The sequence below is a fragment of the Notechis scutatus genome, chromosome 8 (assembly GCF_049901735.1).
Source record: "Notechis scutatus isolate UNSWTSFEM ecotype Mainland chromosome 8, rNotScu1.2, whole genome shotgun sequence".
Classification (NCBI taxonomy): Eukaryota; Metazoa; Chordata; class Lepidosauria; order Squamata; family Elapidae; genus Notechis; species Notechis scutatus.
The window spans coordinates 3260145-3331373 of record NC_142016.1 but is presented as its reverse complement, the minus strand read 5'-3'; the positions used below and the strand labels follow the sequence as shown (position 1 = coordinate 3331373).

General features: G+C 45.3%; 2 protein-coding genes across 3 annotated transcripts; one reads left to right on the top strand and one right to left on the bottom strand.

Annotated features, from left to right (window-relative positions):
• The first annotated feature begins 30743 nt into the window (after positions 1–30743).
• MARCKSL1 (MARCKS like 1) lies at positions 30744–33956 on the top strand. Its single transcript, XM_026673693.2, has 2 exons — positions 30744–31060; positions 32499–33956. Exons 1-2 carry the CDS (start codon positions 30971–30973, stop codon positions 33147–33149), a joined length of 741 nt encoding a protein of 246 aa, XP_026529478.2. The 5' UTR covers positions 30744–30970; the 3' UTR covers positions 33150–33956.
• A 3503-nt stretch (positions 33957–37459) lies between these two features.
• Positions 37460–62895, bottom strand: HDAC1 (histone deacetylase 1). Of its 2 annotated transcripts, none has more exons than XM_087970487.1 (14): positions 62789–62895; positions 53964–54076; positions 53443–53560; positions 52219–52293; positions 47913–48051; positions 46774–46915; positions 44774–44866; positions 44242–44350; positions 43809–43949; positions 42847–42955; positions 42629–42759; positions 40303–40455; positions 39035–39086; positions 37460–38695 (listed from the first exon to the last, which is right to left on the bottom strand). In XM_087970487.1, the coding sequence occupies exons 1-14, from the start codon at positions 62835–62837 to the stop codon at positions 38668–38670; spliced, it is 1452 nt and encodes a 483-aa protein (XP_087826613.1). In that variant the 5' UTR covers positions 62838–62895; the 3' UTR covers positions 37460–38667. The 2 variants fall into 2 exon arrangements, with proteins under 2 accessions (XP_087826613.1, XP_087826614.1); XM_087970488.1 differs by having other exon boundaries at positions 39035–39083.
• Positions 62896–71229: the final 8334 nt, after the last annotated feature.

Genomic DNA, 71229 nt, shown 5'->3' with positions numbered 1-71229 from the left:
CACCTCCCCAAGAAACTTACTGGCTACCAGCATTTCTCTTTCCCATTTTCAGCGGTTTGCTGGTTCCCTTCCACCACCCCACTGCATCTTGCCCTGTTAAGCTGGGGTTGACTGAAGAGGCAGGACACAAGGCTAGTGACTACAGCTCTTTATTGAGTAGATCGGTACAACCAAGTGATCTGCCTGTCCGACAGCTCCCTCTTTTAAAAGGAGACGTCAGGTAGCTCAACCAATAAGATCCGAGGAATCTTCCCACCAGGAGGGCGGACCAATGATTTTAAAATATCATTTCCCCGCTTGAAAAAGCAGACTTGAGGGAAGCCTTCGTTCCTTGGCTTCACTCCTCATTGGCATATTCAACATGTCCCATTCTCCATCTACCACTTTGAAGGAAGGGTGCCCTTGGGGGAATAGGTACCAAGAGCCACAGCAGTTTCAAAGTGAAACTCTACAACAGAGGTACCAAACTTGGCAACTTGAAGACTTGTGGACTTCAACTCCCAGAATTCTCCCCGAATGCTCTACGAGGAGAAGATGCCTCTCTCTAGCCCAGTGTTTCTTAACCTCGGCAACTTTAAAGTGCGGATTTCAACTCTCAGCATGCTGGCTGGGGAATTCTGGAAGTTGAGGTCCACTTCTCTTAAAGTGGTCAAGGTTGGAAAACACCAGTCTAGAGTCATAGCTGTCTCTGTCGTCTTCTGCTCATGAATGTTGTACTATAGCAATAGCACTTAGACTTATATACTGCTTTCCAGCCCTCTCTAAGCAGTTTACATAGTCAGCCTCTTGCCCCCAACAATTTGGGTCTTCATTTTACCCACCTTGGAAGGATGGAAGGCTGAGTCAACCTTGAGCCTGGTGGGATTCGATCTGCCAAATTGCAGTAGGAGTAGCTTGCAGTACTACACTCTAACCACTGCGCCACCAAGGCTAGATGACTTTTGACAATATTGGTTGCTTTGGTCAGGTTTGGGGTTTTTAATTCTCAGGTTGCACCTAGAATTTATCCCAAGCCCAGGGGTCTTACTTTTTCCTGCACCAGAGGTCTCATCAGTTTTGCTGGGGAATAGATGCTGATGGTGAAATCATCCCCATTTTGGAGCGAGCTCTAGGCCGAGCAGACCGAAATCTGGAGCTAGCTGAGCTCTCAGCTCTAACAAGTAACTCACATTCTTCCAGCTACTACTGGATGTGGAGAAAGGATAAGGGGAAAAAAACTCACTATGCTTGGTTTCGGAAGCATCATTCTGAGAGCACCTGTCCTTGTAGGATGTATCTTCAAAAGGCTTCCTTGGAGGGCTGGCCTGATCCCCAAATACCTGACAGGTCAACAGCCGTATGTGTGTTTAGCAGGAGGCATCCTACAGAAGGTGTTTTCTGGTGACCTTTCCAGCATTACAGGATGCTCCCTCCATCCTTTCCAGATTATCTTTATTGATTTATTTGCAAAAGGCATGTTCGGACAAACTTCAGTTGCCTTGCATTCTGTTCTAAGCATACTCAGGAGCCCTTGGGCCCCCCAGAAATCTCCTGGGGAGGCAGTAGACCCTTCGCTTTTCAAAAACACCAGCATTTAATTGAGACTTAAATTCAAATTATCTTTGTGAACAAGTTTTCAAAAGATGCTGGCGCGTCACCGAGGGGATGATTCCCAGGGTCACTGGTGGCCAAAGGCATCATACTGCAGATGGGAGGTTATAAAAAGAAATAAAGGGAATGAACCATCTTAGCCCTCATAAAAAATCATTCATCAAGGCTTCCTGGAAAAACAGATCGCTTCTGAAACTCAGCTTTGATGCTGGTGGCTTTGATTATCTTTTCTGGGTCAAAGCCTTTCATTCTGTCTCCTAAATGATATCCATTTTGCTTGAAGTTATGGGATGGCAACATAACTTCCTTCATTCTTTCCTTCCTTAGCCAACTTTCCTCTTTTTCTTCTGTCTTTTACCATCCCAGGGTACGAGCAGCAGCTGTTGCCATGGCTACAGTCATGCATCTCTTCTTGGCCAAGATGGCCATGTCATTGATTTTGGCAGAACAGTCTGGGAATGGTGGTGTGTGTGTGTAAAGAGAGGGGTCTGGGTCTAGGATTAATATAGCCATGTTGTCTTTGGGTTTCATTAGCAGGGCTGCAGCAAGGTTTGCTGTGAAACTCAAGAAAGGCCAAGCCAGGAGCAGGGTTTGTGTGTGATAGGGGTGGGCTAAGACAGGGGTCCCCAACCACCGGGCCGCGGACCGGTACCAGTCCGTGGAACGTTTCCTACTGGGCCGCCAGTTTGCTGGGCGCCACTATCTTGTTTGATGAGAAAGTGCTTCCGGGTGAGCTTTTCCGGTTGGAAAGCGGCATTTGGGTCCTGAAGGAATCCTGCGCCTTAGTTTCATCGAAGGGGGCTTGAGCGAAACTAAGGCACGAGTTCTTTCAGCACCAAAACAAGGCGAGCCGAGCGACCGTCCCAAAGCCGTCCCGAAGCGAAGCCCATCAACAAAGGTACAAAGGAGGAGTTGAAGGTGGCGGGGAGAAGCGGGGGACGGCTGGCTGGCCGGTTGCTTGGCTCGCCTTGCCTTGTCATGCGTGCTGATGCTGGTACTGGGCCGCGGATCATTTTGTGATGCCGGTACCGGGCCGTGGCACAAAAAAGGTTGGGGGCCACTGGGCTAAGAGATTCCTTAAAGCACATGGGGAGCTAAGCTCTAAAAACAACCCACCTCTGCAACTCTTCACATGGCCAATATTAGATAGGGACCTCTGTGGAGGGATAGAATGTGGCAGATGTACAGCAGAAACCCCAAACATCCTTAAAATACCTTCTGGAGCAGTGTTTCTGAACTGGGGAATTCTGGGAGTTGAAGTCCACACCTCTTAGAGTGACCAATGCTGAGAAATACTATTTTGGAAGGACATACTGTGTCATGGCTTAATGACTTCTTCTCAAATGCAGAGAAATCAAGTGGGCCTGATAACTTTATGAGCTTCTTTGTTGAATCAATACAGGGGAATCCATGCAGATGAATCAATATCTGCAAGACTGTGGGTGGAACAACGTGATCACATATGTACAAAGGGGGCAGGCTTCTCCTCTTATGACGCCCCGCCTACCCCCTCACGGATTCTGAGCCCCCTTTCTGAGGGGATTTTGGCAGGGAAACTGAAGGTGTACTTTTTTTGCAAATCGTCATGCCAAGCCTTCTTTTCCAGCTCCTTTAAATCACGTCGCCCTTGAAACTTATCTTCCCTCAAATGAAACCTTGTTCAACGTTTCTATCTCTCAAACCACAGCAGAGTTAACATTATCTTCCAGGCTCAATGGGTGGGGGGGGGAAAAAAACTCACTGGTGAGAGAAGCATGTTGGGAAACAGCCACCTTTGTTGTCCTGGAAAGCAAATCTGGCCTCGTGCTTTGGGCTGTGACACAAACAATGAGATTAACTCCACAACTCAAAATATATTACCTGAAGGTGACAGCCTCTGAATGAAATCCAGGGCTGCTTCTCATGAGGCAGCAGGAAGCTTTCCAAGTGACTCAGACAACGCTCTACCCTTCTACCTGCCTCGTCATTGCCTTAAAACGGATCCCTCTAAACTAGGTTAATCCCTGGCTCATAATTGCATGGCACAATTGATAGGGGGAGTGAAGCAAAGTGCTTGCCAAAATAGGAACCTGCTTGAGACACTTTTTCATTCCTTGAATTGGCCAAGACAGGCAAACTGCCTTGGGAAGAAGTGGGGTTGTTTGTGCAGATATCTTCTGGCAGAGAAACTCAACGTGGTGCCCAGAATCTCTCGCACATCTTCAGAAACGTTTCTGGGGCCTCCCAGTCTCCACCTAATTTAAATGTCTAGATACGTGTTTTATTTTTTATTTTTTTTAAAAGTCAAGCATTAAACAAAAAGCTGCCTGGCTGAAACGGGAAGCATCGATTTTCAGCGTAATCTTTATTTCCAAGAACATTATTCTTAAAAACTAAAAAAAAAAAAAAAAAAAACACAGCACATGGGACTTTCTGGGGAAAACAGCCTCTCTGTTTAGAAAAACCCGGCAAGAAACATCCTGGAAGAGGCCAAAAAAAAAAAAAAAAATGCTTTGGAATGAATGCAGGGGTGTCCACAGGTTGTGGTTTAAAAAAAAAAAGGCAGGATAATTATGCCCCATCTGTCATTTAAGTGCACATTATATTTGTTTATTAAATTTCCACCCCATCCGTCTCACTTAAAGGACTCTGGTAGTTTACAAGAGAGTAATAAATCAATAGAAACACCTGACTAAAGGCACAGCTAAAAAAACATGTTCTTACAAGTTAGAAGTCAAAGTCAACATTAAAAGTTCAGAAAGCTAAACAGGGATAACTAGGCAGGAGGAATGCCCTCAAACTACCAGCCATCCCCAGGGTTGCATGATCATACTCTTCAATCCCTGTTCAAATTGGCAGAGCTAGATCTTAACTACCTTCTAGAAAGCCAGAAGAGTAGGATATCTCATCTCTAAAGATAAGGGGTTCCAAAGGACAGGGCAATTGCAGAGGAGGCCCCCCTCCTAGACCAGGGGTCCCCAAACTTGGCAACTTTAAGACTTGTGGACTTCAGCTATGGTGGCTGGAGAATGCTGGGAGTTGAAGGCCACAAGTCTTAAAGTTGCCAAGTTTGGAGACCTCTGTCCTAGACCAATAAACATTAATGTTGAGAGTTTTTTTATACCAAATCTTGCAGACACCTGGACGAAAGTATGTCTTGGAAGGAGCTTCACTCAGGGAGGCAGATCTTAAGGAGTGGACATTTCTCATCTCCATATTCTAACATCTTAAGAAGACCTTGGTCAACCAGATCTCCAATTTAAGACTAAAAGCCCAACAGTCTCATCCTTCATAAAATCAATTTCAAGAAGGATGGGAGTTGCAATCTAGAGGCCTAGGCTAGGGACAGGTTCTCTGAGATCAACCATGGGCTTGTAAGCCCATAAGTGATGCACCGTTCTTAAGTTCAGATCAAACTAAGGAAAATGGTCTGGGGTTTCTGGAAGCCAATTTAATTCAGCTAATGAAGACCCAGTCCAAAACGCAGATACTGGTAACGAGCATTTGGAGGCTGCATTTTCATGGAGACCCCCTCACAGTGGCAATATTTGGTTCTGACTTGTGTTAAAAACTGGAGGCTTTTGTCTCCCCAATTTTTCACTAATCTTAGCTAGTCTCACCCCATTTTTATAGTTGCCTAGGTTCACCTTGCAGCAGGACTGGGCTGGGCGTGTCCGTGGTGGGTCAAAATAAGCCAGGTGGTGGCCATGACCATGTAATGAAAGTCCACGCAGATCACCCAATGACATCTTGGGGTGGGCCCAAGTCAGAGAGGTGCAGTATCCAAGGCATCTCTTGGTTGAGAGTACGTAGACTGAAGGATAGCATCTTCTGTAGCAGGGATCTTCCAACTTGACAGCTTTAAGACTTGTGGACTTCAACTCCCAGAATTCCTCCTCCAGTCATGTTAGCTCAGGAATTCTGGGAGTTGAAGTCCACAAGGCTTAAACTTGCCAAGTTTGAAGACCTTTGTTCTGTAGAATCTCTTGCCTTTGCAACCATGAATATTGTGTGAACAGTCACTAAGCGACCAGTCATTAATCAAGGACTACCTGTCCTATTTCTTGTTCACTGACTCAGTGTCTTCCTCTCTCTATCTCTCTCAAAAAAAAAAAAATTTACAGGTAGTCCTTGATTTACAACCATTCATTTAGTGAAAAAACTAACCTATGACAATTTTTCACACTGATGACATTGCAGCATCCCTGTGGTCATGTGATCGAAATTCAGATGCTTGGGAATCGACATGTTGGTTGCAGTGTCCTGGGGTCTTGGGATCACCTTTTGTGACCTTCTGTCAAGCAAGTCAATGGGGAAGCCAGATTCACTTAACAACTGGTTCACTTAACAACAATGGCAAGAAATGTTGTAAAATGGGCCAAAACTCACTTAACAACTATCTTGTTATTGTAACAGAAATTCTTGGTTCAATGATGATTATAAGTTGAGGACTACCGTATTAACTTGGCCTGGGGATCTCTGGGACAGCTGCTCCCCAACAAAACTAACTAAAGTGGGAGATTAATATCCACAGAAGGCTTTGCTCTCCCGCCAAATTCCGCAAAAGTGTGTTTCCTTCCAGTGTGAGTTGTCTTCTTTCTAGAAAAACAGAAGACTTACCTTCCATCTCTCAAAAAGTCCCTCCTTTCTAACCTAGCAACTGAGCACTTTACAAAGGACTTTCAGTTTTGTTTTGTGAAGGGGGATTTTAATCTCTGGTCAGGAGAAATTTCAGTTGGAAAGTTATGAGCAGTACGGAGTCTTTCTCTGAAGTCTGTGCAATTCCTGGAATGGCATAAAAATGGGTTTCTAAATCTTGGCAACTTCAAAGATGTGTAGACTCCAACTCCCAGAATCCCCCAATGCTGGCTGCGGGAAACTCTGGGAGGTGAAGTTCATGCATCTTCAAATTGACAAATTTGGGGAAACCTGGCACGAAGGCTGTGAGTTAAAAGGTCAGTTTTTTCATCCCTTCCCCCCTCTTCTTCTTTTTTTTTAATCCCAGGAGGCCACCTATTTGAGTGAGGAAATTGCAATCTGCATATGCTCAGTGCAGTAATGGGAATAAAAAAAAAGGTATTACTGGTCCTGTGGGCGTGGCTTGGTGGGTGTGGCAGGGGAAGGATACTGTAAAATCCCCCCATTCCCTCTCCATTCCTGGGGGAAGGTTATCAGGGGTGGGATTCTACAGGTTTGGAGCGGTTGTATAGAACCGGTTGTTGTGATTCTGCGTAGTTCGAAGAACTGGTAAATTGTGCCCCTGGCTGGCCCTGCCCCTCTCCGCCTGCCCTTCCTCTCCTCTCCCAGTCAGTCCTTATCGCGCATGCACAACATTGCACACAGGCCTGACCTCACTGGCTGCGTTCTTCCCTGCCCAGTCACTCCTTCAGATATTTCTTTTTTTCCCCTCCCGACGATCAGCTGTTCCTATGATCAGCTGGGCTGGGATTCCCCTCGCTTACTTACTGCTTTGCCCAGGAGGCCTCCCTGAGGCCCAGAAGGCCCAAAAACAGGCTGCAAAAAAAAAAAAAAAGCCATGCCCACCCAGTCACATGGCCATGCCCACCTAGCCATGCCCATCTAGCCACACCCACAGAACTGGTGGTTAAAAAATTTGAATCCCACCCCTGAAGGTTACTGCAAAATCCCCACTTCCCTCCCCACTTCACTAACCTGCATTCCAGCTCCGTTCTCCAGTGCAGGGCAACCAAAGAAGACCCAGCCGATCAGCTGGGACTCAATGGGAGGCAGAGAATAGATGGGGTTGGCGGGGCCAGTCGGAGGTGGCATTTGTGCCAGTTCTCCGAACTACTCAAAATTTCTGCTACCGGTTCTCCAGAACTGGTCAGAACCTGCTGAATACCACCTCTGGCTCAGTGGCTCTCTTCTGTCTTTCTAAAAAAGATCAGGATTTCACACCACTTCAAAACTGATAACCCAGAATAAACCCAGGGTGTCCACGGGAGGGGTGTGTGTGTGTGTGAGGTTTAGCCCTTTCTATATGCATTGTACATATACATATTCAAACACATAGCTGCACCTGCCATTTTGACTTTTTTGAGCCCCCCTCCCTGTGGATCCCCCTGAAAAAGCAAAATAATAATAATAATAATAATAATAATAATAATAATAATAATAATAATAATAATAATAATAATAATAATAGTCCTGTGCCCTCATAGCTAAAGTGGAACCAAAATGACTTTTTTTTAGGAATATAGGATAAAAACTGGGAGGGTAAAAATAAAGAGAGAGAGAGAGAAAGGCACGATTTGCTTTGAGAAGCAGCAGTGCAAAGGTTAACGACTTTGACACCGGAGCCTAACTAATTAGGCTTTAAAATTAACAGTCCATTTCCATGAAATGCGCCTGGGGGGTGGGGGGAATGTGGGGCAGAGGCATTTCTGCTGGTTTCAGCTTTGCCTGAGCAAAGGCACAACCTGAATTCTGACTTTTCCTACAATCTGAGCCTTGAGGGTTTAAGCATAGGAAAGTACAGTCTCATGAACCCGCAGAATCTAGATCTTTTCCATGGCGCATGTCTTATTTGTTTAGAAAATTTCTATGCCCGCCCATTCACTGTCAGTGACTCCAGGCAGCTTATAAAAAATAATCTTCACGCGAGAGATCCACAACAGGATGGCGGAGGAGTCCTGAATACTCAGAGTCATACTAAGCAGGGTCTCTCTGCTGCATCACTACCACCAGTTGATGTGCAGGTAAAAACAGGTGTGACACTGACCAGATTACCATAATCTGATGCCAGGAGGAGGAAGAGAGGAACAGAACCAACTTCCACTGCGCACCATGGGCTCAATGTGGCCAAGACTTTGTGCACTGTACTGACATGATGCAATGCGAGAACATGAGTGCCACCCCTTTTCAGGAGTTCTAGAATTGCTCACAGCAGTCAAGGTGGCTTGCTTTGAATAAGGCAAGGGAGGCAGGTGATACACCAAAGCCAGGAATGTGGCTTCCCTGACCTGGCGGCACCCCTGCCAATTTCAATGCCAGCGAGGAGACCTGAGAATGCAAGTCCCAACTCTTGGGAAGGGAGTCAATTCAGAACAAAGATCTCAAGAACTTTGGCTAAATCGAAGTGCTTCTTGGCCTGTTTCTGGGGTTGATCCAGTGGTGGGATTCAGCCGGTTCATAACGGTCCATGAGAACCAGCTGTTAACTTTCTGAGCAGTTGGGTGAACTGGTTGTTGGAAGAAATCATGAGGGCAGAGAACCGGCTGTTAAATTATTTGAATCCCACCACTGGGCTGATCCAGTGCAAAGGGCTGGTTGGGACTTGGTCCATCAGCAGCCCTAGATGACAAACAGAAATCTTGCTGGTGCTCTGATCTTATGCTTGTCCAAGATGGAGTCTTATCATCATCTATGGTAAGCACTGAGAGACCATTTCAGTTCTAAACTCTCAGTACGTGCTTTCAGTGTGGATTCTTCTAGAGCAGAGGGTTGCCAACCTTTTGGACCTCAGGGACCACCAAACTCATAATTTTAAATCCCACAGACCAGGGACCCTGGGAAAATCCCAAAAAAAGTCTGCAGGAAAATTCCCCACCCTGTTTTCTTACTGATCGATCAGTCTTTATTTGGAATCACAGGATACCATCTCCAGCTCCATTCTCGGGGTGGGGGTAGGGGAGAGACTTTTGGCTTCATGCAAGGAAAGCAGCAGAAGCAGCAGAAGTCTTTCTCTCTCCCCTCCCCCAAAAAAACTCCACCAGAAATGAGTCTTTGTGAGACTTGTCATGCTGGTGCAACCTCTTGGAGCAGGAGGCCTTGCAGGATCCCAAAGACTCATTTCTGGCGGAGTTTGTGGGAGAGAAAGAAAGACTTTTGCTGCTTTCCTTGCATGCAGCCAAAAGCAGAAGAAGAAAGAAGTGGAAAGAAGCAGCCCGGTGGCCAGGCGAGGCACAGGAGGCGAGTGGGGCCAGTTTTCCCCCTCTCCGCCCTTTCTCCCCTCCCCTCACTACCCTGTGTTGTTCACAATGCAAGTGACACAAGCCTTATGTTCCCCCGGGCCATGTGGGCAATGCAGCCTTTTGTTTCCACGCAGCCTGGATGAATTGCTTTGGGGGTGACAAAATAAAATAAATAAATAAATAAATAAATTTCTCTGCAGGCCCACAAAATTTTCTCACGGACCACCAGTGACCCCTGGCCCACTGGTTGGCGACCGCTGTTCTAGAGGTCTCCCTAAGAAAGGACAATATACTTAACTTGTTGTTGTCCAAATCTTGTAGTTATTTCTTTTTGGGTTGCCTGATGGTTCCAGGGCGTATAATAGTGAGGTTCTTGTGGAAGACTGAGGACAGCCATCTTCATCCTCAGCCACAAAAGCTGCCAGAAGGACAGGAGTTTTGCAGCACCTTTCTCCTTAGCGCATTGAGTTAAAAGGCAGAAGATAGAGTGAGCAACAGTTTCTTCTGATTTTAGGATCCATCACAGGACAGTTGTGGCGAGAAATTGGAGGGTACATATCAATCTAGCAAATACATAAAATATGTGGATCTGCATTTCCAAATAGATGGGGGGGGGGAGGGAAGGGAAGGAGGGACAGAAGAAGGAATAAATGTGGAATAAAGAAAGGAAAAGAAATGGAAGGAAGGAAGGAAGGAAGGAAGGAAGGAAGGAAGGAAGGAAGGAAGGAAGGAAGGAAGGAAGGAAGGAAGGAAGGAAGGAAGGAAGGAAGGAAATAAATGCTGGAAGAAATGTCCATCTGGGTTCAGTTCCAAGTGGGAAGAAAGACACTGGCAACATGGAGGCTATTTTGAAGGATGGTTTAATGGTGGACAGGACCACGTGGGTTTGAAGTCCTGGATAGCTGACCACATGGAGTAGAGAGTGATATATATACCGTCTCTTGGGCTTTGAACTTCCTGTGGTAAGAAATGTATCCTGATTGGTTGTCAGACTCCCATGGAGCCATGCAGGGGTAACTTTGTAGGTTGTCTTGAGTCCCAGGCTTGCTTGAATCTTGCTGGGTGATGTAATCTTCCCAGGTGCCGTGTGGTGAGATGGGTAGAGGGCTAATCCTATCGTGTCCTGAGAGCCGTGTTTTAATCCCACCACCCTGGAACTGAAGGGGGGGAGGGGCAGGGAGCTGCTTTGTCTTTAAAAACATGCTTCTCCTTTTCTCATCCAGGGAAATATAATATTCTGCCTTTTTAATGTTTCCTAGAATATTTCATTCTTCTAGGAGAGGGGTGGGTGCTAACTTTCTATGGAAGGAAGGAAGGAAGGAAGGAAGGAAGGAAGGAAGGAAGGAAGGAAGGAAGGAAGGAAGGAAAAGGAAGGAAGGAAGGAAGGAAGGAAGGAAAATGTCTTGCTGGCCAACATGTACAGCTTGCCTTGAAGGCTGCTTCTGAGGTGGCTCACTCAGCTTCCTGCCTGGTTTCCCAAAAAAAGATCCAGACCTGGCTACCTGCTCCCATCCTTGCCTCTGTACTCCCAGCTTGTACCACCCTTAGTGGGAGGATTCTATCTCTGCCTTTCCTCTCCTCTCCCCCGCCCCCTCCTTTCTCAGCACAGGCCAGCTTTCTCTCTCTCTCCCCTCCCCTCCCCCCCCTGCCTTTCTGGGTCGGTCAGATGCTGCTGAAAAGAAACAATGCCGGGCATTGTCTCTCCTGGTGCACAGGCTTCAAACTCCAATAGGGCAACAAAAAGACACATTGACTCAGAGGGAGAAAGGGTCCCATAGTTTGCAGTGTCACATTTGGGACTGGGGGATGGGGGGGGGGAGAGGCCTGTCTTGGTGGACAAGAACATCACAGGATTATTTTCTCTGCCGCAGATGCTCGGAGTCAGATCGCTGGAAACATCCCCCTGTTTTCCTGGAGGAGTGATCCCCAATGGGATAAAAACAGAGGCATTTTAAGCAAGTTCACACAACTGGCCAGTTGGGACGAAAATGAGGTTGGGGGGTGGGGGCTTGGTATGTTGTGTGAACTAGGCTACCAGGTTAAACCATGATATGAGTGGCTTCTTTGGGTATGTGTCATGTGAACATAATAAGTGTTTGCTAATCTGGATTTAGAATGTGCACAGAACTGGTGCAGCTGGTATAGTTTAATCTGAGAACACGGTTGGAGTTGTCCCTCACTCCCTCTGGGCACAGCGTGAAGGCCATTTCTTTCTCTTCTGACCATGGGATATGGCCCTCTCAGCCTCCGGTCATAGCAAGATATCTTAGTCATCTTTTTAGAGGTTTAGTTTTCAAGTGGTGCTTTTTTATTTTCTCCCAACACACTTTTTGACAACGTTGTGGATAATGCGGGAAGGGACAAAAATTTGCTAGTCCCTACTGACAGCTGTGGGCATACTTGCCTCCTCTTTATGGCCTTTTTAGATCTAATGGCCAGAAGAGGGTTAAGACACCACAGCCTTTTCAGAGTTGAGATTCAAAACTGAAGCAAGTGGAGAACATATACTTGGTGTCTTTGCGAAACCATGGATGTTGTTTGTAGGCCAGAGTGACCACATCAGGGGAGGTCAATGTCTAGAACTAAGGGGCATCTAACTTCTTGATTTCGCTGGTAGACAAACCTTTTCTCTAAGTCGGAGCTGAAGATAAGAATCATGTCTGGTAATCAGGCACAAACCCTGCCTTTTCACCCAAACGTTGCTCTGCCTCTGTTTTCACAGATGACTTCCAATATATTTTCGGGCTGGGTGGGAGGAGGAAAGCTTCTTCAAGAAGTTCACAAGAAGGTTCTAATTTTGGAGTTTATTCATTGCTTTGGTTGTCTAGATATTTTGTTTCTGGACCTTAGCTGGCCCACTGCCTCTGATCTCCTACTGCAGTTTCCCAACTTTGAGAATTTTAAAAAGTTGCTCCCAGAAGTTGCCAAGGTTGATGCAATGTGTCCTACTGAGATGTATACCACTGGAAGCCATCAAGTCTGATCCAAGCACTTCTTGGTCACACAAGGTTGATACTGAAGCCCATCAAGCTGACAGCCCACAAGAGTTTCATGCCATGTGACACCATTTGATAGGCAATGGAGATGTCTCTCTCTGTGTGTGTGTGTGTGTGTGTTGTTATTAAATGTACTAAGTACCACACATCTCTCCCCAGAGGTCCTCAACAAAACACCATCTGCCTCTCCTTGGTGTTGCACTGTTCTTTTGAGGAATTTTCTAGGAGGAAGAGAAAACAGATGAGTGCACAAATTTAGGATTATTAAACAAAAGTTGTCCCATGTTTTGCCAACACCTAATGGCTTGGCAATCCAAAAAATGTTGTTGTCCAAAATGGCTAGAGTGCAAAGGTTTGGAGCCCCTTAAAATCCTTTCTTGTTTTCAGAAGTGGGAGGTGAGAAATTTTAGGGTCCTTGGCGCTCTCCCCAATTGGTTGTTTTTCTTGCAGACGTTTCATTACACAATCGGGTAATGTCATGAGTGTAGCACTGAAGATATGGTGGGGAATTGATGGAAACTGGCAGTTCATGTTGGAGTCAAGAATCTGTTGTTGTTTTTACTTGTTATTGATTTATAGTTTCCTTCATTTGTCAATCATTTGTACTGCTCCAAGAACTGTTGAACTCAACCCTGTTTTTTCTGGTTGGATAAGAAAATCCTGATATTCAAGAATATAAATAGAGGCCAAGAACAAGGGATGAAGGAGACTTATGGCTCCAATCAAGATTGGTCCCATTTCTAGAAGCAAAATTATCATCAAATCATAACTTTTCATGTGATACAAACTGGGGAAATTATTGAATAAATTGAGAATAATTTTAGCAATGGTGTTTAATTAACCAGATCAACTTTTAATTAAACTAGATCAACTTTATTTTTTCTCCTGGTCACACTCATTGTTTGGAGTGTGGCCACTGCATGCCATTAGAAAGTCAAGTGTGGTCAAGTCTGAAAGAGATGACCCAATCCTGCCCCACAGCAACTGGGAGACCCACCCACTTGCTACGCTCATGCTTGGCAGATCCCTATTCAAAGAAAATCTAAGGTATGCAGTTGCACAACATGGAAAGCTTGGCCAGCACTAATCTTGTTTAGCAGTGGTTGCTTTTTATGTGGTAGTAGGTGGTACCAATTCAGCTCATTTGGATCAGGGTTTCTTGCAAAGTCAGAAAGTGGATTCGTTCTGTCCCAGTAAGTAGGTGGTATGAATCTCATAGCAAAGCATCAAAATATGATTTGATGGTCGTTTGGAATGAAATCCAGCTCTGGCTTCAGGAAAGGGATCGTCAGCTTCAGGGCCTGAATCTCCCACTCCAAGGGTACCCAGCAAAGGGTTGGTGTGCCAAGAGAATTGTCCGGTTGAGTGACTTCCTTCTGTCTTCTTCCAAAGTGGGGGGGTGGGGGGTGGGACATTGCTGCCTGGTGAGGCCCAAGAGCCACCCATCCCATAGAATGGGTGGGATGCATTGCTGTGCTGCAGGAGATGCACCAAGGGCCCTGTGGGCAGCTGTGCCAAAGCCCTGGTGGGAAAAGTGCCATTTGGCCTGAAATGCCTTTTGTTTTCATTGTCCGCTTCTCTTTTAATGAGGCTCTGAAACCAACTCCATCTTCTGCTCTGTGCCTGCCAAAAGCTGATTGTGCAGCCTCAGCCACAGACTTCAGGGGGGGGAGGGGCGGGGAGAGGGCCAGTGGCCAAAGGCCAAGAGAGGCTAGTGCCCTCTTCACCTGACTTCCCTTCCCTTTGGCTGCCAGCTAGAAGTCAGTCTCTCTCTGTCTCTCTGTCTCTCTCTCTCACACACACACACTTTCTTTTGATCTCTTACCTTCCTTTCTTTCTTTCTTTCTTTCTTTCTTTCTTCTTTCTTTCTTTCTTCTTTCTTTCTTCTTCTTTCGTTCTTTCTTTTCTTTCTCTCTCTCTCTCTCTCTCTCTCTCCCTTTCTCTTTCTTTCTCGCTCCCTCTTCCTCTTTCTTTCTTTGTGTCTTGTTCTCTCTCTCTCTCTCTCCTTCTTTCTCTCTCTTTCTCTGTCTCTCAGGGCTGGCAGCCATCCGGTTATGGGGAGGCAAGTCCATTGGCAACCCAGTGAGCCCAGGTCCTGGGGAGAACTTGAGATAAAAGACAAAGCTCAGCCTCCTTCTGCCCCCTGTTTGCATTGAGGCCCATCTGCCCTGCTGACCCCCAACAAAAAAGAGAAGGCCCTGCCAGAATGTGCCTGCTGCACGGCAACTTAGCCGGCTCAACAGCAAAGCTGGCTGGGGCTTCTGGGAAGTCCTCGGCTATTCCGCTAGACCTTGTTTTCTTAACCTGAGCAATTTTAAGATGAGTGGACTTCAACTCCCAGAATTCTCCAGCCACCATTAAAAACTCTGAAGCCACAATAGGCTAACAATAATGGTTTCTTTCAGTGTAGGGCACAAAATGACCCCGTGTTCAGTTGATGTAAGGGCAATATTGATTTAAGGCAATATTTCTCTTTTTAAATTTTTTTTTATTAGATATAACCTTTAAAAACATTGAGCATGGTGGACATCTTTGACATACATTTTTGTTGTTACATATTATGTTAAGTACTTTAAAAACCTTTGTACATTTATATACATATATACATTTAATCTTTATACATTTTAATTCCTTTCCATTACCTTTCAGGCCAGTCATATAATCTCTCATATCCTTCCTTCTACTCCTTTAGTCCTTGTTCCATTTTGCGAACTCCCTTTCATTTCCCTCCTGTGATAAAATTTATTCCATATTATATAGTATTCTGACTCATTTTCATCCTTCAGTTCCAATGTCAACCTATCCATTTCAGCATATTGTAAGATTTTATCTATCACCTTGTCTCCCCTAGGGTTTTCTCTCGCCTTCCAGTTTGGGGCAAATATCATTCTTGCTGCCATAATTACATGGATTATTAGGTAGCTATCAGCTTTACTGTACTTCTCTGCCATGATTCCCAATAAGAACATCTCAGGTTTATAGTTTATTTTTAACCCCGTCATTTCCTCTAACCACAGCCAAATGTTATACCAGAACTCCTGAGCCTTTTTACGGGACCATCATACAGGGTAATATGTGCCCCGTTCCTTCAGACATTTCCAACAATTAGGTTATTGGTTTCCGTACACTTTGGCCAATCTTGCAGGTGGGAGATGCCACCTATAGAACATCTTGTACAAGTGTGATGACCCAGGGTGGGATACAAAATAAACACAGTCACAAAAAACAGGTGAAGCCCCTTTTATTCCTTCACTTTGCTTCCAAGCTCCAAATATCCTTCACTGGGAACAAAAAACTCCCACACAACCAGTTACAAGAAGGAGGAAATGCAGTTTAAATTATAAAGAGTAAAAAACCACACAAATCAGGCAAGATAAGGGCTTGAAGACATCCACAGATATCAGAATACACACTGGGAAGGATGCCAAACTCAGAGAGGAACAATAAACTAGAGATATTTCCACGCTTTGTTTCCAGCACTCGCCCATACGCATGTCTGTCCTCTTATTCAGTTGTCACAGCTGCAGCCCATGAAGAGAATCAAGGCCCTCTCCTCCCCAGTAGACCACGTCTCTCCCTTATCTGCTCCTCCCTGCGTGCCCTAGGATGGAGAGGGGATAGGCCTGAGTCCTCGTCTGACTGCCGAACCAGCCTCTGCCCTTCCCCAGCCTCCTCCACAACCTCCAGAGCCACACTTCCACTCCCTGTCAGTTGTTCCTCCTCTCCCTCAGAGTCAGTCTCCACCATGGGCATGACAAGAAGTTTTCATTTAAGGCAATATTTCTCAACCTCTCAGCTGCTTTGGGGAATTCTGGGAGTTGAGGTCCACAAGTCCTCAAATTGCTGAGGTTTTGAAAACCTTGTTCTAAACCAGGGAGGGAATTAATTCCTGGATTGTCTTCCTTTGTTTTCTTCTTCTATTCTTTCCCCCTTTTACCTTCTCTGTTACTTATTTCCACCCCCACTTCCTTAACTTTGCTTCCTTTAGAAAATACATGAAAAAGAATTGGCTTCATTGACACACCTTGCTAACCGTCTATTGTTCTTCCTTAAAGTCTCCTTCCCTGAAGTCTCCTGTCTGCCCAATCCAGCCCAATTCCAATGTTCATGTACCTGTTTCTTGTGTAATGTGTTTGTTGCAAGTTAAAGTGCCCTCTATTTTTATCACCACTTGTGTAATATTTTAATTCCAAGCAGGATACATCCATAAGGCCCTTGTCAAGAATGAGTGAGCCTCTCTTAGATTGCAAGGGTTGGTTGTTCTTAGCCATTTTTTGTGTCATACTCATCCTCTTTTATTCTTCCTTCACTATTACAGATTAATTTATTCTTGTTTTAAATGTTTTAAATCTGTGAACTGTCCAGACTTATTAGGAGTCAGACAGCATATAACTTTAAATAAAAATAAATCATGAAAAACAGTTACTTCAAATAGGGTTCTTTTCAGAAATATTTGGGATCCTTTAGAATCAGGGATGGGATTCTAAGGTTTGCACCTATTTGCTATAACTGGTTGTTAACATTCTAAGCAGTTCGGAGAACCGGTTGTTAGAAGAAATTACTGGCCTAATCCTGGAAGGAAGGCAGGAAGGAAACATTCTGGTGTTGCTTACAGAAACTGCCTCTCCGTTAACCCTTATTACATTCTTGGCAGGACTAGACTTCCTGTCTCAGGAACGTCTCTGGAGTTTTTTCCCCCTCCTTTGCTGGTACTTTGCTTGTGTGGAGTGACCATTCAAAGTTACAATGGCACTGAAAAAAGTGACTTATGACCATTTCTCACACTTACGACTGTTGCAGCATCCCCACAGTCATGAGAGGCCAGGCAAGGAGATGCGTGCCTCAATGTGAGTGATATTGAGTTGGCCACACCCAACCAATAACATGACCACCAGGCCATGTCCACCCAGTCACATGACCACCAAGCCACGCCCACCACCTAAGCCATGCTCACAGAACCAGTTGTTAAAAAATTTGAATCCCACCCCTGTTTGGAATGATTTATTCTGCCCTTCAGGCATTTCCCCTATTATGGCACTTCTGTTTCAAAGGGCTGCTTAATTAACCTGTGACATTTGTGTCATGTCGTCACCATATTATGTCATCATCATGTTGTAGTCCTTGACTGATAATAATTGGGATGATCACTGGAGCGCATGACAGATTTGCAAATATGCATTGCCACAGACTGATCAACCAGAGACCCCAATGGTTGTGTCGAGCAAGAAATGACTATGCACCTGTTGGAAGCTGCTTTGAAAAGCTGTGTCCTCCTTAGAGAAATGAAGCATCCTGTAGCAGCACTGCTCTCTCCCCTTCCCGCCTCCTTCAGGTGTCCTGGACAAGCTAGTCTTTGTAGTTATAACCTTTGGCAACAGAGAGGCAGAGCCTTTAATGGCCCACCTGCGTCCTCACTCCTTCCCTCACTTTCTTTTAACTGGCCATCAATTGTGCCTTTTGGACGTTGCATCCATTGGCATCAATGCTGGATGAAAAGGTTGCTTTCTTCTTCTGAATAATGAAAGACAGAGGGAAGGTAGCCAGCTGTTCTCAAATATCTCGGAAGTCATCACAGTCTTCTGCTTCTCCTCCTCCGTCTCCTCCTCCTTTATATCATCTCCACCAACTTCTCAAACCCCTTCATCTTGATATAATGGAACTGCAACTCTCCCAATAAGCAGCATCTATGGATTTGGGCTGGGAACTCTTGGAGTTGCAACCCTAAATGAACCAGAGGCACCAACCTGAAGAAAGAGTGATCTGCCTACATAGATAACAGCTCCCTGGGTTTTCAAGGCATAGGATTACTTCAAGGGGTGGGATTCGTTTTTTTTTAACAACTGGTTCTGTGGGTATGGCTTAATTGGTGGGCATGGCTTGGTGGTCATGTGACTGGGTGGACATGGCTTGGTGGTCATGTGACTGGCTGGGCGTGGCCAACTCAACATCACTCACATCGAGGCACGCATCTCCTCGCCTGGCCTCTCATGACTGTGGGGATGCTGCAACAGTCGTAAGTGTGAAAAAGGGTCATGAGTCACTTTTTTCAGTGCCACTATAACTTTGAATGGTCACTCCACACAAGCAAAGTACCAGCAAAGGAGGGGAAAAAAAAACTCCAGAGAAATTCCAGAGACAGGAAGTCTAGTCCTGCCAAGAATGTAATAAGGGTTAACGGAGAGGCAGTTTCTGTAAGCAACACCAGAATGTTTCCTTCCTGCCTTCCTTACAGGATTAGGCCAGTAATTTCTTCTAACAACCGATTCTCCGAACTGCTTAGAATGTTAACAACCGGTTCTAGCGAATAGGTGCAAACTGGTAGAATCCCACCCCTGATTATTTCCCACCCTTCTCGGGACTTACGCAACATTCAGTCTGGGACTTTGGACTTGAAAAATTGGTGCTCTATTGTACACACAAAAGCTGGTGCTCTATTACACACTTCCCCAAGGATCCCAGGATGACAAAGCAAAGTGGATTCCTTGGGCCCTGCAGGAAATTCACCTACACAATAACGTATGTACCCCTTTCAGGGTGAAGCCTTAAATTGCTTAGATTGGAAAGTAATTCTATTAGCTACAATAAATGCTAATGACATTTCAATGCAGATGAAATAAAAATCAAATTTAATTTCCCCCCTGGTCCAATGTGCTAAGTTTTGAATGTACCCAATCATGCAAAAAGGCCAACAGCCCGGAAGGCCCACTTTAGAGTCTCAGTGGGACAGAGCTGGGCTACCATATCTGCACTGCAACAATCCAGATGACCACAAGATGGCAGCAAAACTTAACAGGAAATGTTCTTTGCTGCCATCTAGCATCATTCAAGGCTTTGCAAGCTGGATATTGCTTCCTAAAAGGGAATGGTTCCAAAAATGACTTTTGGATCCCTTTCCTGATGATCCCGTAATAAACGTAATAAACGTTGAAACAGAAAACATGGTTTTCCAGCCCCCTAATGCCCAAAGTTGGGGGGGGGGAGGAAGGGAGAGAGAAAAGGATCTTGCTTTTGAGTGGAGCACCAGTTAAAAATGCCACCATAAAACACAGACAACCAAAACAAACAGATCCCTAATAAAACCTCACAATTAGTTTTATAGGACAGCTTTATGGGCTGCTTTAAGAACAAGCTCCATTGAGTGCCATCCTGCTGACTTGAATCTGCTTAAATTCAGTTGAGAAAATGACCAGCTTTCACAAAGATTCTCCGATCAGCTAAAATGTAAATAATGGGACAAGAAGGATTCCTGTTTCAGCTGCTATAGTGAGCTGAACTCCACAAGGACCTAACTTCTTCAAAGACCAAATTCTGTGTGGTTACCTGTTAGATACGAGTGGATTTGAATTTAATCTAGTTGGGATTAATCTCCATGGTGAATGGCATATTTTTTGCCTTGAGACTATATTTAAAGTACAGGTAGACCTTGATTTGAACCAAACCGGACAGACACAGACTTCAACGGATAATTAGAACTACAGAAAAAACAATGGCTACCAACCTGCCTTCCATTGAGGACCTGTATATTGCACGAGTCAAAAAGAGGGCTGGGAAAATATCTACAGATCCCTCACATCCCGGACATAAAACTGTTTCAACTACCCTCAAAACGACGCTATAGAGCACTGCACACCAGAACAACTAGACACAGGAACAGTTTTTTCCTGAATGCCATCCCCCTGCTAAACAACTAACTCCCACAACACTGTCAACTTATTTACTAAGACTGTATTACCATTATTCCTCTCATCCTTCCTATTACCCATCTCTTCCCACTTATGACTATAACCATGTTGCTTGTATCTTTACAATTTATATTGTTTTATTTGTTTCCTAGTATGATTTGATGCTTATTAGTAACTTATAACTATCACTAAGTGTTGTATCTTATGATTCTTGATGAATGTATTTATTTTTTCTTTATGTACACTGAGAGCATATGCACCAAAGACAAACTTCTTATGTGTCCAATCACACTTGGCCAAAAAAGAATTCTATTCTATTCTATTCTATTCTATTCTATTCTATTCTATTCTATTCTATTCTATTCTATTCTATTCTATTCTGCTGTATTCGTTTGCTGCCTTGAGTTATTTATAAAAATAAGTAAAATAAAAATAATAAATAAAAGTGGGATATAAATAATTTTCAAAAGTAAATTCAAGCTGGTTTCCATGCCCCTAAGTCACAATCACATGACTGCAGGGACCTCGCAGTAATTGTAACTGTAAGGACTGGTCATAAGTCACTTTTTTCAATGTCATAACTTCAAATGGTAACTAAACAAAACAAGGACTATGTGTGATACATTAAAGCATCTACCTTCACTTGATTATTTTCTTTACCCTCTGATTTCTTGTCTCTGCCGATACTCACAAATAATAAAAAAAACTGGGAAAAATTGGTGTATCTGCTAGATCGCTTCTGACAAACATGCAGGATGTCCCAGCCATGTTCTGAATTCTACCTTGTGTCCTAACTCAGAACAACGTTTTCAGGCATTGGGACTCTTTTGGCAGCCATATATGACAGAGCATTTGCTGGTGTGTCACTTGCACAAATGCATTAAAAATTGTGTGTGCCAGAGCAGTCCACCTTAGCTTTTGTTTGGAAGTGACTGCTACTGTGCTGGTTTTTAGTGGTTTCCCCACCTCTTCTCCGTGTTGAGTTATTTTCTATTGCAATGTTATAGTACAGGTAATTCTCAACTTACTAGGACTTGAGCCTAATTGAGCCTGGTAATTAGGCTCATAATTTGTGAGGGTCATAAAGAAGGTCACTGTGTGATGTACACCTTTTTCCAAGGTGGAACGTCGCAGTTAGGCAAAAGCTGTGGCTGTTAGGCAAACCCATGGTTTAATTATGTGCCGTTTTTTGCTAGAAACCAGAAGTAAATTCCAGTTTCTGGCAAAACTACCATAAATCACAGTCATGTGACCACAGACCACCACTGATTTGTGGGCCATTTGCTGAGTGACCAAAATGCAGATACATGACTGTGGGCGGTGGAGTGATGTCAGAATTTTGAAAGCAGGTCATAAGTAGCTTGTGGGTCACTAAGTAACTTCAAAAGTTCACTTAGCAACTGGTTGTAAGTTAAGGACTACATTAGTCTTTTGATGTAGACTGGAAAACAGCCTTGGAATTTCCTGGAGGTTCTACTGCACCTCTTTCCAAGTGCGATTATAATATAACATTTAAAAAGAAGCAGTAAGAAGGAGGGAAAATACAGTATGTTAAGCACTTTCCTCTCCAGGTGGGACACCTCCTTAAAAAGAGCATTAAGAGAGGTTAGTTAAAGGCAATTATCAAATCATTCACCATTCAGCCTCCTGCCCCAATGGAAGCAGTAAAAAGGGCCAAGTAGCAAGGAGGAAGCTACTAATTAATCTTGCAAGGGACCTTCACTAAACCACACTGACCTGGCTGACAAAGGACTTGGTGAGGATGCCAGGCACCGCTGGGGCTGGGGCTATTTTAGGGATTGTGTGAAATAGCTGCTTTAATTCCGCTTCCAGGAGATAGCAAGAAGCGATGCCTTAAAAATGCTCAAAGGCTGTGGAAAGAGAGCAAATTCTCTACAAAAAAAAAATATGGAAATCTCCACGGAGTTTCTCTTAGTATTTCACATCTAATTCTTAGCAGCCCAACATCGGCTTCTAGACAGTGTGTGGGTGGGGAGTCTGCCCTGCCCCAGGCACAGACAGAAGTTATGGCCTTGCCAAATGCTCTCGAAATACATCATCCCAAGGGCGAGAGGAAAGATCTGTTTGGAAATTTGCCAGAAAGGACTACTAATGGCTCTGAATAATAAAACGGTGCCTGCTTCGAAAAAGTTTCAGAAGACCTGCTTTGGGCCCCCTTCAAGCTTAAAATCACCCAACTTTTTTCAGGCTGGGGTTAAAAAAAAAAAAGATGCTGCTGCTTTAAACAGCTTACTCAGTAAGGGTAGTCCAACTCTTAAAAGCAACCACACTTTTTTTTCCAGGCTTGGGGAAACAATTGAAAAGGGCTGGGCTGCTTGAATTTATAGCACACAGGTGCAGGGGGATAGGTCGAAAAGATTCTTCTGGATCATTTTGAAGAGTGCACAGCTGCACTGAGAAATACAGAAACAAGTATGATTCACTGAGTAGTGGCATGAGGCATCTCTAAGCATAGCTTTCTAGCCATTTCAGCCCACCTTGGAAGACACCTGTTAAGGAAGGTTTGGGCTAGCTAGCTCAGGGGTCTCCAACTTTGGCAGCCTGGAGTTGCAGTCCTCCAGGCTTAAAGTTGCCAAGGTTGGAGACCCCCGAGCTAGATTGTCAAATGGTGCTCCATTCAAAATCCAAGAAAGAAATACTTAGACTCCATTAATCAGAGAAAAGATATCTTTTACTGGAAATCAAGTGGTAGCAACAAAAGAATTCTGAATCTGAGAAAACAGGCACGTAAATCACATATACAAAGTGATGGCAAAGTTCCCACCCCCAATAGTTCAATTGGCTCATCCAATTAAAAGTTGTGTATAGCATCATGTGGGCATCTCCAGGTGGTAATGAGGCCTCTGTCGTTGACCTTGACATATTTTGATAAAGAGTTGCGGCTGCGCATAGCATAGAAGCCTAAGCAAGAACCTTCCCCCCACAACTTATACAGTTCTGTTTTGTAACACCTCCAGCTCGCTTCCCATAACCATGTACCCCCCTCCTCTCCCCCCTTACTTATGACAGCCAAAAGATGCAAAGTAAAGAAAGAAAATCTTGAAGGCTGACATAGATGATCCCTGATTCTGGTCAGTTAAAGTGACCAAACCAACCTAGCACAGGGCGGCACTAAATGTCCTGTAGAATATCACCCCCCCCTCAAGTGAAGTTGGTCCCAACCCTACTAATGTTCCAGAAATTCCTTAGAATTTGTGCTTTGTCAATAACCTTGGGAATCCCAAAGGCACTTTTCCAAAAGGCAACTTTTTTTCCTTGGCAACGTTTCACTTCTCATCCAAGAAGCTTCATCAGACCTGACATAGCTGGCTGGAGAATTCTGGGAGTTGAAGTCTCTAGGTCGTAAAGTTGATAAGGTTGGACATCCCTGAACTAGATTGTTCAGTATATTATCTGAATACCAGCAATTAGCAAATTCCGTAGCTGAGTGAGAAGTCTCATGCAAAGATAGCCAAAACTAGGAAACGGGAAGAGAAAGGAATTTTAGGAACAAGAAACCATGATGGAAGGCTTCAAAAATATATTTCCATGCTAGCTCCAGTATAGTTCTAAAAAGGAGTAGCCACAGGATGGAAACAAAAAGTCAAGATGGCAGCCATGATGATGGAATTGAACCTCTACTTTTTTTTTTAAGTGCTTTGACCACCATTTAACCCCCTTTGGCCACCTCTTGCAAACCATCCCAGTTTTTGACCATGAGAATCTGACAGCTGGAGCTGGCAGTATCTCATTTCAAAAGGAATTCAGAATTAAACAATGTCTCTTTACTCCATAATGCCAGCCTAAAGATGGTAAGAATTGGAACCGTCTCATAACAGAATAGAATAGAATTCTTTATTGGCCAGGTGTGATTGGACACATAAGAAATTTGTCTTTGGTGCAAATGCTCTCAGTGTACATAAAGGAAAATAAAATACACTCATCAAGAATCATAAGATACAACACTTATTGATAGTCATAGGTTACCCATTAACAATCAAATCATACTAGGAAATAAATAAAACAATATAAATTGTAAAGATACAAGCAACATGGTTATAGTCATAAGTGGGAAGAGATTTATTTATTTATTTATTTATTTATTTGCCAATTGTTTACAAGATAATAAGTATAAGTGTATACATAGTTGTGAATACATGAAATGGGTACATATAAGAAAAATAAAAGAAGAATAAGAGAAACAATAGGACAGGGACGGTAGGCACGTTGGTGCGCTTATGCACGCCCCCTACAGACCTCTTAGGAAAGGGGTGAGGTCAATAGTAGACAGTCTAAGGTTAAAGTTTTTGGGGTTTGGGGAAGAAACTACAGAGTCGGGTAGAGTATTCCAGACATTGACCACTCTATTGCTGAAGTCGTATTTCCTGCAATCAAGTTTGGTGCGGTTATAGGCACTAGATAGGCACTAGGAAGGATGCAAGGAATAATAGTAACACAGTCTTAGTAAATAAGTTGACAGTGTTGTGGGAGTTAGTTGTTTAGCAGGGGGATGGCATTCAGGAAAAAACTGTTCCTGTGTCTAGTTGTTCTGGTGTGCAGTGCTCTATAGCATCGTTTTTAGGGTAGTTGAAAGAGTTTTATGTCCGGAATGTGAGGGGTCTGTAAATATTTTCACAGCCTTCTTTTTGACTTGTACAGGTCCTCCATGGAAGGCAGGTTGGTAACCATTGTTTTTTCTGCAGTCCTAATTATCAATTGAAGTCTGTGTCTGTCCTGTTGGGTTGCAGAACCAAACCAGACAGTTATAGAGGTGCAGATGATAAGATTCAATAATTCCTCCGTAGAATTGAATTAGCAGCTCCTTGGGCAGTTTGAGCTTTCTGAGTTAGTGCAGAAAGAACATTCTTTGTTGTACTTTTTTATGTCATTTTTGATGTTAGGTGTCCATTTTAAGCAGGGGTGGGATGCTACCAGTTCGCACCTATTCGCTAGAACCGGTTGTTAACATTCTAAGAAGTTCGGAGAACCGGTTGTTAGAAGAAATTACTGGCCTAATCCTGTAAGGAAGGCAGGAAGGAAACATTCTGGTGTTGCTTACAGAAACTGCCTCTCCGTTAACCCTTATTAAATTCTTGGCAGGACAAGACTTCCTGTCTCAGGAACGTCTCTGGAGTTTTTCCCCCTCCTTTGCTGGTACTTTGCTTGTGTGGAGTGACCATTCAAAGTTACAATGGCACTAAAAAAAGTGACTTATGATCCTTTTTCACACTTACGATTGTTGCAGCATCCCCACAGTCATGAGAGGCCAGGCAAGGAGATGCGTGCCTCGATGTGAGTGATATTGAGTTGGCCACGCCCAGCCAGTCACATGACCACCAAGCCATGCCCACCAACTAAGCCACACCCACAGAACCGGTTGTTAAAAAATTTGAATCCCACCCAATTTTAAGTCTTATGATAGAACCTAGAAACTTGGAGGTAGAATGGTTTTAGCATTTTTTTTTAAAAAATTTAAAAATCCAGGTGTAGTAGTTTTAGCAAGATAAATTGTATTTCTCATGCTCAGCAGGAAGGATTTTGTAAAAGATCATTACCTAAGGAGAGGCTTCTGCCCTTTAGGAGCTTTTAATCCAAAATCAAACCAGATTTGGGGGGTGGGCCAAGACGGAACAGTTGGGAGGAGACATTGTGTTTCTCCACCTCCAGCATTGCTGGAGTTTGTTTCCTTGCCCCCCCCCGCCCCCCCCCTCCTCTTGGGAAACCTTCAGCTTCAATGGGCTGGAATTTGCTCCCCGGCAAAGCCTAATTAGCTAATTCCGTTGCTATTTTTAAAATGACACAGAAAGTCCCTTTTATTTGTTTGCCAGCTCCCATTCTTCTCTGACAGCGTAGTCAAAATGCCAGGCACTGGGGGAGTTGCTTAGACTCGATCAATAAATCAGCAAGGCAGGGCACGGACTCTCTTGCAGCTTTGGCTTCTACTTCTATCAACTACTCAAGGTTGGCGCTCCCCCTCCTCTCCCCCTTTTCGGACTGAAAATACAAGTTATTTAGAGAGTGGCAGAAATCAGGCGGCCAGAGACCACCAGATGCTTGACTACCAGGGACAACCTACAGCTCTCCAAGGGGTCTACAACAGGCTTGAAGAAATGTTATGATTTAAATCTAGGGTGTATGTGTGCCTGTGGCCACAAAAAGTATTTAAAGGAGATCCATGGTGAAGAAATAGTTGAGACCGAAGTATTGCATACTTTGTTATTAAACATACCAATGGGGTCCTTCAAAAGCCGTCATGACACCACCTGCCTCTTACATCAATACACAAGTAATGGCAGTTTGGCCATTTGTGCAATGACATCATGATGCAGTGATATTTAAAAAATTGTCTCTGGGTGCTGACTGGAAACCCCCTATGAAATTTTAGCAATTTTTTTAAAATGAACATATGATTTATGGTTTTTATGAACAGATAGGACAGATTGTAGATAGAAGAGAGACATGTCAACATAGTGAAATAGGTACATTTATAATTGTAATGATAACTACTATAAATATCAGAAACCTCATTTGTAGTTTTTCTATTTTTCTTTTACTTTGCTTCTTTCTTGCATTTTTACCTTCCTTCCTTCCTGTTATCTTAAAAAAACTTTTAATACAATTATAAAAAAAGAAACATCCCCAGTGTGGGTCAGAAACAGTAAGATTGTGGCTACAATCACACACTCAAAGCCCTCCTTTTTTACATGGTTTGCACAGCAAAGGGGCTTTTTCTGAGCTCCACTGTATGGATGCCCCTGGAAACCAATTCTTTTTTAGAGCGGAAGAAAGCTCGTGAAAGATACTGAAGCTCAACACCAGCCTCTTTCATCTCTTGAAATAGATAAGATTAGATAATAGAATAGAATAGAATAGAATAGAATAGAATAGAATAGAATAGAATAGAATAGAAATTCTTTATTGGTCAAGTGTGATTGGACACACAAGGAATTTGTCTTTGGTGCAAATGTTCTCAGTGTACATAAAAGAAAAGATACATTTGTCAAGAGTCAAGAATCATCAGGTACAACACTTAATAATAGTCATAGGGTACAGTAAGCAATGAGATCATACTAGGAAAACAGGCCATATAAATTGTAAGGATACAAGCAACTGTCATACAGTCACAAGTGGGAGGGGATAGGTGATAAGGAGTGTTGAGAAGATTAACAGTAATAGTAGTGCACACTTTGTAAATAGTTGGACAGTGTTGAGGGAATTATTTGTTTAGCAGAGTGTTGGCTTTCAGGGGAAAACCGTCCTTGTGTCCAGTTGTTCTGGTGTGCAGTGCTCTATAGCGTCGTTTTGAGGGAAGGAGTTGAAACCGTTTATGTCCGGGATGTGAGGGATCTGTAGATATTTTCACAGCCCCCTTTTTGACTCGTGCAGTATACAGGCCCTTGATGGAAGGCAGGTTGGTAGTAATTGTTTTTTCTGCAGTCCTAATTACCGTCTGGAGTCTGTGTCTGCCCTGTTGGGTTGCAGAACCAAACCAGACAGTTATAGAGGTGCAGATGATAAGACTCAATAATTCCTCTGTTAGAACTGGATCAGCAGCTCCTTAGGCAGTTTGAGCTTTCTGAGTTGGCGCAGAAAGAACATTCTTTGTTGTGCTTTTTTAATGACATTTTTAATGTTAGTTGTCCATTTTAGGTCTTGAGATATGATAGAACCTAGAAATGTGAAGGTCTCTACTGTTGATAGTCTAATATTGTAGGAGGTGGTAGAATGGGAGGGTTTCTCCTAAAGTCCACCACCATTTCTACGGTTTTGAGTGTGTTCAGTTCCAGATTGTTCCAGTCACATCACGAGTCAAGTTGTACAACCTCCTGTCTGTATGTGGATTCGTCATTGTCTCAAATGAGACCAATCACTGTTGTATCATCTGCAAACTTCAATACTTTTAACAGATGGATCGTTTGAGATGCAGTCATTGGCATATAGGGAAAAGAGAAGTGGAGAAAGCACACAGCCTTGGGGGGGCCCTGTACAGGTATCAGATGTGATTCTGCCTAGCTTCACCTGCTGCTTCCTTCTGTTAGGAAAGCCAAAAGGTGCCTCTTCTGTTGGACATCCAAGGGCTCCAATGAAAAGGACCCAAGCAAGGGAAGCAATTCAATTCAATTCGACAGTTCTCTACCAGCCCAAGACACAACCTGAGTGAGAGCAATGAAAGGTGCTCTATTGTTTGGGGTTCTGAAAGCCCTGATCTGGTGAAGCTGCTTTCTGCCCTGGCAACCTCCAGCAGCAGGAGAGAGAAAGGGGTCAGGCCCACAAATGACCAGCTCTCCTGTGCCCTAATGTGCCCCTCTGCGAAGAAAAGGGTCTTGTGTTGCAAGCCTGTCCTTGGGGTGGAAGTTAATCAGTTTCCACTGGTAATCTAATCAACTAAATCACAATGAGGTCATGTTCTCTCACCTTCACCAAGTCTTAAACCCTTCCTTAAACCCCACCCCCACCCCATTTCATACCCCACCCCAAGGTCAAAAATAAAACAGGGCAGTCTTGCCAAGCGGCTTCGTGTATTGTGTGCAGACAAGTAAATTCTTAGAAACTGACAACTCAGAGTGAAAGCGGTACAGGATTTTACAATCTGAGAGTAAATCCTGTAACAAAGGCCCAGAAATAGCTGCACCAGAAAGCAAAATTTCTCCCTTCCAAGAACAACCAAGGAAACTCACAAATGAAGATTAGGGGTATACTACCTCTGCTATAGGAAGTTCCCTTAATTAACACTTGTAAGCTACACCCACCCAAATCTCTCTTCCTCTCTTGCAGCCAGAAACAATCAAATAGGATCAACAGCAGGTTTGAAGGCATCCTTTAAACCAGTGATCCCCAACCTTTTTTATGGCGCGGCCCGGTGCCGGCATCAGCTGGGCGCCGCCATCTTGTTTTGATGAAAAAGTGCTTCCGGTGAGCTCACCGAAGCACTTTTTCATCAAAACAAGATGGCGGCGTGCGCTCGATGAGCTTTTTCCGGGTAGAAATGGCTTTCTACCGGAAAAGCTCACGAGCGCAGACCGCCATCTTGTTTTGATGAAAAAGTGCTTCCGGTGAGCTTTGTACCCAGAAAAGCTCACCGGAAGCACTTTTTCATCAAAACAAGATGGCGGCGCCCAGCAAACCAGCGGCCCGGTAGGACTTGTTCCACGGACCGGTGGTTGGGGACCCCTGCTTTAAACGTTAATATGTTGTCATTTTTGCAATGGTTAAGGGGCATCCACAGGAGGGGAGTCAGGAAAAAATGTACAGTGGTACCTCGGTACTCGCTGTCAATTGGTTCTGGGAGGCACAATGAGTAACAAAAATTATGATACCAAACCATTTTTTCCCATTAAGGAATAATATAGTGACTCACAAGACAGCAGACTTCAACAAGTTATATAGCGTGTGTGTTGAATACGAAAAAAAGGTGAATACCAAGACAATTTTTTTTTTTTGTCAAAATGAGTTGAGTACCAATTTGATGAGTTTCAAAGCAATTGACTACCAAGGAACCACTGTGTGTGTGTGTATAGGGCCTGATTAGCCCAATAGGAGCACATAAAGAAAAACACAACATAAACATTATTCCTAACTACATCCACAACCCTAAACTTAACTTCTTCCAGCTTGTTCAGTCCATTATTATTGTGGTGGCAAATATCCATGAAAGATCTAATCTCGTCCTCTTATTTCGAAAGGGATGAACCTCAGCAGCTCTTCCAAGAGACGGATCTGATCCAAAAAGCTGTACATCGTGCACACTCAATGGAAGTATACTAATTACAATCAGCCAGTACAAATTTATATCCCACCTTCTGTGCTACCAAATTGGCATTTTGTGCAATTCTAAAAATAAAGTCCTAATAAGCAGCTCAACGCTTACTTCCTTAACCGAATGCAGAACTTTCCAATTTAAGCTAGGAAGCAAAAGAAGCAAAACCCACATTGAAGACGACAATTTTGGCCCTTAAGGAAGGAAGATGCAATCATCACGCTGAGCCACCCTGTAATTTGCACGTATGCAATTCGGGATGCTACTACATGCAAAGTCAAACACTGTGGGCTTGTCAATCATTTACACGTCAACCTGTTGTGTCAATCCAAGCGGATCGTGTTTCATTCGTTAAACCAGGTTAAGCCAACCTGATCAGCATCTTTACGGTAGCGTCCACAGGGAGGGGGCCCAGCAGGTGCCCAGAGGGGATGCGCCCACATCCCCAACGAAGGGGGAAGGGAATCCTAAGAGGGAGAGAGGGGCGCTCCCCCCAAATCAGCCGAGGGAAGCGCCCGCGCGGTCGGGGACTGCCTTTGTATCGGGGACACCGAAGTTGCTTTGCCAAGAGCTGCGCCACGACGGGAGGCAGAGCCGCGCACTCTGCACATGTTCAAGCGCACCGGCGCAAGCCCTCGCCTCCTTCCGGAGACGGCAGGCGAGGGTCTCCGTGGCTCGGGCCGGCCACGCCCTGCAGCGCCCCCCGCCCGGCCCTGGGCGCCTCCCCCGGGCGGGACTGTGCCGCCCGGCTCCGCCCCCGCGCGTGCGGCAGCCTTATTAGCCGCCGCTTTTGCGCACCGGGCTCAGTGCAAGGGAAGCGCGCGCGAGGTTTTGCGCGACGCCTGCAACGGCTGAGCCCGGGAGCCGAGCGAGCCAGCGACGACGCCCAGGGCGCGGAGCCTCCGGGGGCGGCTTCACCGCGTTAGGGTCCCTTGAGGCGGCCGGGGCTCCTTCCCGTCCTGCCCGGATCGCCGCCTGCGCCTCTCTGCCGCCTCCACCGCGGTGCCCGTCTCGCCAAGCAGCCGCGCCGCCATGGGCAGCCACAGCTCCAAGGCCGCCAAGGGGGACGTGATGGCCCAGGACGCCACCGGCGACGCCTCGCCCTCCAAGTCCAACGGCCAGGTGGGTCCGGGGCGCGCAGCCGGCCAACGGCCATTGTTCCTCGGGCTGCCTCCGGGGCCCCCCCCCGCCCGCCCGAAGCCGAGTTGGGCGCGGCAGCCTCTCGTGGACGGTCGCCTGAGCCCCGCCGGGCGCGCCTTGCCTCTGCGACCGCTCCCGCTGCCTCTGCCCGTTGCTCAAAGCGGGAGCGCGGCGTGGCGCGCCTTTGTTCGACGCGGAGCCCTGGAGACGGAGCGCATCTCCCTCCCCGACGGGGAACAAAGGAGGGCCCGGCCGGCGCGCTGGGTCCCGACGCTGCATTGCGCGCATTCCCGGGCGAGGGCGGGGGCGGCGGGGAGCCCCCTCCGCCTGATTGCCTCCCTTTTGCAAAGGAGCCCCGCGCTCTCGGGGAGCTTGCCGAGCCGGGGCTGGACTGGGCGCTTCGGCGTCGAAGGGGAGCCGCGGGCGGGAGGCGGTTTTGCTAACGTGGCCCTCCCGGTGGCTTCGTCTCGCCTTGCACCCTCCAACGCCAGCGCCGCCGGACCGAGCGGCCCAATGGCGCGGCTTTGCACCGGGGGAGAGAAAGGCGGGCCCCTCCAGCGTGGGGGATTCCCGCACGTTCGCCTCCTGCTCCCGGAGCGCGGCGTTGGCGCTGCAAGGCGGGCGGGAGTGGGGCGCCCCCTGGCGGCGGCACTCGACAGGCTCGCTTCCTTGGGGAGAAACGCTTCGGCCGCCTCCCAGGAAAGGCGAGCCCTAGCGGGATTCGGGGCGAAAAGTGTTGCGCTCCGCCCTTTTACCCAGCGCGGACATTGAAGCCCGTTGGATCCGCCGTGGCCAAGCGTGTGACCCCCCCGGTCTGATCAGTGCACATCAGCTCACTGGATGCTGGCAGCTCTAGGGTGGCACATGTGGATGGACAGGAAAACAACGTCCTTGTTTGTAGCCAGGTGGAAAAATAAATACATTAGACACTCAGCAGGTAGAATTTTTCTGGTGCTCTCTATACATTAGCAATAGCACAGAGACTTATCTACCCCTTTATAGCCCTCTAAGTGGTTAACAGAGGCTGCCTCTTTTCCCCCAACAATCTGGGTCCTCATTTTACCCACCTCGGAAGGCTGAGAAAACTGAGCGTGGTGGGATTCTATCTGCCAAATTGCAGTAGGAGTAGCCCGTAGGACTGCACTCTTAACCACTGCACCACCGAAGCTCATAATTGGTAAACCCCGGGTGATTTGAATGGTTGGATTGAATGCTAAGTGCAAGCCCAGAAAATGCATGAATTCACTACTGCAGTTGTGTGAGAGTGGTCAAGGTTGTGTGCTGTTGCCAGTGTGTATCCCTTGGGCTTTGGGGCTGTCACCTCGTGCAAAGGGTAGTGGGCAGCTGGATGGGATACATGGGTGCTGAACTCCTTTTTTCCGAGCTGTAACTCTGCTGTACCTTTTCTTTACTCCTCCAGGAAAACGGCCATGTGAAAGTCAATGGGGACATGTCCCCTAAAGCCGACGGGGAGGTGAGCTCCCTGAATGGCAGCAGCTCAGCAGAGGCCCCCAAGGAGCTTGCCAAGGCCGAGGCGGGCAGCGGAGATGCCATAGAGCCAGCCCCAGTGGCTGAGGGTGAAGCCAAACCGGATGGAGCTGCTTCCGCCAATGCTTCCAAACAGACCCCCAAGAAGAAGAAACGGTTCTCATTCAAAAAATCCTTCAAGCTGAGCGGCATTTCCTTTCGGAAAGCCAAAAAGGAAGCTGGCGACGCATCGGCTGCTTCCTCTCCCAGCGAGGAGCAGCAGGAGAAGGCCGGAGCAGCGGAGGCCGAGGACCAGTTGGCCACGGCTGCCACTGAGGAGGGGGAGCAGGCCAGTGCGCCCCAAGAGGCGGCAGCGGCCCCCGAGGAAACCCCTGCTACAGCCGCTGCTCCCGACAACGAACCGGTGGCCAAGCGGCAAGATGGCAGCGAGGGTCCAGCAAAGGAGGGGGAACAGCCACCGCCACCTTCCAGCGAGAGTCAGGGGGATGTAAAGCCAGATGAGACCTCAACATCTGCGGAGGTGGAGCCTAGTGCTGCGGCTGACGCTGCGGCTGCTGTCGCTGCTGAACAGAAAGAAGAATAGAGCCTGGCTGCCTATCACCTGCCCATCCAAAAGAGACTTGTCTGTGCCATCCTTCCAATCCCAACAACCCCACGGAACTGCTGCCTTGACCACATGCCACACATGCCCGGCACACACACAGGCCTTCTGCATTGAGCCGGAGCTTTGTCTCTCCACAGTGTCCTCCCCACACACACTGAAGGAAAAGAGAAAAAACTGACTTGGCCTAGGGGGCCCCTCCAACAGGAATTCTAAAGCCCCTCTTAAAACTATATGGAGAGATAACTGACCCTGGACAGAAACTGGAATTTGCTCCATTTGAGACTCCAGCTATTAACACCAAGTTCTTTTTCCTCAGATCTTCTGTTTCTACTTATCTTCAAAAGCAGCTCTTCTTTTTCTCCAAAAAGTCCAACAAACCAGCAACAAAACGGATATTCTTGGTTTACATTCCTGGTTCTGACTTCATTTACAAATATTTTGTGCTTTTTATAGAAACAACTGTTTAAAAAGCTAATCTGGTTAGTTTTTTATAATGTCTTGCTCTTGGCTTTAAACCATAAAGAGTATAAGTCTGTTGTGTTTAACTTGACATCAGAGGGAGAACTACTTTGGGTTTATTTAGGGGTGGGGGAAACCCCTGGGGAGGGGGTGGGAGGGGGTTGAGGGCGAGGGCTGGCTGTATGATGTGACTTTAAATTTTCGTTTCCTTGTCTTTGTAAATAATTTTTAATGACCCTACTTCTGATTTGCAGTTTTCTAACTCCTAAACAAAAGTAGTATGGGTCTTATTGTAACATTTGAAAAGAATAAATGGTGACCCCTTTATGGATCAGAGTTGGGTCCTTTTCTCTAGTAGTTGGCCAAGTGGCCAATAATTGAGTAGCTGCATGTTTCCCAGATATCCTTCCCCTTGGAATGCCGGTTTCTTTTTCTGTGTTCTCTAATTCTACAATGAAAGTTGAATCCACTGTATTTGGAAGGCACTTGTATTCCCCAGAATTGAGGCCAAGGGAGCTTGTGCCCATCACAGCCAGGCATAGATTTACTCCATTAATATATTCAAGCTACATATCAGACAAGCAGAACCTTCCCTGACAAATTTACTTAGAAGCCCTAAACTGCAGGACAGATCTGGGTGAAGTCTTAATCATGCATGCCGCTTTCTTTCATAGGCTATTAAGAGCCTTGTTGGGGAGCACTTGATGCTGTTGGTACGGGTATGAATTCCCACAAGACACAAATCTAACTTGAGTTGCGTTCATAGGGTATTCCTCATTGCCTTGACCTGTGTGCCCAATGGACGGCCAGGCAAGCAGCCGAGATTGCTTTTTTCCCCAGCCATCAGCCTTTTCGCGTAAGGGAGCCCACATTACTCGACCCTGAATGCTTCTCTTTTCAGGCAGAACTGTCCCCCTCCAACCCTAATTAGGTAGCTTAAATGTTGTCTATGAATGGATGTCAGTGAATCTTGTTAGAATCTACAGGAGGATTATATGATGGGCTTCATAGGGTGTTTGCAAATGTCTCAATGTTGAAAGTACTTGAATATGGATTCTTTTCAAAATCTGCAGCTGGGTTGGGGGAAAATAAGAGCATTTCTCTGACAGTGAAGCCAGGGCTGGAATGTGGTCTGGCAGCCATTTTAACTCATCTTGGGGAGAGGTGCCTGCTAATCACCATATGAGGCAGCAGTCCTAGTTTCTCCTAAGATGGAGGGGAGGCAGGGACTTGCAGCTGTATGAACCAACCACACACAAGACTGTCACTGGTGGTAGGTTCCCTGTGATGGTGGTGGGAGACATAATAGTGCCAAAGGAATGTGTTGGTATACGGTTTAAACTGCCCCACTGCACAGGTCATGGGGGCTGAGAAGAGGATGTTTTTGGTACAAAGGAGGGGGAGCCCCCCGAGCTGGAAGATTAGCTTTCTAGGCTAGGGGAGATTCTAGAAAGCAAGGTAGGTTATCAAGCAGCATCAAAGTAATATATTTTGACAAGGCGAGCTCAGCACCTATTCCAATTGGCTTGCCAGGTCTTGTTTGGTGACAGGAATGGCTAACCGTTCTTGTGTATTTCATCATAGATTTGCCTATTTATATATTGGCCACTTGCCTCAATTCTTGCAAATCTTCCAACTTCTGGGAAGAGAATATTTTGCTGATCAGCACTCCGTGTGTCCTTAGAAAGCATGATAGGACAAGCTATAACATGTGTTGATTCAGGGAGATGGGAGGTGTAGTGCAATGCTTCAGGAGTACATGGGATTATGGAGGACTAATCATGGTAATTCTTCCAGCCTAGCAGCCACCAACAAATCAGAGGAAGTTTGTTGTGGGGGCTTGGTTTTTTTAAATAAATAACTTGCCCCATCCAAGATCTGTTCTTTTTTGAATTGTTATAATTGAGCATTGCAGCTCACAGTTATCACATGCTGGTGCCAGCAATGGCACATTTGGGGTCCAAATAGGACACGGGTGAATTTGGTGAAGTCTTTTGGCCTTTAGTTACCTGGTGTGAGAAGCAGCTGCAGTGCAGTCCTTGAACAAAACAATTCCTGGTCTTTAGAGAATAGGCGACAATGGCTGGCAAACAGTTGTTTATTAGGCCACCAATCCTTCCGGGATTCAAGTAAAATGGTGATGTAAGTGCTAAAATGGTGATGAAAGACTGTGCCTTTCATCCTTCCCAGCTGCTTTGCTCTTTAGGCAAGTTGAGAAGAAGCACCAGCTTTGTGATAACAGTTGTTGGGTTGAAACTACAGACAAAAAAACCACTTTTTGTTCCTTCCAGTAGAGACGCTGGACAATCTGAATGGACTTTCAGTTGAAAATTGGCTTCAAATGTGATAAGTACCAGGGACTTTAGTGCCAAATTCCTATCCCACCTTTTCCTCAGAAGCTGAAGACACTGGAATCTTGAATTGGATTTCTACTCCCACCCACCACCACCACCCCATTTTATGTCTCCTATCAAACCAAGTCACCAGGGTGCACCTTGACTTGAACCTGAGTTCTCTGCTCCTAGTTCATCTTCTTGGCCACGCTTGACCACCTGAATGTTCTGAATACTCTGCACTTTAAAAAAAACATACATAAGGGGTGTGTTGAGCATAGCGGCAGGAGAGCATGTGAGATTACTAAGACGCAGCCTTTGTGGGAACACAACCTGGTCCCAGATCCATAATGCTTTCGCACCTTTTTAGTCCAGTTTCGGCTGCTCCGCTAGCACAGACAAGTGTGCTCCATTATCTTGTTTCTTCCAGGGAAGCAAAGAACAGGTGCCCATTCATCCTATGTTTTCCCCCAAGTGCTCAGCTCAGTGCAATCAATTCCCCTTCCCCAATTTGGTCAATTTTGCAACAGAAAATGCCTGGCTCTGAGCACCTTCCAAAGAACCATGTCCCAAAGGAAAACTGACGATATACAATGCTGAAGAGCTTCTGTGTGGCAGGCAGTGCATGGGAAAGTTGGAGGCTAAGTGAAATGCTAAGTGGCATTCTGCACATGAGGCTGTGGTCGGGCAGAACCCTCCAATTTAGGTGCAAAGAAACATATGCAAGCCGCTGTTCCAGAATGTGCCACACATGAGAAGGCCCTGTTGCAATTCCCTAAGTTTGATGCTAGAACTCAGAACCTCCCAGCTGTTTTAAGCATTTGTATCTAGAAGCATGTAGCATATATGCTGTCAGTAATCCTTTTCTCCCCTAAAGGGAGGGGAGCCCATGCCATGAGGCAGTATGCCAGTGATGGCTAACCTATGACACGCGTGTCACTCGTGACACGCCGAGGCACTTTGACTGACACGCCTGTTGGTGTGGGGAAAACCTGCACATTTAGAGGCTGCCTGTGCTCTGCTCCAATCCCTGCTCCCTGCTTGTTGCGTGGAGGCGTGGTGTCACCGCTGCCGCACGATCTTTGCAGCAGAGAACCAGTTTTAACCGCCATAAACTGAGGTTTGTCAGTTTCATTACCTCAGGAACGCTACAGGAGGAAAGGAGATCCATGAGGTTCACAGCCCTGTCAGGTGGCCTTCCGATCCCCACATCCTGCACCTGCAGCCCTGAGACCAGGGAGATGAGTTTCACAGCCCTGTGTGATCACCCCAGCCCAGTCCGTCATAAACCAAATTATTGATATTTCTTGAAGTGACACATGACCCGAGGAAGGCTACACTTTTTCCCGATTTTCGACACACCAAGCTGAAAAGGTTAACCATCACTGCAGTATGCCTTATGGCATGGAGCAAAAGAAATATGGGAGATATTCAAATGGGTTACTCCGGTGGTAGCATACTTTGGGACATCCCTGCCTGCAAGAATTCACTGTTAAAAACAGAAAAACAGATCCATTTTATTACAAAGATTTTTTTTTCCCTGCAAAAATGAAAATAAAAACTTTTCTTTTATAAAACTAATATATATATATATATAACCTTCCCACCCACCCCCAGAACACACAAATACAATGATCTTTTATTTCACAAATACAAGTATCAAAGAGTAAGAACAACTGGAGGGCGTTTGCATCCAAGCAACTAAAAAAAAAGGCTTAAAAAAATAAAAACCCATCTTTTTCCCCCTCCACCCCTGAAAAAGCGACATGGAAAAATTAGCAGCATTGCTGGGGTCAACCCCAAATAGTGACATTCTGTTCTATCTCCTCCTTCCTTGGTTTCCTGGAAACCTCACCTCACCTGCTTGGAGCCACTGCTGCCTCCTGGGAGCAGGCTTGGGCTGGTTTCTTTGTTTTAGGAAGATGCCTTTCTAAGGGCCCCTCGAGGCTCCTGTTCATAAGCAAAAGCCCCAAGACCATTTTAAAAAGGGGGATCATGCAAACATACACATCTATACCCGCTCCTGGCTCCAAAGGGAGGACCCCTGATTTTTTTTTTTTTTTTTTCCTATTACAAGCAGGATGAGATCAGAGCCTCCCCTGCAACTCCAGAGCTGATACCCGTAGGGGGGACTTGTCAAATGGGGTTGGGGAATAAACCATGGTTTACATTCATGGTTGCTCAGAAGGGATCAACCTTTCAGAGACACTTAATAGATGGGTAAGATAGTTTGGAATTCTGGATTCCACCTCCCCCACATCCCACCCCAATTAACTGGAGAGTTTTATGGCTGTATCCATACCTCATTAAACTAGTAAAAGAAAAGGAGAATGGATGACCAGCTTCCCCTGAAAAATTACCTTCTCCGAGAAGAGAGTCATCCTTTAAAAACATAAGCCAAGACAAAGCAAAGGGAAGTTTGGGGTTTGCTTTCCAAAAGGAAACACATTAATCTCCCCAATGCAAAAGCAAGGGGGGAAGTGAGAAGCAGGAATCTCGTAAACGGCACTTCCTGGGATAAGCCGGTTCAGGCCTTCCTGGCAGCTCACCCAGAGAAGGGCAGCCAGATCTCAAGTCCCCCATAGATTTACAGAAATCATGAACAGAAACATATAAAATACAAATCTTGTGGAAAAAGTGAGGGAACCAGGGTGCTGGATCAGAGAACCAGGGAGGCATGATGTTCCCCAGCTGTCCAACGTTTCTTAGGTGGATTTCACCTCTTCCTTTATGCTGTTGGAGAAACGAAGGGGTCTGTTAGGGGCCCATTAGCTTAGGAAACGTCAGGGGGAAAACCCAATTCTCATTTCTAAACTTAAATGAGCAGACTTTTCATCTTTGCTTATATCAGGAATGGATCGTCTTTTGCAGTGCCCAAACCAGCCCAGAGAAGTTATCCACCCAAATCTCCAGCTTCTTTTTTTTTTGCACGGCCACAGGGAAGCAAGCACTTTCATACGCGTGTGAAAAGGGCTTCATTTAGAGAAGGAAGAACCAGGCCCAGAAGCTACAGAATGACATTTCCAGAGGTGACCCCCCACCAACTGCTTCCCCACTTCCAGGATCTCTCACCTTTTGGCCTCTGCTGGTTCTTCTTTTTTCTTCTCTATCTCGTTTACTTCTGCTGGAAGGAACATAATAACCCTGTTTAGTTCGGTTATAGGATGGACATACACACGCAGGCATCCTTTAATATGCACACTCAAAATTGACCATCCTCCCTGATCATTTTCTAAAGCTATTATGGACACTGAGGCCAGAAGGAGAACAATTTGGCGAGTTGATGCTGTATTTTTTTTCCTTGTGAAAGTGAACACTTTAAGCTGTGGAATTCATGCAGGCATAGGAGGTATACAAAGACTAACTGGAAAGACAGTGATGATTGAAGAGATTTACATTAGTACTCTAACCTAACAAGTAAATAGTGCACATTGCCTCAAATCTTCTTCTTCTTCTTCTTTTTCTTCAGCGTTTGTCTCGCGCTCTGGCGAGGTCCGCTAATGTCCTTGAGTACTGCTTCCACGCCTCTCTGTCTGCCACGTATGTCGGGTCTGCCTTCGCGATCTCTAGATCGGCCTTGATCGTGTCCATCCAGCGTTGCTTAGGTCTACCACGCGGTCTCGCTCCTCCGACAATCACCTTCATCGCAGATTTGATGATGGATTCTTCCTTGGCGCGACCACATGGCCGAACCATCGTAGCCGGGACTGCCTTATGACCGTGGGGATGGGCACGACGTTGAACCGTCTGCGCACTTCTTCATTCCTGACGCGATCGAGTAGGGTGAGGCCTACCGACCATCGGAGCATTCGCATCTCCATTGTCTGGAGTCTGCTTTCGACTTCTTTGGTCGCCGGCCAGCACTCTGCGCCGTATATGGCCACAGGGCGCACCTTGCCTCAAATGGTAACATAAATTTGTGGAAAACTGCATAATGAGATTTGTACCTTCAAGCATTCTCATAAATGTATTATTTGGGGCAGATGTATGGGCAGCCTCCATTATGGTCATAAAATAAAAAAAAATTACTTGTACTCCTAATAGGATACAAACCCAAAGTCCAAATATAGAGGTGAGAACTTGTGACTGCTTAAAAACAAAACAATCTTCACCTACTCAGATAGTACAACCCCACAGTTTTAGTCCAGGAGGCCAAAACAGGTGCTGGTGCTCAGCATGGCATTCCTGCCAGGGCCAAACAGGGCTAATTCTCACTGGGTGGGAGATCAGAGGTCAGCTCTGCCACTAATTTCTGGGTGTTTTTTTTCTCCCATGCAATAAGCACATTCTACCAATTGGGCAGGATGAAAAGTTCTGCCCCACAAATAAATAGCTGCTACCTTTCTTCTCCTCATCCTCCTTCTCCTCCTCTTCTTCTGTTTTTGGCCGTTTAGCCTTTTTGAAATTGGCAACGTTTTTGCGACCTCCTTCCCCTTCGTCTTCCGAGTCCGAGAATTCCTCCTCACAGGCGATTCTCTTGTCTGAAGAGCGGACTGTGGGGGAAGAGAAGCAGAAAAGGACATCAGTGGCTCTATGGTTCATACAAGGGAGGAGGAAGGCTAGAATTATTCTACTTTTTTCTTCAGGAAGTAAGTCTTGTCATTAGACATCTATCCATTAGTGCATTGACAAAAATGGACTTTTCTACAAGGAAAGATGGGAGTCAACAAAGCACACAAGGACCCTGAGATTAAAAACCCTAATTTAAACCCTAAACTAAGAGTCGGTTTAGTATGGTAAGGAAGTCCTAAAAACCAGAAGATTCCTACACTTCCCAAAGGCATGAAAGCTGGCTGGGTGACTTTGGGCCAATCACCAGGACACTCTGAGTTCTAGCCCTGCCTTTGGCATGAAAGCCAACTGCGTGACTCTTGGCTAGTCCCTTTCTCTCAGCCCAACACACCTTACAGGGTGGTGGGTTGTGAGGCAAATAGAAGGAGGAAGAAGTATCAGATTTGTTCATTGCCATGAGATAGCTAGTTAAAAATAAAAAGGCAGGATAATAACACCAGTAATAATACTAACCATCCATAGAGACTGTGTGTTTTATAAGGCATAACATTTTAAAACATTAATTGCAAAAATAAATGACTATTGTTATTTTTATTGGTTACACACTTTTCCTAAGGTGCAGTGTAAGTCAAAATGACTCAGTAATCACAAAAATTATATCCAGGATAAATAATCCCCTAACAATAAATCAAATGAAGCGACTATTCACAGCTAAAATTAATGCAAACATAACCCCTATACACTGATTTAAAGCAAAATCTTACAGGATCTTGACTACATATGCCACTGTAATTAGACTAAAACAGGTACCAGCCTGGGAATTGCCACCATTAACAAGAAGAGGGTGGGATAAACAGAATCCAGAGTAGCTTCCCAGTCAAATAAAAAGGTCTTTTTGAAAAACAGTTAAGTTAACACAATGGCAGAGGGAAAGAGGAAGCTGGTTCTGGAGCCAGAACAGCAGAGAAAACTGCTAAGGGAACATAGGGAGCAAACAGGACAGTGGTGAGGAAAATGGGGCAGAATAGAAGACTGTAATCTGCGGGCTAAAACTCCACCCCTGCAATTAAATCTAGGCTCTGGATCAAGCCCGGTGGTGTCAGGGAAGTGCAAGGGAAGTGTGGCATTGGCACCACTTTGGGCAAAGGAGGAATCAGAACTGCAAGCCAGTAGATGATTTCCGTAATTGAAGCATGAAACAACAGAGACACAAATCAATAAAACTGCAGTTCACTCCCCCAGAAACAGCCAGTTCCTATTAGTATTCATCAAATAAAACTTAGCCACCCTTGTGGTAAGATTGAGAAATGGGGACATCAGTCATCAATCAAACCTAAAGGTGGACAAAACTGGGTCAATTAAGGAGCTTTGGAAGCAAATACTGGACAAGCACTGTAGACAACTAGAAAAAACAATTGGCCCAAACCCAAATCTTCATCTTATCCATGTTCGCTTAAAGCATGGAACATGGACCTTGAAGGGCATCTAGGATGAAGCACTAAAAGACGCTGTGTTGTGGTGGGCCCTCTCCAGTCACCAAAGACCATAAAAGACCAATCACCAGCAAAATGATGATACCGAATGTCCTGATCATGAAACACGGCATCAGGAATAATCAAGGACAAAGAAAACAAGATTGATTTTCTGTTGTAAATGCTTGCTACAAGAGGGAATCCCCAGAAATACCACAATGGACAGCAAACAGATGTGTAGCAAACTTGTGTAGCTGTGGGATGCTATTCAAGATTGAAACCAGTCCAATACAGAGTGAATGATCCCCACGGATTGCAAGCTAGACAACAGTATATGGTGGCCAAGCATATTAAATGTGGCCATCCAGTCCAAAAGGATCAGCCCTAAAGTCAGATTAAAGACTTGGCCACTGGGACATTGTTCAGAGCTCAAGAGCATGTTGTCCCAGTTGAACTGCTTAAGCTGGGATTGAAGAGGATCAAGCAGGCTGTGGAAGATAAATGAAGACTCAATGGTACAAGAGCAAGGAATCTGAGGAGCGTTCCTTCAACATAGAACAGCATGGGAGGAAGGGAGGGAGGAAGGGTTTAATTGCACTTATTCAAGAGGCATTTTCCTAAAAGCCCTCAGCTGAAAGAAAGGGATCCTCTTGTTGGCAATTCCTCTGGGCTTGGTACTCACTGGAAATCCGTTTGTCAGGATCCTCCTCCTCTTCATCGCCACTCTCCTCCGGCACAGCATCCTCTGGAATTGGCTGCATCTGCACACCAGGGGCGTGGGGGAGCATCCTCAGGTTCTCAAAGAGACGTTGCCTGCAACCAAGCAATCAAAGTCAAGCAGAAGCCCTTCAGCAGAAATCTAGCCATCCCCCACCCCCAAAAATAAATGCATGGACTTACTTTATCTTTTCCAGGTATTCGTTGGTGTTTTGGTTGGTCATGTTGGAAGGGCTGATGTGGAGTTTGAAATCCGGGCCAAAATATTCAAAGTAATCATTGTAAGGAAGCTCTGTGGAAAGGTTCAAAGGCATGGAGGAGGTTAGGGTGTTAAATCTGCATCGAGGCAATTCAAAGGGACACAGAGGAAAGTCAAGATGGGGACATCCACGGCCTCAAAATGACGCTGAAGGAAGTGCAGAATCAAATAACCACGTGATTGTGAAAGCTTCTGTGGGGACTGGCACGCCTTCCCAGAGTGATGACCCAAAGGGGCGTGGCACAAAAGCAACAAAGTCACAAAGTGGGTAAAGTCCCTTTAATGCTTCCAACTTGGCCCCCAATGTCCAGTTATCATTGGCTGGAGAAAAAACTCTCCCAAGAACAGTTTTTAAAGGGAAGAAATTCAGTCCAAACCCAAAGTACATTTAGATTATAAATAAAAACCAACACAAACCACGCTGTAGCAATTAATGAGACAGGGCAGGATAAGGAATTGCAGACTTAAAAGATATCTCACACAGTTGGGAAGAAAAAGATACTTTACCCTTTGCTCCACAGGTTGTGTCCCTTTAATCCTGTTTTCCCCTGCCTAGAATCGGGCCCTAGGATGAACAGGGGGTTGACCTGGGTCTTTTTCTGAATGCCCAGCCGGACTTTGCCCTTTCCCAGTTTCCCTCCACAGCCACCAGAGCCACACTTCTACTCCCTGTCAGCCGTTCCACCTCGGAATCAGATTCCAATAAGGCATGACACCCAGCTCAATCAAAGCAGAAGGCTGCCAGAAAACTGGGGATTACACAAGATGCACTTTGGCTCCTGTAAAATTAACAAATAAACCTAAAACAATGTCCACTGGCAATTACTATGCATTTCTTAAGTAGTACCAGAGTTCCCTTAGGGGACTAAACAAGGGTCTTCCATACCATTGGGGATCTCCGTGTTCAATGCCACAGCCGTCTCATACGTCCAACACCGGGCCACATTACGGATTGTGTAGCCACCACCTCCCAGCATTAGCATGGGTAAATTAAAGCTTTTGATGAACTCCACACACTTGGCATGACCTGGGGGAAGGAAGAATATCAATGTGATGGAAGTGAGCTCCCGTTTAGCAACAAATCAGCAAAATGATGGAGCGAAACAACCCAAGTGAGCCACGAAACAATGGGAAGGGATGCATTTCAGAGCCCTTTGTGTTAAAGAGAAACCTTGATTCTCATTGTGCCACAAGACACAAATGTCCAACCTTTAAAGATGCCCCTGGAATCCTGAAAAACACTGAGAGTCCCCCTCAGAGTACACGCGGCTGATTTTGATCAGCAAAGCATCCACCCCCTTCCAAGAAACGCCTCTTACCTTTAATGGTCAGATTAAAACAACCCAACCTGTCCCCTGATAAGGAATCCGAGCCACACTGCAGTGCAACGGCACTTGGCTGGAATGTCTCCATCACTTTAGACATCACCTGGCCAGTAGAAACAAACATCTGAGAATGGCAGCAATGTGGAAAAGTCATCACCAGGAACCCTTTCCTCTGGCAAAGATGGGAAAGCCAGCCCAATGCCCTCAACAAAGCCACCCAGAGCTCCAATCTCACGTTATGCTTCCATGCAGATCAGGGACAAGCCTCCCATCTCCTCCCACCAACAGGATCTGAAGCAGAGGGCTTGTCGGCGCTAAACAAGTAGTCTGAAACTTGCTCTTCATCCCTGAAAGCTCGTGTTCTCCCTCCCACCCCCCTCCCTGCTCCTCTAGGTTGGAAAGGACATCAAAGACCCTCCGATCACCATTGCTACTTTCTCCACAATCTGCAAGCCTGCAAAGCTTAGCGAGGCAACTGCGCCACCTGCAAAATGAATTGGAAGCATTCAAAGACGAAGATATTTACCGGCTTGAAAATGGCTTCATAAGATTCATCATCGATCCCATCCCGGAGAGGATAGTTGACAGCATAATATTTTCCTTTACCCGCACCAATATCCTTAGGAAGAAGAAAAGATGACATCTGAAATACCAGTTGAGGCCACCTTCAGAGGATGCCCAAGTCAGGGGCTGCTGGCATTCTGATGCTTGCAGAGGCCTGGAGCCCAACAATGGCGCACCGTTATCATGTCACACCAGAACACCCCCAAGGAGTGTCCACAAGCTTCCTTGACTCCCTTTGGGCCAAGCGTCTATGGGAGATTCTCAGTCATCCAGGTCATGGTTATCTCAAAAGTGCTTTTTCAAAAGACAACTGGACTTTCTGGTTTTTTTCTTTTTTTAAAGATGTCTTATTTCTCATCCAAGAAGTTAAACATCTTCAAAGAAAGATCAGAAAGTCCAGTTGCCTCTTGAAAAAGCACCTTTGTGATTTTAGAGCTTTCCCAATGTCACCACCCCAAAAACAGGAGAATCACCCATCTTGTCCTGCCCAGGAGGAGGTGTGGGGGGAGGGAGGATGTGAGCTGGTGCTGAATCAAAAATCTAAAATAAGCCAGATTCACAAATATGTCAACTAGCTCATCTGATCCCAGAAGATGAGTGAGGAAGGGCAAAGAGCAACATGTGGGTAACTATTTCTCTTCTTCCCCAACAAGATTTTGCCAAATGCTGCCCAAATGTTCCCTGATTGTTCTCCAATTCACATTATGCTTGTAGGGTGTGGCCTTGATTCCCTCGATTTCTTAAGCCAAAACAATGTGTTTCATAGGCAAGTTAGTTTTCCATGGAAAGGAGAGCTCGTTTGATGGGGCAGCAGTTAAGGCCATGTTTCTTCTACCTTTCCCAGCCAACTTTAAGATGTGTGAACTTTAACACCACATGCTGGCTGAGGAATTTTGGGAGTTGAAGTCCACACATCTTAAAATTACCAAGTTTGAGAAACACTGGGTTAAGGTGTCGGACTATCCCTAAGGGAGACCCAGATCAGAGTCCATCTTTAAAGAAGTGACCTTGAATCTAATAATCAATAATTAGACAGCAAGAGGAATGGAATAGTGTTAAGAAAGTTTCACATTTGAATTGTTTCAAGCTCAAAACAGCACCTCAATTCTCCCAGAAATGTCCAATTTGTTTCAAACTCAACAAGGCTATATTTCCGTTAAGTGTTTTATTGTTTTAGAATTGTAACCTGCCCAGAGTCACTTGGCTCAGAAGGGCAGTCATAGAATAATATGCATTTTAAACTGAAAACATTTTGCACACTCCTGGAGGCATACACTGTTTTTTCCAGGCCAAAGGCCATGCCCTACCTTTCCCTAGCATACAAAAGAGAAGGAAATTAAAAGATAAGTTCTTTAATCAAGGTGTTGTCCTTTTCAAGTCAGTCGACTCCTAAGAATTAACGGAGAACATGTAATTTTGGGACATTTTCTGGGATGTCCTTCAATCTAGACCACAGATCTGGGCTTTGAGGGTCTAATTGACCTAGCTTTTGAGTTGAAACAACATCAGCCAGATATTATCATCGGAGTTTATTTCAGTTATAGGAACAGTCAATAACACTAATGAGATTTCTCTCTCTCCCCCATTCACTAACATTGTGACACAATTTATATTGCATTAAACTTTTCAATCTGGGACTAGATATGTTAGGACCTCTGACCCAGGAAACGTGAATCATCTTGTTTTAGAACAGGGGTCTTCAAACTTGACAGCTGTAAGACTTGTGGACTTCAACTCCGAGAATTCGTCCTCTAGTCATGATAGCTCAGGAATTCTGGGAGTTGAAGTCCACAAGTCTTAAACTTGCCATGTTTGAAGACCCTTGTTTTACAAGGAGAGGGGATCAGGCAAAACTGTGTAGTAACTGTACTAGCAGAGTCTGGAAAAAATGTGAAAGCCAACCAAAGAGAAGGAAGAGGGACTGGATGCCCAGGAAGATGCATCTCAAGTTCTCATTCTCACCCGCAGATCCCCAGTTCCTGGGAAATATTCCCCATACTTATGGAAGGACGCTGTCATGACACGGTCTGTGGTGTAGAAGGCTTCCTCCACACCATCGCCATGGTGGATGTCGATGTCAACATACAGCACTCTCTGGTGGTACCTGAGGTTGCAAAGGGGTATCAGGTTGGCACCTGAAAGACAAAGTTCAGCCATCCCCCCCCCCCCCAAACAAGTATACTGACAATTAGCAAGTTTTAAAATTCAGGCCCCAAAGCCACAATAGGCTTTGTTGAGAAGCAAGCAAGCTTGTGTGATTGACAGCCTAGTGAGGCTTCAAACGGGTCATCCTCAGAGAATACTGAGGGGCCAGGAAAGGTGGAAACAGCTGCCAGAGGCCTCAGGGCACCCTTAAGTGCTGAAAATAACACAGCCAGGGTGCTGAATCCGTTGTGTGTTTGAATCCTACATTGGGGGGGGGGGGGAAGAGGTTTCCTCTTCCTTCATTTCCAGAAATAATTATGGTCATCAATCCGCCTCTTAGGGAAGCTGAGTAAGCTGCCAAGGATCTCGGTTCCAAATCCACACCCAGGCTGTTGGGTGTTTTTAAGAAGATGCCTTCTTGAAACACAATTGGGAGCCGCCCCTTTTGGCCATCAGAAGCAGCGGAAAGCAAAACTGCATCCCTAACCATCAAGACTCGGTTTCATGTTGGGCTCAGATTCTGCAGAACTCCAGGGATTCCTCTAAATGCCCACTGAAAGCCATTATCAGACCAAGTAAGGCTTCTTGGACTGCCGTATTCAAATCTGTGCCTCCCCGTCTGTCTCACACATAAATAAATTCCTTTCATGAGGGTGAAAACAAGGGCAAAGCTGTCACACCTCTCAGAGATCTCCCTATCCGAGCAGCTTATCCTGCAACAGGATGAATATCATATTTTTTGACAAGGTGAGGATTTCATTTAGATCCACAGTATAAAGCACTGACTCTCAACCTTGGCCACTGTGTGGACTTCAACTGCCAAAATTTCCCAGCCTGCATGCTTGGCTGGGGAATTGTGGGAGTCAAAGTTCACACATACTAAAGTGGCCACAATTGAGAAATCTTGGGGAGGCTCTCATTTAGGTCCAGCATATAAAGTGGCAGTTCCCACATACTTCAGCAATTCCAAGATAGCCAGGACGATATCATTGACGTAGCAGAAGCCAGAAGCCTCTGACTTCTTGGCATGATGTAAGCCTCCAGCCCAGTTCACCGCGATGTCAGTCTGCTGCTTGTTTAGTTTCACTGCGCTTGCTGGGGAGAGAATTTCAAACCAGTGAGAGAGCACAGATGACAAAGCAGCCATCACAACCAGACTCATTCAGGGTGTACTGTTGATGTTTTCTAGTCTGGTCTGTAAGAAAACCATCAAAAGAGCACCCTCCACGCTACAAATATTCTCCTCTATCGGTACCATTTAGAGATACTATCAGATCCGTGTATCTGTCATTTCTTCGGTGGAAGAAGAAAAGGGGGCGGGGGAGGCTGATAAAGGAATCCTTTCTTGATGTAACCTGAATATATTTAATCTTATATCAAATTTGTATAACCCACACATGATACGATGGAGGGAGAAAAGCCAGGTGGCCAGAACTATCACCTCTGAGAGGCACAACCAAGAGATGAGAAGGTCATAAAAACTCCACAGTGAGATTGTACTTTGGGAATCTCTTGAATAGTTTGTTCTAACAAGAGGGGTGGGGAGGAATTAACATACTGGCTTTTGTTTCACTAAATACACATCGAGATAAGGGGAGGGGTTCTAAACTCCCTTATCTATCCCTGTATGCCTGAGAGACCTCAGGCGCTGCTTTGAACTCCTACATGAATTGTCTCATCTCAATAAAGGATTCCTCTGTGATACGTTTGGATACGTTTCCAGAAGTTCATTCTAGTTGAGTGAATGGGAAAAGTTCTGTAGCCTGACAGATACCAGGAGGGCAATCTGCAGACAAGATACCCAGAATTGACAACCAACAGAAACCATACTCCTTGAGTTAGAATCGTAACTGAGCCCAGAATACAATTGTAAGACATGCTGGTCATTAAGTGAGTCATCATGTGACTATGCCTGATTTTATGATATTTTTTGCAGCAGCCATTAAGTAAGCAGCTGACTCGTTACAATATTTTTTTTCTGGAAACTAGAAGTAAACCCCAGTTTCAGGGGGGGAAATGTTGTATCATGATCAGTTGTAAATGCAAGCTGGTTGCTGAGCACCCACAAAATCATGTGACCATGGCAGGAAGGTTAGCCATCAGAACTCCAAGCTCCCGTCATCCCTTTTTGCGGGTTTATTGTAACTTCAAACCGTCATTAAGCATCTAGTCATAAAGGACTGACTGTATCCACTTACAAGGACCCAGAATGTGGGTCGCACAGAGTGACTCCCTCTGCTTCTGCAGTCAGATGGATAATGTTAGGTTTCAGTGAATAAGAACGGACATTCTCTCAATACCTGCGGTCCTGTGTTCCTTGGCTCCAAGATTTCAACCACTTATTTTCAAGTGTTGTGCAGGGGTGGCAACTGTCATAACTACCTAATTGATGACAAAATGCTACTCTCCAAAACAGATGTGCAAATTATAAAGCCTGGAACTATAACCCCTTTACACCCGTTTATTTGAGAATCATGCACCCATCTAAATGGCACATGCACTCTACCCTCCTGAGTCAGCCTCCTCAGCTCACATGTTCTCAAAGTGTGCTACCGAGCCAAGACCACCCTTGTTGGTCACAATCCCCTCTAAACCCTGATTTTTTTGCAGTAACAAGTTCTAACAGAGAAATACAGACTTGATTAAACAAGATTCCCAATGCCAAAGCTTTTCCTTCCTTCTAAGCAGACATAAGGAGCACTCCTGGTCAAGCCTTGTTATGCATCAAGGCAAGGTCAAGGGATAATCTTACACTTAACACCAAAAAAACTAAAGAACTTAAAATTGAGTTCAGGAGGAAGAGAGATGTACATTTACCATTGTACATCAATGGCGAGAAGGTGGAGCAGGTTGGTAGTTTTAAATTTCTGGGCACTTCTATCTCGGAGGACCTCTCATGGACTATGAATGCTAACATGCTTGTGAAGAAGGCACAAAAGAAGAGGCTGTACTTCGTGAGAATGCTTAGGAAGATAAATCTATCTCAGCATCCACTTATGTCCTACTACCACAGCAACATTGAGAGTGTCCTGACATACGGCATTCTTGCATGGTATGGGAGCAGCTCTGGAGCGGACAAAAAAGCTCTACAGAGAATCATTAAAACTTCCCAGAATATCATTGGGCTCCAGCTACTAGCCCTGGACGACATCTTCGCATCTCGTTGCTTGAGGAAGTCGCACAACATTCTCGAGACTCTTCCCATCCTGCCTACAATCTTTGTAAACTGTTACCTTCTGGCAGAAGATACAGAACAATTAAAACTCGGACCACACATTTTCTGAACTGTTTGCATCCCAGAGCTATAACTGCACTTAAAATGAACTTAAGGACCACCATCAGTGAGCTGTTGGACTGTATTACTTGGTCTGTTGTGTGGATGCTTGTGTGTTTTTAGGGGGCGGGGAATTTTGGCGGGTGGGGTGTGTTTGGGGATTGTCATGTGTGTGTGCATGTTGAGTCTGGTCTCTGGGTGTCATGTGAATTTCGTTGTATGTGTACTGTGAATATACGTACAATGACAATAAAGAATTCAATTTAATTCAATATGGGGGGGGGCACATCCCACACGACCTTCCCCACTTCAGGCCATCACATATAATTCACGTTCATGAAACATAAGACATTATACAAGGAATGGGTAGTGCAGAGGATGGGATGGCTAGACGGGGTCATCGACCACCGTAGTCATGAGTTTGGGCAGATTCCAGGAGACGAGGTGGGGGTGGGGCGCTGGCTGGCTGTAGTCCATGGGGTCACAAAGAGTCAGACAGAGCAACAGCGACCGAGCAACAACAAAATGTAAAAAGAGACCCATCTTTCCTGTTCTGAGAACCAGTTAGCATCTGGTTCAAAACCAAAAGTGGGCAACTCTTTTGGACAGATGGGCAAGTATGCAACTTGAGAACAGCTGTGGGTGCTCTCACAAAATGGATACCAAGGAGACCTATGGGCAAAACACACTTTGCTCCTCCCTTCTTTAACCAGCCAGTAAGGTCTTTATTGCCCTTAAGTGATGCAAGTTTATTTTGTTTCTTAGCAGGTGGACATACTTTCAGAGACTAGCAGCTACCACCAGCCATTTTTAATTTTGAAGTCTGCTCAGAGAAAAAGTATGTGGATCACAGGTGTTTTTTGCAAATTACAATGATACCAGAGGACGTCATTATACTTCATGCTCTCACTTGCTATTATTTTCCAGACTATTGTTAAATTAAAATAATCTAAAAAGATCAAAATCAGGAAAGGCAGAGAAGCTGGCAGACACCAAGGGAATTTGCTCTGGATTCAGGGATCCATAAATCTCTAAATATTTATCCAGATCTGTACAAATACTATTCTGAGATGACTATTCATGGAAGCATGAAAGAAAACACTCTCTAGAAACATTCATCCGTGAACTTATCATGTGGAATGTTCAAAACATTTTGATGTGAGTTATTTTGAATCCAACACTCTTCATTTCTGTGTGGAAACAGCTGTTTTGAGCATTTTGAAAGTGATCTGAGTATGGAACAGAACGTCTCAAGTTCAAAACAGCTGCTTTAGCAAAATGCTTAATGGGAGAGTAAAAAATAAAATGAGGATTCTGGTAGCCTCCTTTCCAACCAACAAAATTTCTTAAAAGGCATAAGCTTTTGTGAGCCGAGAGGACAACAGACAATCCTTTGACTTATCAGTCAACTGTTTAAGTTACAAGGACACTGAAAAAAGTAATTTATGACAGGTCCTCGCACCATCCTCACGATCACATGATCAAAGTTTGGGGGCTTGGCAACAGGCATGTATTGATGATGGTTTAGCATCTCAAGATCATCTGATCACCACTTACAACCTTTCCAGCCAGCTTCCCACAAGCAAAGCCAATAGGGAAGAACAGATTTGCTTAATAACCACGTGATTCATTTAGCAGCAGAGATTTGCTTAACTATGGCAAAAAAGGCAATAAAATTGGGCATGACTCACTTAATGACCAACGTGCTCAGCAACAGAAATTCTAGTCCCAATTGTGGTTCTAAGTTGAGGGGAACTTGTATCAGTCTCCTCCTGGTGTTTTTCAAAAGTGTCTGAAATAGTTTGCATTCAAAGGGACATTTTAAATTCAGAGCAAATTTGCACATCATTCCTGACCTGAAAGGAGCAAGGAATCAGATGTCAGAACACACAGCCTACAATTCCATAATGAAAGTGAAGTCCTCAGCAGAAGCGCAGTTAGTACATCTTTTTAAGGTTTTTATTTTTAAAACTGTGATTGCTACTTACCAACAGAGCCCCCAGCCGAAAGTTGGCAGAACTCAAACAGTCCATCAAACACAGGGCAATCTTCTCCAACATTGACTTGAAAAAGAAAGGAACAGAAGCCCTTGCTTAATCACAACACACCAATGATTTCAGCCAAAAAGAGAAATCAGAATTTGAAACAACTCAGAGTAACAGAGATTTATCTGGGAATGCGTTAGGAAAACTGTTTTAAGGAGGACAAGGAAGGAGAGATTTAACTATACATCATCCAGAGTCGCTACAGTCTCTAAATTTGATAAATAAATATATAATTTGTGAACCATGTGCGATAAAGCTGTATCTGTATACTGGAGTTCAAGTGATCTAGGAACAGGAGGCAAAAACTGAGCAACTGCATTGAAATATCTTTCTTGGGGGCGGGGGGAGACGACACACAAGCTGCTCATTAATGAAAGTGTGATGTCAGATTTGTTCAAGCTGTCCATTGGCATTTAACAATGTGAGGGGTTGGCGCTACCTGCTGGAGCTCTAGTGAACTGAGAGCTTTAAGGGCTTTGCAGAACGCCACACTGGGGCTTCAAAGCTCTGGGTTCAAGATGGTTAGTACTTGGACAGGAGGCCACTAGGAAATCCCAGGGTAGCAGGGTAGTCCAACGTGCTGGCTGGGGAAATTCTGGGAGCTGAAGTCCACGCAGGTTAAAGTTGCTGTGGTTGAGAAATACATTTCTCAAGCTTTAACTCAATTCAAGCAACAAAAGGTTACAAGAAAGAGCTATTCCTTGTTAAGCCTAAACCTGTTTTTTTGCACGACTGACCAAACTTTTCCTGGCACACAAACAGTGGATATTAAACAAGTTACCTTCTGAAGGAATGGCAAAAGTATTGAAAACAAGGGGATTGCTAATTTTCTCTTCTCATCCACAAAGTGGTGACAAGTCCCAGCCACACCAAGGGTTTGCTGGGCTAGTCAGAGTGAAAAGCCATAGTTTGCCATCCCACCTGAAAGCAACCACACATTCTATGCCAAGCCAGGCTTTTCCCAACTGGGATCAAAAGCCTCATTTAAGGGCTGATGGATAAGGTATTGCAAGTGGATTTTACAGGGGTGATCTCATGCATCCTTGCTGCTATAAGCCTGGTCCACGCATTAATCCTCCCCCCTCCCACTTAAAAACCCACCAAGGGGGCCATTTTTAGCCAAGCATGTCTGAGGATTTCCAAGCAAATGTTAACCCTTTCACTCACATCGCTGCATCTGCTTGCTGTATTCAGACATGTTATCTGGGCGAATGGACCGCAGAAATTTGATGTAATCATCACTGTGGTATTTGGTCATCTCCTCGGCACTTGCTTTGTAAGGTCGCTGAAATGACAGAGAAGAGAGGAGGACAACTTGGCAAGGCCATCACCTCTGAACACTGTTCAAGCACAGCTCTGACTTTATTGGGGTTCTTGAAAAGGGGCACACGAACAGCCACAAAAAGCCTCAAATAAAGAGACAACTGGGACCACTTCCAGTCAGAGCTTAGCCCTAGGATCCACTGGTCCTTCTTGATCACTGCCTCCAGGAGGAGGGTGCTGCAACTTTCCTCTCATACTAAATGTGTCAAGGCCCCTGGATGCTCTTGAACGAAGTATCCTCTGGACCAGGTGGGGTGACTGGTTGGGGGCGTGGGGGGGCTCCCTTGTAGTAGCTCTCCTTCTTCCTGAGCCACAAGACCCAGTCAAGGTGAAGAGTTCAATGTTCAGTTTTAAAAAAAACTTACATAGATTTCCATTTTTCTGTAAAGACCATAGTTGAGAAGAAGGTTGTGAGTCATCCTGATCCTGTGAGGCTTCATGGGGTGACCTTGACCATAGTAATAGTTTCCGATGTCCCCTAAGAGGCAAATAAAAGAGGGGTGAAGGGGAGGACATCATCATCATCACTGCATGTGAACCTAACGAAATGTTAGAAAGGTATTTGAGAGTGGACATCAGCATCACAAAGGGAGGGGCCAGACAGAGGAACACAGGAGTTTTGAGTTAAAACATCTGTTCCAGTAGAAGAGAATAGTTCAGGGTTGAACTGTGGAACCCTTGGTGCTCTCTAAACTTAGCTCTTTTCTTGCAGACATTTCATAACCTAACTAGGTAACACCATCAAAGCAAGAACTGCTCTGTGTACAAGTACAGCTTCAGTCCTCAGTTAAATAGATTTCTGATGACCAGACTGAGAAAGTGCTATTTCCTTGAGCAGTGTTTTTCAACCTTGTCAGCTTTATGAAGTGTGGACTTCAGCTCCCAGAATAACCCAGCCAAGGCAGGAGAATTCTAGGAGCCGAGGTCCACACATCTTAAAGCTGACAAGATTGAAAAACGCTGTCCTTGAGGGTAAGTAGTCAGCAGGGCAGCTTCTCAACTCTTCTGAATTCCACAGCAAGTGGGATGAAAAGGGGGGGTAGGCTAGTTCCCCCAAAGGATCTTTCAAAAGGAAAACCGCAGAGCAGAGGAATTCTGATGGCCCGCATACACACGCCCTTGGTTCACGGCAGAGGTGCCATCACATTTTGCAGAGACATTGATTGCATAGTAGCAGCAGGTGTTCTGAATCAACTCAACGTTTTGTTGTGTAGAATCCGGTACAAGTAAAAATCTTTTTAACCATGCCCCAAACTTGCACAATTCAATAAAAATAAAATTTCCACCAGGGCAGCAGGTAATTCCAAAACATCTCCCAGCAACAAAAAGCAGAAGCAGCCTGCTGAATCCCCAAGCAGAGTTCCTCAAAATGTTTGTGTTATTCAAATCAATAAACATAAATTGTAATGCAATTAGCTGTTTCGTTTTCCATGTTGTTGTGAATCTTGCTATATTTATTCAATGAATCGGACAGAACTGATGTTGTCGCCCGAAGTGTCAATCAGGCCCCCTTAAAGCATGTTGAGACCCTGCTGGCTCAGCCTTTTTCAGCTAAGGGTCAGAATTCAACTACCAAATACTGCTCCAAGTTGTCCCAGCCATCTTTTACAGAAAGCAAGGGGAACAAAGGCTTCCTCAGCAGCCTCAGGGAACACACAGTTGTTTCAGAAAAGTACAGTACTACACCTGGAATATCGGAATTTGGCAAGAGGATTGGGGTGGACCCCAAAACACAACACTTCCATATAATATGACTTTGTCAATAATAAGCAGTGACCTTATGCGTCAACCTCCCCTTGCAGCTGTAAACACATAAAGAATCCCTTAAGCTGGATTCAGCTCCTACTGAATTTCATGGAAACCTCCATGTTGTTTTCTTTGCAACCACAGAAGTCATTTGCCAACGTTTCTCTCAAGGAATCTCTTTTGACCTCCCCACTAGAACCTATAAACTTTGGATCTTTTTGGTCATCTCCGTCAAAATACTAAGCAGGTCGAATCCTGCCTCACTTTATGAGGAAACCTCACTCCACACCAAAAAAGAAAGTCCAAAGCAGGGGTGTCAAACTCTAAGGCCTGTGGGCCGGATCCAGCCCGTGGGGTGCTTAAAACTGGCCCATGGAGCCAGCCTGGAAATAGCCATACCTGTGGTGCCTCCAACAGCCAAAACGGGGTGCGGGGAGAGGCATGTGCGGCCCACACAGCGCCCATTTTCGGCCTGGATGGTCTCCTGCAGCACTCTGCCGACCAAAATGGGGCGTGGGGGGCAGGGTGCTGCAGGAGGCGTCCGTTCTGTCTCCCACGCCCTCTTCCCCGACCAGCCCGCAAAGGAGAACTCCAATGTTGATCCAATTCTCGAAGAAAACCAGTTTGACACTCCTGGTCTAAATGAAACACAGAGTATTTTTAAAGCTTCTAGACCAATGGTGGCTAACCTTTTCATCGTTGCGTGCCGAAAGTGTGTGCGTACCTGCACCCATAATGCAATGTGCATGCCCCCCCACGCACATGCCTCTGCGCACATGCACACAACCCCCGCGCATGCATCTCCCACGCATGCCTTGCCCCCCGCGCATGTGCCTCCTGTGCGCTGCAGATACCCGACAATCAGCTGGCTGGCAGGAGGCAAAAGCACAGTGGATCTGTTCCGGACGACAGCTTGTGTGCCAGCAAAAATGGCTCTGTGTGCCACTTCCGGCACACATGCCATAGATTCGCCATCACAGTTCTAGACCATGGAGCCCAACATCCAAATTCCCCAGCCAATACGGCCGTTGCTGAAAATCCTGGAAGAAGTCCACAGCTCTCAAGAGTCTTTCAGTTGGAGAACTGGGTTAGCGATGTACTTCTGAGTGGGTGAGGGGACAGGTTGTCCTCAATTTACAGCTACAATTGGGACTGGAATTTTTGTCGCTGGGTGATGTACTCATTAAATGAGCCGCATTGGATTTTACAATCTTTTTTGCAGTGATCATCATGCAAATGATCTACGCTGCCTTCGGTCCGATCTAAGTATAGTATATAAAATCATACATTGCAATGTCCTACCTGTCAATGAATACTTCAGCTTCAACCATAACAACACAAGAGCAAACAATAAACTCAAGGTTAATCGTACCAAACTTGATTGCAGGAAATACGACTTCAGCAACAGAGTGGTCAATGTCTGGAACACTCTACCTGACTCTGTGGTTTCTTCCCCAAACCCCAAAAACTTTAACCTCAGACTGTCTACTATTGACCTCACCCCTTACCTAAGAGGTCTGTAAGGGGCATATATAAGCGCACCAACGTGCCTTCCGTCCCTGTCCTATTGTTTCTTTTATTTTTCTTATATGTATTCATGACTATGTTTTTACTTATACCTATTATCTTGTAAGCAATTGACAAACCAAATAAATAAACAAATTGTGTGGTCATTAAGCAAATTTGTCTTTCCCCCATTGACTTGCTTGTCAGAAAGCCCCTGGGAAGCTTCAAAGTGGCATTCATATGACAGTAGGGACGCTGCAAGGACCAATCATAAGTGCAAGGACTGTTTATAAGCAATTTTTCTCATTTGTTGTTGTGACTTTGAATGGCTGTTAAACGAATGGCCATAAGTTGATGATTACCTATAAAGGAGTGCTAAGTAAGTTAAACAAAGCCCTCTTTGCCAGGGATACGTGGGTGGCCTAACTGTGGGGGGCCACTGTCATATCCTATTTTTCATACTTGATAACATTTTTCAAACTTGATAGCTTCCAAGTTGTGTGCACTTCAGCTCCCAGAACTCCCCAGCCAGCCATCAATTGTGGGAGTTGAAGTCCACATATCTTAAAGGTGCCAAATTTGAGAAACATTGCCCTAATCTTTCAAGAGGCAATCAAAAGCCACTTGTGACCCTCCTCACTGCTATTCGCTTCACAACATTCAGAACAAGGAGAAGAAAAATCAACATACTGCTCTTGCAGCAACAAAATCTCCGAGGCCACAAAAGGGAAAATAAAATAAAATAAAATTAGTACACACACAGGCATACCTTTGGGTCAAGGGCCAAAAATCCAAAGGGATCCTAGGGCGGGGGACCTGTGAAACCAAACCAACTCTGTCCTGCCAGTACCAGGAGCAGAGAAAGGGTGAGGCAAGAGCTCCTCCTAATGGGGAAATCCACCACCGAGTTCACTAAACGTGATGACCCGTAGTCTCTCAAAATAACCCAAAACGTACATTAAAGTCCGGCAATGCCTTCAACTTAACTTCACTGTTTTATTAGGCATAGTTTAAAGTCACAAAAGTAAATAATGAGGCAAAAGGAAACCAAAACAAACTGCATTGATGTGAGTTCCGAAGCAAACCAAGATAATTAATCATACATTCCAGGAAAAATAACAGGGAGACTCCTTGGGAAGAACACCAACAAAGATACACCTCTTTCAAAGAAAACACTGAACTTTGACAACGCCAACAAAGATACACCTCTTTCAAAGAAAACACCGAACTTTGACTCCAGCAATCCTGACTGCGCAGTTACAAACTTATATACATAGCTCCCAGCTGCAAGCCACGAGGAGGATCATGGTAATATCCTCCTGAGTAGACCTCGCTTTTCCCTGATCCTCTCCTCCCTGCGTGCCCTAGGATGGAGAGGGGATGGGCCTGGGTCCTCCTCTGACTGCCCAGCTGGCCTCTGCCCTTCCCCAGCCTCCTCCACAACCTCTGGAGCCCACACTCCCACTCCCTGTTGGCTGTTCCTCCTCTCCCGCAGAGTCCTTCTCCACCAGGGGCATGACACTAAGTCACAGTACTTCCATAAACAATAGCATTTCTGTGGTTTCAAGTAGAACAGCAATAGCACTTAGACTGATATACATACCGCTTTATAGTGCTTTACAGCCCTCTCTAAGCAGTTTACAGAGTCAGCACATGGCCCCAAACAATCTGGGTCCTCATTTTACCCACCTCGGAAGGAGGGAAGGCTGAGTCAACCTTGAGCCTGGTGTGATTTGAACTGCCAAATTGCAGGCAGCTGTCTGTAGAAGTAGCTTGCAGCACTGCACACTCTAACCACTGCGCCACAGAGGCTCATTATGAATGAGAATGTTGCCAAGTCAAAAATAAATCAGTTCTGCTGCTGATCAGGTGATGTGGGACCATACTGGTCTGGAGCTGTTTTCAAACTGGCAGAGTTCTTCCACGACAAAGTCTTTAAATCTGGAATGGGCCATCATATTACCTGGATTTACAGATAGCGCTCAAATTATGGCCAGTCGCTTAGTTTCATACCTGGGGGGTAATTAGGACCTGCTTCCAAAGGTATGGTGATCAAACCACCAGTCTTGTGACCACATTTGGGGCCCTTGGCAAGTGGCCCACATTTAGCGTCCTGCAGTCCTGCACCATGTTTTAATGACACTTTGCCAAAAATAGGCATTTTCCTCTCATTTTCTGCAAAACCAGGTGATAAAAAATAGGTTCACTTAAACAAGCGCTGCAAAAAAGGTCATAAAAAATGGCTCTGGTCATGTGATGGGCATTACCACCACAATGGGCATAAGATGAGGACTACCTGTACTACTGTTATAGAAGTACAGGGCTAGATCACAATCATAGATGGAACCACAGTGTAGTGTTTTTGAAAGGAGCTTAGGGAATGCATTCCTTGCTGTTACAGATATTTATTTATACATACACACAGAAAAACACAGAGCCTATTTTAGAGTTTGCATTATCATTTTCAAACATTTCCTGCCAAAAGCGAGAAAACCACTCATTACTTTTAAACCTCTACAGCAGGGGTGTCAAACTCGCAGCCCACGGGCTGGATGCGTCATGTGCTGCCCCCCCCATGGTTTAGCGAAGGGGGAAAAAGTCCCGATACGTCACATGACGATGACGTGATGGCGTGAGTTTGACACCCCTGTTCTACAGGATGACTATCCCTACTCTAGAGCAGGGGTCTCCAACCTTGGCAACATTAAGACTTGTGGACTTCAACTACCAGAGTTCCTCAGCCAGCTTTGTGGAATTGAAGTCCACAAGTCTTAAAGTTGTCAAGGTTGGAGACCCCTGCTCTAGATGGACCTTTGGTCCAATTGAGAACAAAGGAAAGTGGCAAGCTGCTTTGGGTTCCAAGAAGCACATAGCCAATGGTGGCTAACCTTTTTGGGCTCCTGTGCCAAAAATTGCGTGTGCACCAGCGCACACACACTCGCTTGCCAGCACCCAGAATGCAATGCGCGCCCCCTCCTCCCCACACCCCCTGCGCATGCGTGTGCAATCCCCACACCCCACCCCCTTACCTGCACTGCGCCTCACAGCTGGTTTTTCAGCTGGTTTGAGGCCTTTTTCGGCCTCCCAGAGGTTTGGGAAAAGCCTCTGAAAGGCTTTTCAGGACGAATAATAGGCCCATTTCGTCACTTCCGGTATTACAGGAAGTGACAAACGGGCCTATAATTCGTCCCGAAAAGCCTTGCAGAGGCTTTTCCTAAGCCTTTGGGAGGCCAAAAAAGGCCTCAAACCAACTGAAAAAAATCAGCTGTGTGGCACGCACACATGCGCAGTGAGGTAAGTTTGCCTGCGGCTCGCATGCCAGCACAAATGGCTCTGCGTGCCACTTGTGGCACGCATGCCATAGATTCGCCATGCTGGACATAGCCTGAAGCAAACATCACTTGTGTGAGATTACATATTTGCCCTGGAAAATGGCCGCCCTTCCTGGCAAACAAGACCCTAGCACTTCTTTCAAGCCAGTTCCCCTTCTAGAAACAGGCCAACTTTCCCAGGCTGACATGGGAAATAGGGATTGATTTTGTGACAACAGGAAATATGTAGCCTGAGAAAGAACCAGGAGTCTCTTCCAAGGATAAACATCTTCAAGTCTGAGGCCAAAGAAATGGAGATCACTTGAGTCAGAATTTAGCTTGAGGAGCTGGGGAAGCCCTAGAATCCAATTGAGACCTATCCTCATCCAGAACAGGACACAAAGCGGCTCTCCCTTCCCCTCTGCAATCATCCAAAGCTCAAGAGTTGCTTTGGAGTAGGACAAGAGTGCATGGAGCTTCCAAGGTATTGCCACTATTGTAAAACAAACAACCTTTCCTTCATTTTCCACTAACTTCCTCCTCTGTCCACACCCAGGTCCCTTCTCACTTTTTCAGCCCTGCTAAATCTCCAGATTGTTTTCCAATACACTTGGACAGCACTACTCCACCTCATTCCCTACCGACTGCCCCTTGGCTCCCTGAAACACCCCACCCAGTGCTCCTTCTCTCTATGGCTGCCCTGGCTCTTTCTCCCTCTTTACATCCTGGTGTTTGATCCTACATGCAAGACTCCTCTGGCTAGCTTGGTGGAGCCTTTCCAGTGTTGCAGTCGGTGTTGGATGGGTTGGGCCTGGGAGTCTCCCTTCAAATCAGTCATGAAAGTTACTTGGGGCCACTAGGCTCTCTTATTTCGGGCCCAGCCTACCCTCCAAGGCTACTGTGAGCTGCCTAGTCATTTCTTCTCATATAAGGGTTTATGGATATATTTCATCAGGTGCCCAGAGAGTAATCCTGAGAAAATATTCAACATCCATGTCCAAGAGGTCTCCAAACTTGGCCCCTTTAAAACTGGTGGACTTCTACTCCCAGAATTCTCCAGCCAGCATAGCTGACAAAGAGTATATGATTATAGGGTTGGAAGGGACCTTGGAGGTCCTCTAGTCCAACCCCTGTTCAAGCCAGGGACCCTATACCAGGCGTCCCCAAACTTGGCAAATTTAAGACTGGTGGACTTCAACTCAACCCTGACTGGAGAATTCTGGGAGTTGAAGTCCACCAGCCTTAAAGTTGCCAAGTTTGGGGACCCCTGTCCTACAAGGTTGCTGGTGGTGGTGGTGAAGGACAGGAATCCCCTACACTTAAAATCAATTGTCTTCCTTTGGGGGAGGGAGGAAACCCCAAGACATGCATGCCACTGGGGCACGCATGACTGTGGAGGACGTTTTCCTTCTGACCAGAGTCACCCTCTCTGCACCCGGGCAGCCCCCCCTCTTCCCTTTTGGAGGGGCCACCGCCTTGATGGCTTCTTCTTCCACGCTGCCTCTTCCACTTTCCTGACATCCCTGCCTTGCTACGTGCAAAGGAAGGGCAGAGGGGGCTCTCGCAGAACTTTCCTCGCAGCCCAGGGCCAGCCTCAAAACCTCAAAGCCCCGCACCTTGCACACACCCTCCCCACCACTCCCCGCGGGCCTGCCTTTCACCTCCTTCCACCTGCCACGCGAGGGTGCAAAGCCGGGCCGGCTTGGCGAGGCTTTTGCCAACCAGGTCTCTCCCCACCTCCCACTATTAATTGGAGGCGGGGGGGGTGGGGGAATCCTCTGGAGCAGGGTCTCCCACCTTGGCCCCTTTAAGGCTGGTGGACTTCAACTCCCAGAATCCCTCAGCCAGCAGGCCAGGGGTCTCCCACCTTGGCCCCTTTAAGGCTGGTGGACTTCAACTCCCAGAATCCCTCAGCCAGCAGGCCAGGGGTCTCCCACCTTGGCCCTTTAAGGCTGGTGGACTTCAACTCCCAGAATCCTCAGCCAGCAGGCCAGGGGTCTCCACCTTGGCCCCTTTAAGGCTGGTGGACTTCAACTCCCAGAATCCCTCAGCCAGCAGGCCAGGTCTCCCACCTTGGCCCTTTAGGGTGGACTTCAACTCCCAGAATCCTCAGCCAGCTGGCTGTGGAATTCTGGGAGTTGAAGTCCACCAGTCTTAAAGGGGCCAAGGTGGGAGACCCCTGCTCTGGTCAACGCCCTCCCCTGGAGGGCGGCAGGGAGTCCCTCCCTCCTTCGCTCCGACCTACAAGGACTGTTGTGCCGAAAGCGGAACCCCCTTTTCTCCCTCCATCAGACTCCTTCCTCATCACGTTCACCCGCCTGCCCCTCCCCCACCCCCACCCCCATCGGGCTTTCCTCGCCCCTCCCCCCACGCATCCCGATCCGCCTCCGACCGGGAAGCCTGGGAGATGAGAGTCTAGGCTCGGGACAAGATTACAACTCCCGAAGCAGCCGACCGCTCCGATGGTTGGGAGGAGGAGACCCAGCAGCGGTCCAGAGGGCGCTGCGGATGATGGGAGGTGTAGTCCCACTTCTTCGACCGCCCCCCTCCCTTTAGTCTCCCTCTCCTCCTGATCCCGCCTCTTCCTCTCTAAGCCCCGCCCTCGAAACGCGGAGCCCCTCACTCACCGTCGTAATAGTAACAGACTTTCCGCTTGGTCCCCTGAGTCAGCGCCATTTTCCTCCGTCGCCGCCGCGCCGCGTCCTGACGGCGCCTCAGTCCGGACCCGAGTCCCGCCACGCAACCGAGCCCGCCTGGGCTGGGGGAAGAGGACGTCGCTCAGCGAACCTTTCCCCGCCCGCTAGCCTATCACAAATGGAGGCATCTCGCTAAAAACCAATGGGGAGCCCGGAAGGGCGGGGCATTTCACGAGAACAGTTAGATCGAGCAGCTAGGAGTTGCTCCGACTGTACCACTGTTGCAGGAGGAAAAATACAGGGGTGTGTTTTGGGATGGGCTGGTACCATTTTTCACAATGAGGGAGAAACATTCCTCTGATTAAATCCCCTCCCTCCGCAACAAATAATGTGAGATTTTCGGGCCCGTAGCGGGGAAACATTAATATATCTCATGCTTTTTAAAACCGCGCTGCGCCTTTTTAAAAATTCACACACATTCCGCACCAAAGTTTTTAAAAGATTCAGTCTTAAAAAGAATTTTAAAGATTTTTAAGATGAATTAAAGCCTCATTCGCTGCTCTTATTTTAACTGAATTTTTCGAAACGAGCCCTTTTTATCTTAAATGATTTTACCTTCGTTTTTTAAGCTTCCCCTACTCAATGAGATGGGGTGTTGTTGTTTTTTTTGACATTTTGATTAAATTTACTGCACGTTCTATTCTTTTGAAAAACCTCATTAGGAATTTTCAACTAAATCAAAACAAATATACAACTGAAAGCACAGAATGTTGCATGTATAACTTATATGTATTAAGCATGTGTGCATATAGAAAAGATCAATTAATTTGCTATAATGTGCTAATTCTAATTCTAATAATTCTAATTCTGCTGTGTGTCAGCCCCAGATCCATCTTGATTCAGATTTGGGGCTGCCACAAGGGAGGCTGGGTAGCTGTAGGAACGAGAGAGTAGTGAGAAGAGAGGCTAGCCACAACAACATTCTTTCCCCAGAGCTCAAGGTCAAGTCGCTGGAGTTTGGAGGGGACCAACTGGACTTGGCGGGAGTTCAGAATGGAGGTGGATTGGAGAGGGTGACTTGAGGGTCATCGTAAGGAGGCTGGGTGTGACCTTTAGTGTAGCAGGGGAAAACGCGGGAATTCAGATTCAGGTTTTCCCCCAGATGTGCCAATATAATATTAGACAATATAATATTAGACTTCTCTAATAAATTCTTACTTGGATGGACTTTGTTTCTGAGTGGAGAGTTTGGTTTGAACACTGAATCCCCTAAAAAGAAAATCACAGCAGCTTTCGCAAAAGCAGTGCTGCTCCCAAAAAGTATAGGGAGTATAAAGACTCAGGGAAGATGGAGCAACAGCCGGAGACCAGTGAAGGGGCCACTGGACCCATGCAAGGGGAAGTCTGTGAAACACACTGTTACCCTTTGGAGGCAGAAGTGGCCGCAGCCAAGGCCGCGCAGGCTGAAATCCAGAACGGAGCGAGACCCAAGGAACTGACCCTTTGGCCAGACCCCGCCAACAGATCCAGTGACCAGTGATTCCCCCACCTCTGGGAGCACAATGGCAACCGAGGAGCTGGAGCTGCCTACAAGTTGACACCTCCGCGATCCCTAGAGGCTGGCGAGTTTCAAGAGTGGAGGCTTCAACCAGCATTGCAGAGTCAGTCGCTAGCCGGGTTATCTGAAAAATGTGAACTGCTGAGTGTGGATTGCACGGTCCAGACCTCCCCACACAAGGTCCAGCCAGGATGGGGCCTGCCACCACCTGTCTTCCACTATCCGGGACCTGGAGCAGCGGAAGGCCAGAGCGGAGCATCTGCTTTGTTTCATTTAGTGGTTGCCGGCCCAAGGCCCGGGTCCCAGCAATGAAGTCCCTCTGCTGCGGCTGCTGCCCTGTCACCCGCCATGGCAGGACAACTTCCAGGGCCACCAGACCAATCAAGCTCTGGGAACAGAGGCAGGCATGGAGACGCACCCAAATCAATCCAACAAGCCCCACCAGCACCTCTGGGGATGCCGCCCGCAGACCAAATTCCACCCGGGTGGACTTTCTATCCAGGACATGGGTGGATGCCAGTGGATGCCGACTCCCATTCCACCACCAATTCTTCCAGCTGCAGCTGCACCCTCTCCAGCCACTGCCCCGCCACAATTCCTAGTCACCTTTGATAGCACCCCAGGCAAACTATCCTACTTCCTCAACCGGATTTAGGCTCACATTTTTCGTTATGGTGCGAAATACCAATCAGACCAAGACATGATTACTGCCATTGCAGATAATGTGAGAGAGCCCATTGGATCGCCTAACTCCATGATGAAGGAGCCCCTGAGTTAGAAGATGTGGATGAATTTGTGCGGTCCTTGAGGGCACGTTTTTTTTTTTTTTAAAACAAGTTTTATTAATTTTTAAAACACACAAATTATCATTATTCATTACATGTTTAAACCTTTTTTCATTGTAAATTTAACAAGTCAGATAAATTATGATTCTGTTTTAAACCATTTCAATATAACATACAAAAACCTCTTATTCAATTTCTCTTTACTTCTCTTTACTCTTATTCAATATCATTATTATTATTTCATCTATTTCTTTCTGACTTAGTTACCATTATTCTCATTCTATATTTCTGCAAGCTTTTACTAATTCTCCCCCCCAAAAAAACATATACACACAACACACAAAACATAAAAAAAAATCTTTTTGGAAAGTAACTTGGACCCAGGTATCTCTCTCTTCATGGACTTCAATTATCTTCATGCTCATCTTACATATCATTACTTATTTTATTTACCATTCTAAGTCTTCTATATTAACTTCTCCACATATTTCACTCTTCTTAATTCTATCTTAATTAATCATCTTAGTTTGAATCATTATATTTGTATCTTTTGTCCATTTTTTATCATCCCTTTGTCTCATTCCTTATGAAAAAGAAGAAAATAAGTTTCTCCTGAAATCATTAATCAGAGTATGATGCCTTTCTATCTCCCCCCTAAATTAATCAAATTAACCTTTAAAATAACATCCAATACCCAATCCGATTTTGCTTGGTACATTCTATCTAACTAGTACATCCAAAATAATTAAATACATAATTAGACAATAAATCCAAATATTAAAAACAAATACTATAATAAAAATTTTATAATAACATCAATACCATAATCTTATTAAACTCTTTAATTAAAAACAGTATTCTAAACCTCCCCTATTATTAAATTTTAAAGCCAATCATTATTAAACATTTTAACATTTTAATCTCTTATCAACTCTTAAACCATTACAATACTACCATCTCATCTTATGTACCTTGCAAAATCTTTTTGAAAAAATTATACTTTATCCATTATCCATAAAAAATTCCTTTTTTTCATTTAATTTCAAAACATTGTAGCTTTTCTCCACCTTTTCCCTTTCTTTCTTCTCCCAACAAACCTTTCTACCCCCCCTTCTTCTAACCTCTGCCTTACTGGCTTCCCTTCTCTGTCGTGTTCCTTTTCCCTTTTGTTTACTATCATCATATTGATTCTGCACCTTATTTTTCCCTTTCTTAAATGTTTTTTTAGATCTTAAGTCCTTTAGTTCTCTTCTTTTCTCTCTTCCTTCTTTCTTGATCAAATTCTGAGATTCATTAAAAATGGCTCCTTCCTTTCTTTCTTGTTCCTCTGCTGTCTTCATCTGTTGTAATGTTTGTTGATAGTTAGTAAGCGCCATATCTAAAAAAAGGAAAGCTTCTTCCACACCATCTTTACCATTTTTTTTTGCTTGTTCATATTTTTTTCTTAGTTCCTCAACAGAGAAAGCCATTATAAATCTTTTCTTTTCTTTTCCCCTTCTTTCTTCTTACAACAACCAGAGTATTCCAAAGAAAATAAAAAAAATAAAGCAGTCCCAAAGTTATCAGTCAGTCCAAACCAAGGCAGAGTTCTCACTTTCTCCTTCTGGGGTAATATCAATCAAAGAGAAAGAAAGTCCAAATCTGTTTAAAATCTTATTGCAATATATTCTAGTCTTCAAATCCTTAAGGCATCTCCTCCAACAAAGTCTTAGCATACAAATATTTTCTTTTTAATCCTCTCTCTTCCCACTCATCGCTTAAAACCAATTTTCACCTAAAAAAATAGGTTTCTTAATATCCAGTTATTTATTCCGTAGGAAAAGAGGGTAAGCTATCCTTTCAGCACCATTAAACTGCCGCTTTTTTCCTCTTCTGGCAGGTATTATTCAGAAAGTCATACTTTTCAGGAATTTTATTAAATATGTCTTAGAGTCCTAGGAGCCAAGAAAAACTTTCTCCTTTCAAGCACTTTCTCCACTTCCTCCTGCGCATTCTTACCCAGCTGCCAGCTTCTTTGTGGCGGCCATTACGGACCGCCGCTGCACTGTCCTGGGAAAAGGGGGTTCTACCGGCCGGGGAGGGGGTCTGCAACACCCCCAAACCCCTCTCCGGATCCCCCCTACCTTCAGCTGCCCCTGCAGGGCAGCCTAGCTCCGACCTGCCTGGGTCGGAGCCCCAAAGCGGCTAGCGCTGCGGCGAGGATCGCGCAAGAAGCGTCCTGCCGCCAGCTGACAAGTCCCCTTGATTCTTTTGAGGGCACGTTTTGAGGACCTGGCGAACCCGGAGAAGGCTGAAGCAGAAATCAAAGTGAAACAGCATGGTCGCCCACCTAAATAGTGTGGGAGTTTAGAAGAGTAGCCAAAAGGCTGCAAGGCTGGCCCAAAAGTCTCTTTGTCTATTACTTCAAGGAAGCTTTGGATCTGGAGCTTAGGAAGCTTAGGAAGCTTAGGAAGTTGTGCACGATCAGAAGTGTGCCTGAACGAATCCAAGATTGGTACTGGATGGCGATGGCAATTGACTTAGAAATTAACCCCCACCACAGGGCTATACAGGAGAAAGCCCCTAAGTGCCAGTTGGGCAGGCATCCAGCTGTGAACCCATCAGCAGAACCAAAGGGAGCAACCAGCCCTGCCATTGAGTGCTACCAATGCAGCCAACTTGGACACAAAGCTTCCGAATGCCTTGTTCCCGCACCCATTCCTCAAGCAAGGACACCGGTCATATCCAAGCTGAAATGAACTCCCCACAAGCCACCTGAGAAGGGGAAGTTCACATGACAGGCCGTGGAGGTTCCCCCTCCTGTTTAAGGAGGGCAAAACTCCGGCCCCAGAAGTGCTTGACTCCAGAGGGAGTGGCAATGAAGACCCAATGTTAAGTGGAGCCGTCTGCCCTTTCACCATAAAGACTCGCATAAGGGTGCCCAGCACCGGAACCCAAGGGGAGCCCACGACTTCAGTCACCGAACCTGTAAGACTGGAAATAGAATGGGATTGGGAGCTGATACGATTTGTGGTTCTCCCAAAAATGACTGAGTCACTCATTCTCGGGTTGGGTTGGCTGGACAAGTGGGCTCCCAACATCACCTGGGAAGGCGGCTACTGCAAAATAAGAATAGGGATAGGTCCTGAGCCTCCCCAACTCCAAATTGAGAACAAACAGCCTTTATGACCAAGGAGCGGTACCAAAAAGAGAGAGTGGCTTCCACAAAAGAGACACCACCAGGTTGCTCACACATAGGTACTTGTACCAAATATATTGGGTGAATAAATATTAAAACTTGTCTTGGTTTTTAGCACAATGCAGCAGGCAAGCAATAAGGGTGCGTTAGAAGCATAAGGAAGCTTAGAAGCTGGACTAAATTAGGTGTAATTCTTTAAAGATAAATTGTAATTGAAAAGATAACAAAAGGGTAACTGCAGCTAAATGGAACATTATGTCTTGATAATAAAAGAAAGGGGAGGTCAAATGTATTTAATAATATAAAGCCTCATGATGAATGTATCCATTTATTGCATAGGGTTGGGGGGGCGGGGGGGAGTGTGGATTTTTTAAGGAAAAGCGTACAGTGAGTTTCGAATAAGGAAACTTGGTAATTTTGTTGTTGTTTGCGTGAAGATAAGAGAGTTGCCGCAAAGACTAAAGGTTTCAACAAAGAACCTTTAAGTAGTATTGCGCCTAGGTCCAAAGAACCCAGATGGGGGGCGATATATCGGATTTTAGATATGGGTTGCTTATGAAAAGCAAAACTGAACATATCACATTTTCATTGGCTTAGGTGAAAGAAAGTCATTCAATAGCTGAACAGGATGAGGAAGATGAACAGGTAGTTAACAGTCCTCCGAGCCCTGTCTTCCCAGAAGACTACAGTATATCTGCCGCCTAGGACCAGGCAACCGTGGCCAGATTACGTTCCAATTCTGTTGAGAAAAAAGATCCTAATAAGGAAAAGAAAGATGGATGCAGCAAGAATAAGGAACGAATTCTAAGAATGAAGGTGATGAAAAGCCAAATTACCTGTAGGAAAGAACCATTGGCGCAAGGATATTTAAGGAAAAAGATAAAGATGGTAATTTAATCCATAAGGCAAGGTTAGAGCCCAGGTTTTGGCAGGCTGACATGAGGGTGCACCTGTCTTAGGCAGCAACCTTGGGCTTTGGTGGGCAGCTAGAAAACTATAGCCATTTGGTGTGGATGCTACTTGCCTTAACATATTATTTATGAAACCTGTTTAAGGAAAATAAGGATAATAAGATTGTTTTGTTAAGAAAGTTCTATGGTCTAAAACAATCAGGTGGGAAAGGGACCAGATTGAAAGGAATTAAGACAAGGATTTAAAAGTGGTTTACTCTGTTTTTTAAAGGGAGACGGGGGGTAAAATGGGAAAGTTCATTATTATCATTCACAGAGATATGCTTTGTAACGAACGTGGCAAAAAATAATAGCGCTATTAGGAAAGAGAAAAGATAATTAGGAGATAAAGTCTCTTAATATAATGAAAAACGGGTTTTAAGATATTCAGGGAGAAAGATACAATGTAAAAGATTACAAGATGGAGTTTGTAACAGCTCAAGAAGAGTCAGGAGTTTAGCAACACTGTGTACAAAGCCCTGAGTTTGATAAGGTGATTTATCAATCTTTAATTGGTAGTTTGAGTTATATTATATGGCTGGACCAGATATATCGAGATCAGTTGGCTAGATTCAATTCTCCCCGTGAAAGCACTGGATTGCAGTAAGAGGATATAAGATATCTTAAAAAGACAATGAATTATTCATTGATTGAACCAAAGGGTGATTTAATTTAAGGCATTGCGATGCTACTTTGGCATCAGAAAGAGACACCAGAAAGTCGACTTCAGGAACAGCCATAAGTGGGTAAGACATTAAGGCTGGAAGTCAAAAGACAACAGCATATAAGTTTGTCTCTATGGAGGCAGAATTCTCCGTTTATCATTGTTATGTACAGAGTTAATAATGTATAAACAAATGTAATGATATAGGTATAACTGTAGATATCATAATTGTACATGAAGACATCAGGCAGCACAAATGGCCCAAAATTGGAGTAAAAACAAGGAGCAAGCATACAGATCTAAGATACCTAAAGTGAGACAATCTAAGAAGTAAGATGATCAGCATCTGAGTCGGAGGACAATTTAGCTGATAATTTCTAAGCCCAAGGGCCAGTAAGCACCAGGAGAGTGTGAAAATATGGGATGTAAGGTTATATTTTTCCCCTAAAAGGGGAGATTTAGGTACATTGATACCAAATATAAAAAACTTGAAAAAAAAAAAAAAATAAATCATGGTTCTTCACAGCAGCGGCAATTAGCTAAGGGCGTAGGTTCATATAAGGAAGCAAGAAGTGCGGCCTGGGGGGCGTGACTGACGTTGCGTTGCGTCGTCGAGGTTCGGGGCCGAGGGGGAAGTTGCAAGGCTCTCAACTTCCGGAGGTGCACTTAAATCTTGTTGGGCGGGCCTGCGATATTCCCTCATACCCAAAGAATATCAAGATTTGGCAGAGGTTACAGTGAGGAGGAATGCAATGTACTTCCCCTTCACCGACCTACTGACTGTGCCATAGAATTCATCCCTGGGGCAAAACTACCTAAACCAAAAATGTACTCGATGTCCCCATGAGAGATGGATGAACTAAGAAAATACATTGATTCCAATTTAGCCAGAGGATTCATCCAGCCAGCAAATCCACAGGTTGCTGCCCACAAGCTATTCAAAGAATTAATATTCATTGATTTTCATGGAATATATGTGGACGTGTACAAAGCACCTACCCCCTGAAGGACCTACTAAACCATTTGGCAAAAGGCAAGATATTTACCAAACTAGACCTGCAAGAAGTATACTACCGGGTCTGAATAAGAGAGGGTGATGAATGGAAGACTGCATTCAATTGCCCGCTTGGTAGTTTTCAGTTCAAAATGATGCCTTTTGGACTCCAGGGAGCCTCCACAGTATTTATGCAACTAATACATGAGGTTCTACATGAGCATCTCTACCAGGGGATCCTAGTTTAATTGGTTGACATTCTCATCTTCACTGAGACAATGGAAGAGCATGTAAACCTGGTGT

What these genes read in the sequence shown, in the direction of transcription:
- HDAC1 (XM_087970487.1), bottom strand. Translation starts at nt 62,837, where the DNA reads ATGGCGCTGACTCAGGGGACCAAGCGGAAAGTCTGTTACTATTACGAC. An exon ending in ACAGAAAAATGGAAATCTAT is followed by an intron (nt 53,561 to 53,963) that starts GTAAGTTTTTTT and finishes CTGTCATTTCAG; the next exon opens with CGACCTTACAAAGCAAGTGC. An exon ending in TTCGGCTGGGGGCTCTGTTG is followed by an intron (nt 48,052 to 52,218) that starts GTAAGTAGCAAT and finishes TTCTCTCCCCAG; the next exon opens with CAAGCGCAGTGAAACTAAAC.
- MARCKSL1 (XM_026673693.2), top strand. Translation starts at nt 30,971, where the DNA reads ATGGGCAGCCACAGCTCCAAGGCCGCCAAGGGGGACGTGATGGCCCAG. An exon ending in CCTCCAAGTCCAACGGCCAG is followed by an intron (nt 31,061 to 32,498) that starts GTGGGTCCGGGG and finishes TTACTCCTCCAG; the next exon opens with GAAAACGGCCATGTGAAAGT.